The sequence below is a fragment of the Thalia democratica genome, chromosome 9, assembly GCF_965202585.1.
Source record: "Thalia democratica chromosome 9, ktThaDemo2.hap1.1, whole genome shotgun sequence".
NCBI classification, from domain to species: domain Eukaryota; kingdom Metazoa; phylum Chordata; class Thaliacea; order Salpida; family Salpidae; genus Thalia; species Thalia democratica.
In genome coordinates, this window is record NC_139173.1 from 32,102,220 (window position 1) to 32,174,308 (window position 72,089).

Consider the following 72,089-nt stretch of genomic DNA (forward strand, 5'->3'; position numbering starts at 1 on the left):
AGATAATATCAAGGTCAATTCTATGAAATAAACTTCGTATAATCTTGACTTATGACGTAATAAATAACCAAGAACTAGGTTTAACTTGTTTTTGGTGCCCGATATATCTCAATCGTTGCCGCAACAAACCTTGAAAGTTGTGGCCTCAAGTGAAATGTGTGGTACTTGGAATTCGTACTTTTGTTTAATATAGTAACAAACTCAAACTTTTGTGGTGTATTTGCAGCAGTTAAACGCCATTAATACCAAACATTCTGCAATTGTTGAAAGTTTTTAAATCTGTTTTCGCAGAAATTTTAAAGCTTATTAATTTCAGTTGTATTATTTGTTGCATTGTGCTGAATTTCGAGAAAAACTTTTACGGCGAATTTATAAAAAATTTACGTAAAGTTAGTTGCTGAAAAAAATGTGTTTTTGTTCAAGGTTTAATATTCAATCAAATACATGAAAGTTAGGTATAAAATTCGACAGTAAAACTTTGTTTCATCTAAAATACAAACTACTTCAGTTGAGTTTTTCAGAGTTATTTAAACTTTGTAAAATTTTAAAATGTCTTTTACATGAGACTTTTTATGACTTAACAAAGAATTTTTAACTGAAAGTACGCATTTTGTATATGCTTAAACATTTTTGGTATTTTTTTTACTTAATAGGGTTTTTAATAGACAAAAAATATTACAGATTAAATAAACAACTTAATAAACCATTTAATACAATATCATTTTAACCTAACATAGTATTCTTTAAGCTATGTAAAATTCGTCCAAATGTTGGTTATAATTTATTTTTTGGAACTTTAAACCGTAAATATAAAAGCAAATCAGTTTTACTTATGATTGTTTTGAAAATAAAATGCATAACACTTTATTACTAATAATAAATTCTAAACGTGTTATACATTGGTTTGATACAAACATTTGAGTTTGTTTTTAGATTATACAAAAGTACTTGATCTAAAATTCCAAATATTTTACTCGAGGCAAACTTTTGTAGCATCAATGCTTAATATTTATTAGACATTAAAGTCACTTTCGAACTAGTTACAACCACTAATTTCTCACTAAACTTCGTTCGTTTTTATATAAAATTAGACCTTTAAGTTTTAGGCTGTTATTAAAGTGAAAGTTAGGTAGAATATGGCTTTATAAAAAGTTATGTTTCGACTTTGTTTCCTAATTAGAATTTATGTTTAGAAAAGATAGAAATTAAGTTGCTCTATGAAATAAATGTTCAGCTTTAGATATTTAATTAATATAAGTTTTTAAAGCTTTAGCTGGTAAAAACTATCTTCTTGATTTTATATAAAAACCTAAATAATTTTCGATGATTTGTAAACAAATTAAGCTTAGTTGTAATTTATTTATGTGAAATTTTGTTTGAAAATTATTATTACAGTAGAATATAAACTATATATATTTCATTAAAGTTTTTGAAACTAAATTCAAACCTAATCAAAATGTATATTTTACAAATATTTGTTTTTATTAATACAAAAAGTCTTTATATAAATTAATAATGAACTTTTTTTTGATACATCTCAATTTAAGCTTACAAGCTTATTAAAGCTTGTATGAAAATCAACTTACAAAAATAACTTTCAAATTTTGGAAAAAATAAAGGGTTTAAAAACTGCACAAATGATACTTTAATGTTAGAAATGTTTCTGTATACAAATAAACTGACAGTTTGTAAATTTAATTAAATACAATTTAATTATATTTTTCGAGATAAGTTGCTCAAAAGTCGAAAATAATTCGAAAGTTAAATTTGCAGACACTTTTTTTTAGTTACAAAAATTAACTTAAAGAAATGTTTTTTCAGAAGTTTACAATAAGGGTTTATAATAACAAAACTAAAATACTTTTTTATTTCAAAAGTAAAGAAAACCTTTTAAGCTAATAAAGTGTTTAAGTATTTAAATATATAAACTTACTGTTAAATAAAACTTCGATAGCTACAAAGTTCTTTAATAATATTATAATATATTAATAATATATATGTTAAGTATTATATAACTTGATATCTGCTCGAATGTAAGTACGCAGGCAGATTTTTAATTTTTAAGAACAATTTTTTAATATATACAACTTTTTATACTTGATACTGATCTTACTTAGTTAACAGTAGAAGTTTTTAAATAATTTTCACTATAACTTTTTTTATGGTTACATAAGTTTGTTAAGTACTTAAAAGGAATGAAAACTGTAACATGAAAATATTTATAAATGTTGTTTATAACTGTTTTTTAGTTGGGTTATTGAAAATGTTAAAAATTTTAAGTCTGTTTTTAATGTTTAAAAAAGCATTGAAATAAATTCAGTTCTTCTAAAATGCACAACACTAGCTAAAAGCAGTATTTAGATAGTTTTGGAAACGAACTACAAAGCTTAGTTGCTGCAGAAAAACTGTTATATATCCTAGATTATTTTCCAAATTAAAAAAAAGTAGCACGTTTGACGTTTTTAAATTTTTTTTTCTAATCTTAATAAATCATATAACTTTAGAAATAACTTAAATTTAAAAAGGGAAAATATATTTCATTATGAATATTCTCCAAGTTTTTTTCATTATTAACTTTTTTCATGTAGCATTTAGATTACAGCAAAATCAACCAAATGAGTTACATTTCGTTATTTTTGTTAGCTTTCAGCTGTTTCGCAGTGGTCACAGCAGGTATGTTTAATCAAAACACTAAAACATATCTAAATTTTATTCAAAAAAAAAATACTATTATTATTTTAACTAAAATCAATTTAACTACCACCTAAACCATAATAAAATAATCAGATTACAGATGGACACAGTGGTTCGACAGAGATGACCCATCTGGAACCGAAGACAATGAAATGCTGTCCTATATAAAGAAGCAGTATGTTGGTAAAGTTTGCTCGAGACCAACAGCCATTGAAGCCATGCTTGTCGATGGAAGGTAAAATAAACAGTTCGATAAAAATTATATTACCAAGTTCACTAAAAAACTATCTCTTTAAATTGGCTTAAAAGTATTTTTTTAAGTAATAAAAATATTTACAAACTGAAAAAATAAGTATGAGTTTGAATAAGTATGAGTTTTTAGCACTTAATTTGTAAAATATCTTGTGATTTTTTTCTAGCTTGTAAACTACCGTAGTGTGTTACGTTTTTGTATAACTTGAAAAAAAACCTTTTGAAAAAATTTTAAATAAAATAAAAGTTAAAATACTTTCTTTAACAAGACCAGTTATATGTATCTAAAGAAATACTTAAAGTTACTTTTTAAAAATTATCACCTTTATTTGGACATAGTATAAAGATTTTATAAAAAAAAATTAAACGTATTGTCCCACAAAGATTGTGTTGTTATTCTGCTTGATATTTACTTTTATTCAATTATTTTTTTTTTATCGTAGAATTTTGTATGTATTATATTGTAATTATACTATATCTCTTAAATTGCAAAAAAAAAAGTATTTTTTCGAAAAGTAATATTTTAAATACCACAGTAACTGTTCAAATTAGTGATCACTAAATCAAAAGATTCTCAAATTAAAAGTTTCTTAGTTTCTACTAAACTTTTACACAAACACACATTACAACTCCTATTTTTTCAGACACTACACGGAATCGGGCAACGTGATATCGATGTCACCACTTTTTGGTCTCCGATGCCGCAACTCAGATCAGAAGGGAAAAATGTGCGCTGATTTCAAAGTTCGCTTTCTGTGCGATACAAGTCAGTAAAAAATATTGAATAAAACTAGCTAAAGAATAAAAGTATTAAATTTTTGTTGTCAAATTTTTTTTAAGAAGTATAAAATTTTAACAAAACTCTTTTATAAATAATGAAAAAACTTGACCAAAACTCCGTAAAAATAAGTACAAGACTATTTAGAAGTAAAATATAATAATCAAAATATTATAAGAATTCTCTTCGAGCCAGTGGATAGACAGGGACGATCCGTCAGGAACAGGGGATTGGGAGACTCTGAAAGACATCAGGAAGAAGTACAAAGTTTGCAGCAGTCCTGTGAAGATTGACGCGAGAATGAAGAAAAACTTGTTTGTTCCAATTGATTTTTGTTTGGTGCCTCAAGTAGTTTTTGTGTTTAAAGAAGTAGCAGAAATGTTTGAGTATTGGAAGCAATTTTTTTTAGAAGTTATTTGTTATAGTTAATACAGTCTTTACGTCAGCTGCTGTCTTTTTTTACCAAAAAATAATTTAAAATAGCTAGTTGGTGACCTATTTGATGGTATTTTTAATTAAATCAATTAACTACTTTGTATTCTATAGCTCATTATTGAAATAATTTTAAAGTACCGTTTTATATTTAGTTTAATCCAAAAATATAAGTGATAAAAAAATAAACAAAGCTTAAAATACAGAACTAAATATTTTTTGAAACTTTCTTTTAACACAAACTTGATACATATTTTTTATAATCTTACTTTCTTTCTTAATAATTTAGAAACTTTGCCTAGTGTGAGTTTTAATTAAAAAGTTTATCTAAAATAGACATTTTATATTTTGTTATATAGAAAACAAGGATAACATTAAAATAAAATGTTTATTGATAAGAAAATAAAGTCGTTAAAACTTATTTCAAAAGTTAAGAAAGTATTACCTATTCTGACGTTCATAAACTAAAAGTAAAATTTTATAACAGTAAAAGTTACAAGGCATCGTGAAACTTTGTTGTAGTGAGTCCTACTTTCGGTCTTCAGTGTCTCAACTCCGTGCAGCAGAGAATGAGAAGAAGAAGATTTGAAGACTTCATTGTTCGCTTCCTTTGCGAGGAAAAAGTTTGTAAAAAATAGTTACTAAAAATTACTTTTTTGTTAAATTTAATTCCAATAATCGAATGAAGAAAAGTTTGTAAAAAATATTTATCAAAAGTTACTCATTTGTTTGAATTGATTTCACTGGTTGAAAATAACTTATGTGAAAACTTAATGTAAACAGTAAAATAAAGCTTTTTTGATGTTTTTTCACAAATCAAGTTTTAATAAGGTAAACTAAGTTTCAAGATGGTTGATTACAAAAGTGAACTAAGTAAATCGAAACTATTTTTGTTTAACTTTACTTAAACTATAAATTGCAACCACAAAACTTAAAAATGTTGCACTTTTGAAATGTAATACAACATATATGCTTTAAAAATTTATATCTTTTAACTCAAAAAAAAGTCTATGGTAACTTACTACTTCTTATCATAAAAAGGCGTGTTAAAAGTTTGTGTATTTAAAATATTTTAATACTTAAAAAGCATGTATTTTAGATAGTTTATACTTCACTTTACTAAAGACTTTGTTTTAACTAAAATCAAACCATTAATATTCTAATCAAAAGCTTTTCAAACTTATTTAAAATCACAGCTGCAGGTCCAGTGGCCAAATGGACGCCGTGGCTGAACAGGGATATACCGTCCATGAAGGAAGACCACGAAACAATTCAAAGTTTTAAGAAAGACGGGAAGGAAAGTTCAATGAAGAATTGTGTTCCGATTGCCACTAATGTCATGCTTGAAACGGAAAGTGAGAAGTTTTTTTTGTTTTGGTTTAAAAAAACTCTTATAAACTAAATATTTTTTAGTGTTTGTTTCAAAGTAGATGATTAAACCTTTAACTGAGCTATTTAATTAATGTGGCTATCAAAAAGCATTAAAATTTTGCTGAAAACTTTACTTTTATAAAAACAATTAACAGTTATAAAACTTATTTAAAACACAATCAATAAATTGTAAACTAAAAGGCATAAAAGTTTTGGTGAAACTCCGCTTTAATAACTAAAATAAAGTATTGACGAGACAAAAACTAAAAGGCACGCGTCCGAGTCTGGAAACAAAGTGCACATGAGCGCCTCTAGCGGTTTCCGGTGCGTCAACAGTGAAAACTCGTACTGGAACCAGTGCAAGGACTTTAAGGTGAAGTTCCTCTGCCTGCCCGAAGGTTACAACCCCACCATTCCCCCATACATCCAACTGAAGCCCCACCCCTTCACAGTGTGGCCCACACTTTCACCCAGATTCACAGTTTCGCCCATCACCAAGTTCACCAAGTTCACGCCAATCACTCGCATTCCGCCGTTTAAGTTTTCTGAATTTGAGATTAATTTAACACATTAACAGATTAATTTGACTTGTTCTCTTAAAGGCGTGTAATGTGTTGTTGTTTTAGAATGGTGAATTAAATTTTAGAGTGAAATATTTAAAAAAAATTAAAATTTTGAGACTCTATTGACTGCCTTTGTTTTTGATTAAAAGTAAATGTAATTTATCACATTTAAAAAAATAATTTTGTATAAATATGTTACGTAAAGTTTAAATAGTTTCTTAGAAGTTTTTTGTTTGCAATAAGTAATTACTACTTAAAATACCTATACACAGAAGTTCTCAATGTTTTGTATTTCTAGTGTTACAACTTGACTATATTTATAATTTAGAATAAAAACTCAGTAATCATTGCAATTTTAGGTACTGTATGTTTAAAAAGTTTTAAATCATGTTTAGTTTCAAATTTAACGTAATTAAGTTAATTACTTATATGTTCTTTACAGTATAGTTATACTTTACTCAAATTTTTACGCAAAAAAAAAAACTAAAAAAAGTTTCTGTACTAATAACAAACGTAAAACTTAGTTTACATAAAATATTTATTACAAAAAAAATGTTTTTATTTTTAAAGTTTGATTTTTATAGTTAAAGTAAAACTACATGTTATGTAAGTAAAAATATTATAACAAAATTAACAGTCTTCGGAATATGTTTTTTAATTTAAATTACTGCTGAAAAAAATCTGTATTCAAGTTTTAAAATTGACAAAATAAACTTATCATAATTTGCTAGTTTTTTAGATGAAACTAGCAAAAACAATATAATACATACATAAAAATGTTATCATAGTTATGTTTTAGTATGATAGAATACTCAAGTGTAGTTTCTAACAGGGGCGTAGCGTGGGGAGGGACCCTGGCGCATGCGTGCCACCCAAAAAAAAAAGAAGTAAAAAAAAACTGCAATACCTTTATCCTTTATTGTTTATTTTTTCTGCTTAATTTGCCTTTTTTCAACTATTTTTTTCTAGTATTTGAAAAGTAAAACGAAATTTTGAATACAAATTAGTGACAAGTTAGGGAAATTACCCAGTATACTGATTCGGTGCGTAATTGCAAATGCGCACCGATGTTGATGAAAAACTCCATAAGGAAAAATTTTATAACTACATTAACTTCATAAGAATTTAGACTCAAACAGTACGCAACTAATTAGTGCACCGCAGTAGTATAACCTTATGACATAATTTTTTTAAAAGACAAATGCTAACATTTTGTTAACAAACCATAAAGTTAAACCTGTTTTGTAGTGATAATGATTCAAGAATAAACAAATTTTTGTAAAAATAGCAATAAACAACTGCTAATAAAATAAAAATAAATTGATAATAAGAATAAAAAATATTAACAACATAATTTAAAAAAAAATAACAAAAAACTGAAAAAAAAGAAAAAAAAAAATTAAAATAAATAATAAACATACAGTTCATACTGTGATAACAGTTTTAATCTCACTATACAAAAAGTATTGTTTAAATTATCTTAACTTAAAATTTTTATTATAAGTAGTTTCTTTTTTTATTAAGATAACAAACAAATCAAACTTTGTTACCTATCAGCCATAATGTTTAAAAAATAATCAATTTTTGTAGCTAGTTATTTTAAAATTTCTTTAGTCACATCATGAATTAATTTATAGCAACTTGTAAAACAAAATTTTTACAATCAATTTTTAGTCTAAAAGACATAATTAATTAATTTTAAATTTATTTAGTTTGAAATCAAATTTTAAATGGTTAATTAAAAAAAAATATTTTTACCAACTGTTTGTAGTATTTAAAAAGTACTATTCCCTTAAGATCTTAGAAAAACTGATTTTAAGATAAGTGAAAAGTTATATTTCTTGTGAACTTTTAAAAGCATTAAAAAAGTTGACCTCAAAAAAATTATATTTTAAACATTCTGTTTTGTATCAGAAACATTTAGTAAAATATTTCCACACACTCAGGATAACTCAGGATTTTATGAAGTTTTGAAAACTTAAGTATGACTCAGTAAAAATCAGGATAACTCTGAATGTTTTATGTATTTTTAAGCTCAGGCTGACTAAGAATAGAATTGTATTTTTTTACTCAGGGTAGACTTAGTGGTTTTAAAAGCTTTGTTATAAAGCCTAGTTTATATTAGTTTAAAAACAACAAAAAAATTCTCTTAAATAATTTAAAATGCTTATGATGACACATGACATTTTTAAACTAACTCAGAACAGTTATTTTGACTCAAAGAGTGGCAAGGCAATCCTGATATCTTTAAAGTTAATTAGTTTTTTTTTTGTAAAACATGTTTTATAATACTATAGAAAAAGTAAACATTTGTTTTTATTAATTTTTAGATTATTATTTAAAAAAATATGCCAAGTAATATTTTATGGATTGTTGCGAGTCTAAAAATATGTTAGATAGGAAAATTATTTGAAGTTCAAAAGCTTAAATTGAAAAATAGCAGACCAACACCAGATATTGCTATTAATCAAGACTGCAGTTCAAGTGGTATGAAATTTTTATTTTTAATTTTGTTTAGATATCAGATTTTCTTCATTTGTTAAGATTTATTTTTACAGTTTTATATTGTAATATAGGTAAAAATGTAGAAGTTTAAAAAAAACTAGATTTACTCTACAAAAAATTGAAAAATTTAAAGTTTCAATTTTAATACTGAAGATTTAACATTTTTATATAAAAGATAAAAATAATATATTAAAAGCTGAAACAAACTTAAAGTATGAGTTATTTTAAGTATAAAGCAATTCTTTTTTGTTGATATAAAATAGATATTGAACATTATTTACAAATTGCACAGAGAAAAGTGTTTTGAGGTATTAGTTGTTATACTTAGTTGACTATTTATTTGTAGTTTAAGGCCATAGGGGGGTAAGCCATGTTTTTAAGAAGTTGATTTTATTTTAAAGATTTTTTTTTAAGTTTTAAATGCTTTTTATTGTTTTAAAAATTCGAGTTATTTTTGAGATATGACCAGTCAAAGTCGGGCCGCATAATAGGTTACCTATGGGAAGGGAAAACTAAAACAACGAAAAAAAGCTAGTTTGTTTAAAATCTATCTCCTCCTACATTTTTCAAACAATCTTAATCAAACTTTAACAGTTTAATCTATATACAGTAACAAAAATACATTACTTGTGAATTAAAAAATTTGTGGTAAAAAATTTTATTTTTTTGAAAAAAAAAACTTTTTTTTTAATGTTTTTTATAAAATTTATATTTATTTTAACTATCTAGATTCATAAGCAACGTCTTTTTCTTGTAATGTGAGGAAAATTTTCTAAAATTTGAAGAAGATTGCTTGAAAAATGAAGGAGGAGATAGATTTTTAGTCCATTTTTTTATTATCCGAGAAAATTGACCCCGAAAAATATTCGGCCCAAAAGTTTTAACTTAAGGGATTTTTTGAGAAATAAATTTGCGCACCCCCTGACCAAAATACCACGCTACGCCACTGGTATCTAAATATTAATCCCTTTTTAGACTTATTTTGTCGTTTTTTTTTAACCAAGTTAAATTTATAACAATTGTTGTTTTAAACTAACAAGTACAACTTTTTATTCTAAGTTTAAAAACATGTTTTCAAATTCAACTTTGTTACTAATGTTAAGTAACTGTTATTAACTTTTATAAAAAGTGTTTTTATTTACTTTTAAATCACAAACTTTAAAGTTTTATTTTAATTTCAAGAAATTACATACATCTTAAAAACGCCTGTTTATGATTCAAATATATATACATATTTAAATTAAGTTACTTAAAAATATTTTACTTAGAACAACTGTTTCAACGTTCTAAACGATTCCTCAGCCAGGTGTTTTAACCAATAAAAATCAAAGATATAAGTACAGTAACAAATTTATGCAAAATTAGGTATTATGTAACAATAGAACAAAATGTAAACTTTAAACAACATTCAACAACACTATGAACTCAGCCTTAAAATAATTTGTTTTCGGTAATGCTAACAGCCAGTTTGTAAATTCATTCTGTTTAGAAATTTTGATTTTTTAACGTGTACAATTTCTATTGTTTCAGCGTTGCATATTTTCCATGTCTAAAGCTGTACGTCTGTTTTTAAAGCGTTTTTGAACGTTAGTCCAGTAGAGCCTACTTAAAACTTAAAGTGATTTTCAACTTTTACATTCGCTTTATAGATTACATTTTCAACTAGACATTTTCCATTCACTGGGTGTTCTTGGTTTTTGCATAGAAAATATATTTCACACGTTTGTTTCTCTTTTTTCTTGCATGTCTAGTATTTTTCGATTGTGTGCCATCAATAATTGTTTTATGCTTGGCATACAGGAATAGGACTTCTTTCATCATTAACGTCCTTTCTTTGTACACATAAACGGCTATAATTAAAAGTGATAAAAATCTTGAAACAATGTGTGAAGTCTACTATAAAATCCACAAATTAAAAGTTGCAAACTATGCTTAAGAGTCTATGAAACTTTATTTAGTGAATTAAAATACAAAACAGCTTTAAATGTATGAAGCTTTTACGGAATAAACGTTTAAACTAAACGTTTATATATTACACTGAGTTCAGAGTTTTTTATTACTTAACTTTTATGTAAACATACAAACTATACCGTAAAAATTAAGTAAAAAAAAATAAAAAATTAAGGTAGAAGTTTTATCTAAAATGTTTAAGAATATTTCAGAATGATTTATAATTGAAAAAAAACTAAAAACGAGAAAATTTATGTAAACTTTTTAATAAAATCAAAACCAAACACTTTGATATAGATGTAGATATATGAGTATAGATAGACGGCTATAAAACACATAGTTTTGATAATTAGTTTAACAAACGCTTTTTTAAATGATTAATCACAAATAAGTTTACTAAGTCATTTCACTAAGTGCTAAAACTGTATTCCTAGTTAAAAATTGTTAGTGATTTACGACTCGATAACAAAAATGGTCTTTCGTACACCAGGTCCTTAGACAAAAACTTTTTGATCGCTTTTTTTGTCGTTAATTAAACAATAACACATTTAAAAACATACAAATTATACAAATAAAAGTAGCTAAAGATATGTATTAAGGCAAAGCAACACTTTTATTTAAATTTAAATAGTGAAGTTTTTTAATTATTTAGTTAACTCCGTATTAAAATTATTGTTGTAAAACTTTGATGTAAGTGTTAATCTACAATTTTAATTTTTTTCACCTGATAAATATTAACTTAAGGTTAAATCTGATTCAATTCACTATTTTAACCTGGCTGGACTGTTAAGTAGAATAGGTTACACTGAGTATAATTACAAAAAACAATATGGCTATCTCATTTAATTTCTTTAAAAGTATTATTAGATAAAACAATAGTTTATAAAGCGATAATAGCAACTCATTTCTAATTTACAAAATATATGATTTCATGAAGATTGTTTTAACTTAATAACTGTAATTTGTTTTCCGGTTTGAATTTGAAAAATAACAAAATATTTTTCATCAGTACTTAAAAAATAACTTATTATATGCCTTAAAAAAAAAGTTTTTTAAGGTCGGTAACGTTTTTATTTTAACAATAGTATATGTATTTTAGTTCAGTTACCTACGTTACAAACTATTTATTATAAATTATTTTTAGTGATTTTTTAATTAAAGTGCTTTAACAAAATATTACACTTATTTTTGTTTATGAAGGTTTAAAAAAAAATTTACTTTTTTGTTAAAGCTAAAAAATAAGCAATAAGTAATTAAAACTAAATTAAGTCAATACAAATAAACGTTGTATAACGTGCAAATACTTTTTTTGTTATATAAAGTAAGTGAATTCGGACATATGCTTATTTGTTTGAATTGCATAAGCCTTAAGTAGTATAAATTTTGTATTTAGTTTAAAGAAACATTAGAACTTACTGTGTACATTTTGTTTTTATGTTCTAAAAAATAAACCTAAATTTTCTTTTTTAATTTTTTTTTGTAATTTTATTCATATCATTGTAATTTAAATCGCTCACAGTACCTAATAACTATTAACTAAAAAATTGTGAAAGTATGTCAAATTACTTTGTTGTTCAATCTCTCTTTGTTGTCTTTCAAGTTTTTTTAACACATGGTTATGTTTCTGAATGTATAGAAGACTGCATACCAAGTAAGATTTGTACGTGTAGAGTTATGTTTTATTTTTAATAAGTTGGAAAAATTTCAAAAAAAACACTATTTTTTTATGGCAAAAAGAAAACCATAGGAGCTTATTAAATTTAAAAAGATAAGATTTTTAAAAGTAATGCTAGAAACTTTTGCAATTAAAAACAAGCGGCAAGTTATATCACATTTTAGCGGAATGCATTGGAAGGATGTTTATTATAACTCCTTACAAGTCCTCATTTTCAAAAGTCCGTGGCATGTGTCTCGCCATGGGCGGGGACCTCGTTCAAGAGACCCTTGGAGAAATTGGCTCCGTTTACCACAGGTGTTTTAGTTAGCTATAAACGAATATAAAAACTACAACAATAAAAAAACCCAAGCCCGAATGCTGTACTTATTTTTTCACTAATCTTATAGAAGCTGAAACACTTTTGTCCTTAAAGAACTAATGTGTTCATTTCTAATACCATTGATAGTTACTAATTTTAGGTAAACTACTTAAACATTATTTAAATACAAAAAAATATTGTTTTCTTTAAGTATTAAGTTAATCATTTATATAAAGCAAGTTTAATGTTGTATAAAACTAAAGGAGAGAATAATTTATTTTAATTATTAACAGCCAGCTAAAAACGATTTCCCAAGTTGCATTGGATTCTGGAGTTGGAGAACTTTTTGTGGGACTTTCGGATGATTTTGAGGAAGGAAACTGGAAATACATTGGATCAGGTCAGAATTTTGACGACTCAACTTTAACTGCTTGGAACTGGACTGATGATTATTTGATGCATAACGTCGACGATCAGAACTGCGCTGCTGCAGTCGGTCAACAATTCATAAAAGATACACCTTGTAAAGATAAAGATTGGTACAAGTATGGTCTCTGTGAGATCAAGACCAGCCTATGTTAGAAAACTTACAGTCGAAAACTGTATTAAACTTTTGTTCTATTTTAAGTAATATCAAAGCACTTTAAAATAAAAGCCTTTGACACTTATCAATTACAATACTCACAAAATAACTTTCAACTTTTGTACTTCTTTTCCATATATTTATTTTATAAGTTTTGTTTTTAACTTTTTGACTTAAGTTCCAACTGATGATTTTTTTTAACCAAGCAATTTTTTATATATGTAAAATGACAACTATACTATGTATGAACTATTTTTAAGAATAAACATCAAGATTTACAGAAAAGTTGAGTTTTGTGCAAAACAGCAACCATTTAAGGTTGTTAAGCTTTTATCTTTAGAAATATAAGCGGTTATATATCTAATTTTAAAAGCTTGAAATTATTACTGTGTTTTAAAAGATAATACCGTAACATTTTATAAAGTGTTTTTCAAAAAAAAACTTATATCAAAGTTTTAACCAACGAAATCAAAGAGAACTAAAAGTATACTTACACTTATACCTGCTGTTTATCAAGCATTTTTAAATGTAAAAGACAAGTTTTTAGAACTAAATTTATCGCTAAATTTTGACCAAAACTTATAATTTATAGTCCATAAAAAACTTAAGCTGTTAGAAAATCACAAGACATGTTAAGACCACAATACGATTTATTTGATAACAAAAACTCTTATTCAAAACTTTTTAACTTATCTAACAGTGATACTTTCTAAATTAAGTATAATAAAAATTAGTAAAAGCTTTATATTCTATGTAAAAAATAACAAGTTTATATTTTAAATGCAGTAAACTTTTCAAAGTTATTAAAGTAGTTGTAAAATTTAAGATATATTTGTATTCGTGAGCATCATCAAAGTTAAAAACACTTCATAAATAAAAAGTTTCTATTTTTTGTTCATTAACTTCAAAAAGTCCAAATAAGAGTTTTAACACTAGTAACAAAGGTCTAGTCTAGTTAGACTTAATTTTTGCAAACGAATTCAATTAGTTAGCGTTAAAAATTATGTTTACAAGATTAAGTTTTATTTATTTTGTAATGTTATTTGTAAGTTTATTTAGACTTGAAAAATTTTTTTTTTACAAAAAGTACTATTTAGATTTTGTTTAGGTTTTATTGCGTTATATTATCATAATATTTTGATGGTTTTGTATTACACTTTGTTCGTTTCCTTTTCTTTATTCATTTCCCATTTTCTAGTAACGTTTAAACAGGCGACCTAAAAAAAGAGAACTTAGTTGATGCAAGTTAATTTTACTTTTCTTTGTAAAAACTATGACTAAAGCTTTTTGTAAAACTTATTTTTAGTCGAAACAACATTAAAAGATAACAAATTTATAAAATAGTTGTTCTTTAAGCTTTAAAATTAAAAGCTTAAATAATTTAAAACAAAAATCTAACATAATATAATAAAAAAAACTTAAACTTACGTAAAAAGCCTGCCTTTTTCATTTTAGCCTGTTAAAAGAATTTATGTTGCTTTTTTTAATATCAAGTACAGCATATTTAGTTTTAAAAGACAAAAATATAATTACAAACTTGTTTTAAAAGCACCAAAGCATAACCTTTAAAAATCGGTATACTTACAAGAATAACTAAATTTAAAACATTATAACTTACAATCTGTTTTTTACTACACTCTAATTCATTTTTCATATTTTCAATTTCACTATCAACGTGATATTTTTCATCAACCAACCTGATGTTAAACATTAATAATAAATATAAAAAATATAACTCAATATGGTGTAAAACACATGTGGTTTAATGAAAAATTAACACTTAAAAACATTTTTATTAAAATCAAACTTTATTACTATTCAAACAAACATTTTTATGACTTTTACAGAGCTTTTATAATAATGCTGTTTTTTTAATTAATCAAAAAGAAACAAGCGTAAAACTTAGATTTTTTTTAATCAAAACAAATACTAAATCAAAAACAAATAAAAGCTTACTGGTTTTTTGTCTTTTTACAATTTTCTAGTTCATCTACCTGAGTTAGAAGCTGTTGATTTAAAATATTTTTATTTTTCTAAATATATTGGTTAGCAACGTTAAAGTTAAAAAAACAACGTTTTTATATTAGTTATAGGTAGTATAAAAGATAACAAAAAACATTGCGGTTCATCGATTATCATCGTACCTTATTAATTATTTTTAAATGAAATGACTTCTTATGTAAAAAACGTGTTTACTTAACTAGTTAAATTAAAGAAAATTATTAAATGAAATATAACATTTTATTAAAAGTTTTAAATGAAAATCTTATTTACATTATCGAATTTTGTATAATTTACTTTGTTTTTAAGAGCTTGAATATTACAGTTTGTTTTTATTAGTTCGTCTGCCTTTTCTTTTAGGTCGACTCCTAACAATTTCATTTCCGTTGTCAGGCCTTCAGCTATTATGTCAGATTCTTCAACTTTCTCCCTTAGAATCTTTCCTTCGTTCTTTAAAAAAGTTACTTTATTAAAAGTTTCACTTTTTCAAAGCTTTTGTAGTTGGTTTAAACGGTTTTTAGTCACAAACTGCTATTAACATCAACAAATTCTAAAACTAGTTAGTATTAACTTACATTTAAAAGTTTTACTGTTTTTTAGTTGTTTTTATTAAATAATATTACCAATTTCTAATTTAAAAGTCTATAGGCTTGGCAGAAATTCGCTTAAATGTATTTGTTTATGATATTGATTTGTGTTTTAAGCATTGACAGCTATCTTATTTAAAGGTTAAAGTATTTCTAAAAAAAGAAATAAATAACTATATACTTTACGGTGCTTGGTTAGAAAAAGTTTTTAGAACAAATTAGTAATCATTTTTAAACTAGTTGATAAATATTTTTACCTCTGCTCTTTCCTTTTCTTCAGTAACTTTAGTTAACTCCAAATTTAAACTCTCTATTTCATTTATGAACCGTTGATTTTCTTCTCTGCTTTTGATAATATTTTCCTCGCCAATTAAAACTTTTTGTTTGAGCCCTTTTACTTGCGCTAAAGATATCATATTAGTTAAATCAAATTTAAAGTAACCACATCAGTAAAACTCCAAAAAACGTTTTAAAGCTACTTTTTCGATTTTCTTAAATAAAAACTTTCAAATTTTGAGCTAAAAACCAGCTATTAGATCTTTATTTTTGTCCTTGTAATAAAACTGCACTCTTTAAACACTAATTTAATTGTTTTATATAGAGTTTAAATATTGAAACAGTATTATATTTACTCGTTTATTCATATCATCTAAACACTCTTAAAATATCTTAAAGACTTTAGTAATACTTTTTACTCACCGCTTAAACTCAAACAGGTGCTCTTGGCAGCAACAAGAGCACCTTCATTATTTTCTAGCACATTGTTTAAGTCTGTTATTTGGCTTTTCAGCTCATTGTTTTCTATTTTTTTAGCCTCAATGTTTTTACTTAATCTTTTTATTTTGGCTTGATTTATTTCTGCCTCCTTTTCCATTTCTTTGTGCTTTATTGAGTTACAGAGAGTTTATTAAAAATGATTTTTTAATGTGGTAAGTTTAAATATAATTAAAACATTTTTTTAAGTAACAAACAAAAAATCAACAATTTTGTCACTTTATGTATTTAAATTACATTTATTTTCTTCAAAACAGTACTAATAATTAACCTGGGTTATTAATAATCTGTTTTTATTTTCAAGTTTTGATACTTTTTCCATCAAGCTATTTGTTGATTGTTTGTGCGTCCTAAAAAGTTTAAGATATTATAATAAGTTGTTAAAATATAGAGCTTTTTACTAAGAGTTCTGTTTTTATGCTTTTATAATTCCTTAATATATATATATATATATTAGTTGTTACTATACTATTAGTTTGCTCTTAACCATTTAGTTTCAAAGTTGAATGGAAATGAATTACACTACAGGTAAAACTTTTAAGACCGTTTAGAACTAAACTTTCAAATTTTAATATAAATAAAACATACTCAGTGATTTTTCTCAGCTCATTTTGATGATCAGCATTTTGTTGGATCAACTAAAATTTTAATGATTAGTTGTAAAACTTTTATAAAAGCTTTTTAAACATAGAAAATTTCCATAATTTTTTCAAAGCGTTTTCTATAAATTTAAAGCTTAAACAATTTTAAATCAATTCAAAAAGTAAATTTTAGCTTAACTAAGTTAATATTGAACAAATTAAAAAATTATATTTTAAAAATAATGACTGTTTTTGTCTAAATGTTTAGTAAATTATAAATAGAATTTTTTTTTTTAATTTTAAAATTTACCTGAACTTTTATCACAAAAATTATTTTTTAACAATTTGTTTGATTAAAAAAAAAAGATTTTACCATCACATATTTTCGATACAACTACGAATAGCGCTAAGTTGATTGTTGTAACATTAAAAAACTAAAATTCAAAATAATGTTTTCTTAAGGTATTAAGTAATAAATTAGTTAATCTTTGATTTCTAATAAAATTATTTAAACAGTTTTTACTTTTTTCTCAATCGTTTTGTTTGATTGTTCAACTTCTTTAATTTTTGAAGATAACACCTTAATGTTTTCAACAGCAGAGTCAATAATTCTGTAAAATCATAATTTTCAAAAGATTTAAAAAGTTTAAAAAATTACTAACAATATAATCAACTAGATGAAAGTTTATCGTAAAGCTCTGACCTTTACACCTCTATTAGCAAAAAAAAACTTGTATCCAAACGCAATAATTATTTTTTGTATTTTTTTTTTATTACTAAACTTACCTACAGTAAAAACATGTATAAAAGTGTTAATCAAAAACAGAATACTGTAAGTTTTTAGTTACTTTTCCATGTAGCTTAATTCGTTGCTGTTTTTTTCTTTACCAGCAGCGATCTTCTTTCTGTTTGTTGATAAATTTTATATTTTATTTTTGGAAACTAATTCTTTTCATTAAGTTTTCTTTGTTTTAAAGAGGTTATAAAATTAATTACTTTCATTTATACTACTTAAAAAAACAGTAACAGCTTTTAAATACTAACAACTAGCTCAATTTAAAAAATATAACTCACTCATAAAAGGTTTTATCTTCTGAAATTTTAAACATAACTTCATCTTTTTCTTCGTTCTAGAAATTATTAAATAATTATAACTTTAATTAAATTTTCTAACAAGAATAACAATTTACTTACTTCGCGTTTCAATTCATTTTTGAGCTTATTGTTGGATCCAGACCGCTTTTTTCTCCTTCGTCTTTTTTTCTTCTAAGATATCATTACTTAACTTAACTCAATGAAATAAACGGTTTAAAAGAATATGTTTATTTCTAGTAGTACTGCTTTTTATTGAAAATAGCTGTAATAATTAAAGCTTCAACTGTTTTTGAATTTAAAATGCTTACTTTAAGTTTAAAAATCTCAAGTGAAAGCATTAAACTTTTGAATTAAAATCAGTTATATAAACATAGAAAAAGACAAACAATGCATAACATATTTGTTGTCTGAATAACCTGACAATTACTGATAGTACTCAAAAAGTTACGTTTATTTTGTACATATAACTGTTAATCGCTGTTTTAAATAGACAAATTTTTTTGAAAAGTATTTAACTGTATCAAACGTTTTAAACTAAAAATTTTTACAAAAAAAATCTTTTAAATGAGACATAAACAAATTTTTGTATACTACTAGTAGTTTAAACTTTAAGTAAGAAATATAGATTGAGTTACTTAAAAGTTAAAAGGTCATAATTGCTTAATAAGTTTTCTAATAGAACATAGGCCTGCTTTAAAACAAGAAATTAATTCTTATTCTCGCAAAGGATTTTTGTTAACTTTATTTAAACGCTGATTAACACAAAGCGATAAGCTTTACAAAGAAAAAACAAAAAACTCACTGCAGGAGTAGAAGATGTAGCATCTGACTTGGGAGCTGCAGTCTTTTCATCTGTTGACTTTTGATCAATTGGTTCAGTAATAGCCGACCCTTGGGCATTGGGATTCGAATCAGCAGTTTTTGGTGAGGTCTTCTTATTCGAACCAGTATCTTTTGTTGCAATTGCACTCAAACCCGACGGAATAGGTGACATTATATTCGAATCAATAGTTTTTGATGAGATCTTACATGAGTCAGTACTTGATGAGATCTTACTCGAATCAGTATCATTTGGTAAGATTGTATTAAAGCCTGTAGGATACGATGAAATTGTTCCTGTGACAGTTTTCACTTTAGTACCAATCTCCAAAGTGATAATCTTACTTATAGTTTTAATTTTTCTATTAACGTGTAACATTTTGGAAAGATTTTATATGGTTTTGATAATTTTCATTCGAATTTTAATGAAAGTTTACGTAACAAACAATTTTTTTTTTATTAAATTTTTGTTTGAAAAATATTAGGTTTATTTATGTGATTTTACAGTATTTTTCCCAAAAACTTAGATTTATTTTTATGGTTTAACTATATTTTTTTATAATTTAGTTTTTCACTTTAGTACATTTGAACAACTTTCAATCAACAAAACTTGTATCTTTTAAATTTTTGTTTTTTAGAATATTGTAATGTCTTTTATATGCATTTTAGAAGAAGGTATTAAAGATGAAATTAAAGTTATAACTTATATATACCAAATATCATTTTAAATAATCAGTTATAGTTGAAAAGTATAAAATAAAAACAAATGACTTTATTCCTGCCTTTTAAAGTTTAACTGTCGATACAAAAAGTTCAATAATTTAATAACGAGCTACTTTTACGAGAATTACAATATACTTCCATGTTATAACTTTCTTTGAAAAGTAAACGTTGTGATTAAGACAGATTCAGCACAATTTATTATAACTAACAAATAAAAAATAAAGACAGTGTTAACATTCAGTAAATCTGTAAGTTTACTTGAATTAATGTTACAATTCTTCTTGTTTTCAAACTGTATTTATACAGAGTAAATCAAAAATTAAAACTGATACTCTTGAAAATTGATGTAGTTTATAAATAGTTAAATCACTCAGATTTTTATTGATCTAGTTTTTGTTAATAACTTGTAAATTCTGAATAAAAGAATAAAGTTTGACAAATTTTAAAAAGTTCAAGTAGATAACAAGGTACTTAACTAAATCTAAATTTTAAAACCTAGATTAAACGTTACACTGTTTTAACACAACCTAATCTTATATGTCTAAGTAAAATTATTAAAGAATTTAAATTTTCGTTTTATTGTTATGATACACTATTGTTAGATTAACTTTCGAACTTTTTAACTTTTCAAAATGGTGAAGTTCTATGAAAAATAAAGCAAGGATTGCTTTAGAATCTAAATTGAGTTTTGCTTTTATTAATTTGATTTCATTGTCACTGTAATAGGATCTACTTAAATGGTTTAATCGAAACATTTAGCCAGTTTAGTTATATCTTGGTAGTTTTCTTATAAAATGTTGACTACATTTCAAAACTAAACCTAAACTTGCTTCAACGAAATTATAAGTTAAAGTAGCTTAATAAGATAACTAAACGTCAAACTAAGTGAAATTCTAATCATTTAAACAATAACCAAAATGTTATAGACTTAAATGCTAGTTCAGTGAACTTTTTGTTTTTATTTTTCAGTTGACATTAAATTTTACGGTAAGAATTTTACATCTCTAAGAAGTTAGTTAGAAACACATAATTCAGAGTCAAAAAACACTAAAAGTATGAATCATCATTTGATCGTAGGTCTAAAACTTCTGCCAATATTTTTAATTTATTTTCTTAACCTTACATAAACAAAACCTAGTTTGAATTTTATTTTATCCATCTTATAACTAAATAAGCTTAAAGTAATGTACAGAATAACTTTAAAACAAAAATCTAGTAATTTAACTGACAGCTACAAAACCCTCTTCTTAAATACGTTTTAAATTAAAATTTAAATGGTATAAAGAAAAATAGAATTATATTAAAAACTTAAACTAAAGCTATCATAGTAAAAAGACATACAGAATCATCAGTCCATAAAAACCGAACTATCAAAATTTTGTAAAAAAAGCAAAAGCATAAAAAAACAAACTTAACTTGGATTTAAAATAATGAAAACTAACAAAACATTCTTTTAAAAAGTTTAGGTTATCGAATCATACACCATGAATACAGTTTAATGATTTGTTTGGGACTGAATTGAACTAACAACTAATAAAGATACTGCTGATAAATCCCAAATATCTGTATGCTAAGAACATAAAGACATAAAAAACAAAATTTTAAACACAACAATAACTCAAAACAAACTCAATAATGGTAATAGAAAAAGTTACTGAAAGTAAACTATGTTAAAAATTTTCAAAAAAAAAACACAGGAAAAACAAACATGACTTGAATAGATAAGCAAAATTAATGATAATGAGATAATAAAGTTTATTGAACAAAAACGAAAAAAAAAAAATGTTCAAGAATTTTTGGTTCAATGACCTGGATAGCAAAAAGACCTCTCGGTCATCGAGTTACATACCCAAACTTAATCAAAACTATAATGAGCTAAAATGAAAAAAAAAAATTTAAACTCTAAAACGTAAATCTCTAAGAAAAATGAGATTATTAAACTTTACAACATTAAATATTTTCTAAAAAATAAATAAATAAATATCCAAAAATATAAAAGAATTTTTATACACACATATATCTAACATTTTATACACATGAAATATATATCTAACTTTACTTTAAAAGGTTAAGTTTTTATCTGAAGTTTTAAATTTTAATTTCATCCAGAATTTTGCAATTAAACATGAAATGCCTTACTTTAATTGTAACCATCACTAAATACCCTTCAATTCTATTAGCGCTAAATCAGGGGTCATCAGCCTTTTAAAAGTCGCAGGCCTAAATTTGCTCGTGGGCCGCAGCTATTTGCAAAGAAAAAAAGTCTTTGCGGGCCGCAGCTACTTCGACTTGTTTGTAGTAATCAACATAAAAAAATACTATTTCAAACCAAAAATGTGATAAAATAAGCAATAGTAATGAGTAGCTATTTAAATTGAAAGCCTTATTGTAAGCTTTAAACACAAAATTTTTATTATTTCTGTTTTTGAAAGGTATGTTTTGAGCTGGAGAGTACCTCGCGGGCCGCAGTTTTCCAACCCCTGTGCTAGATTAACAGACATAAAATTTATAAAGATCCAAACGACATAAGCTAAAAGTTTTTTAGAGCTTTGAACTACTTTATTTAGTGATAAGTTTCAAAAAATAGCAAGTTTAGTACTTTAAATATTTTTCGATCATGAAGTTATTTATGTTTTCTCATAAACTAGTGAGTTTGTTGGCTAGAAAAAGATTTCGAAAGAACTTTACCTACGTTATATATTTTTTCCATTTGTTTTCTATTTTTATCAAGACTCACTTTTCAACAAAATTAAGTACAATGCCATTTTCCCACAGAACACGTTTTATTTGCACAGTGAAGAGAATTAAATATTGATTCAATGGTGCAATTCAATTGTAGTAATATGATAAGTTCATTTAAGCAAACCTACTGCTAGATGTTCAAATGAAAAAGGAAAAAAAAATGTTGAAAATTTGGTGGGAAATAAATTTACTTATAAACAAGCATAAAAGCATATTTTACAATGTATCAACAAAAATCTAGTTTATATATGTAGAGTGCAGCTATTTTTTTGATACAGTTTTATAATCTTTGACACTCTTAAGCTAAATTGTATGGCCTGATGGTGCAGGGGTCCTAAGTGAAAGCTTTAAAAATATCTGAGTTTTAATTTTCAAGATGAAAATTAGTGGTTGACATTTATACAAAAAACTTTTAACATATAAAATTACTGTAATGTACAATGTAATTATTAAAGTGAAAAAAAAACCTTAAAAATAATTTTTCAGGTTAATTTAATTAGGATATAGAGAGAATAAAACAACTTTTTAAAACTTGGTTTTAATTTGCTAATTTTAAAAAATTCCAATTGCTTTTTACAGCTTTTAAAAATTCAGAATAAATTTTGTGATAAAGTTGATCAAAATTTGAAGTTTAATAGGTATCTTTTGGAAGAAGAAAACTAAAACGTTGGAAAAGACTTTTATTTAGGGTGCACGATTATTCAAATTCGGACAATTTAAATCTGAAAATTCAAATTCTTAAAAAAATGAAAGGGCCACAACTAAAAAAGTAATGTATGTTTTTCAAATATAAAAAATACATATGTAGGTCCTATAAATATCTACAAGACATTTTTTCTTTTTGCAAAATATTAAATATTTTTTGAGATATGTATTATATACAATTATAGAAAGGTTTTTAAATGTATTTATATACCATTTGCAACTTATCATATAGAAATTCATCATTTTATTTTATTTGTTAAATCACAAAGCTTATCAAAACTATACTAGTTTTATTGTAAAGTGGTAAATGTTAAATGAATTTAAAAAAAAATTGGTTACTAAAGCAGTAATATTGTAACTTGTTTTAAACATTGTTTTGTTGATGAAAAACTGTAAAAATAAATAATACATTAATAAAACAGTTAAAAAAATAAGTTTTAATTATTATGTATGAATGAATTCGGATAAATACAAAATTTAGAGTTTAGCAAGTAAAACTAAAGTAAGTTGAGATATGTTAACTAATGAATTGTTAATAATTTTCCGTTTCCATTTAATGTTATCTGGGAATTAACTTAGGTCATCTACCTCAATCAATATTGGTTCTAGGCTGTAGAGTTCGCTTTTTTAAATTGTTTCAAAATGTCAGATTTTTGACAGTGTGTGTAAATAAATATTGTCAAATATTGCACTGTTTTTATCTGTTCCGCAGTGGTCTGTAATTTGTTGGAAGACTTGTTGGATGTACGGCCTAAATAAAGTAAAATACATAGTTAATTTTAATAATTTTAAAATATCAAAAGAATATTTTAGATTTTGCCAAAAAAGAAAAAGTGGCTTCTAGATTTTTATAAAATCTACATATATATTTTTTTCAAATTTGTATTGCTTTTTAAGATATAGTTTTTTCAAAAATTTTTTAAGAACTTGAGTTGTTCGAATTTAAATTGTCATGTAACCATTTGTTTAAAATATATACCTACAAATTTTAAGTAATCCTTGTCAAACTTTCTCATTCTATTCTTTATTAATCACAAAATGTCTTGATGTAAGATCTTAAATTAAGATATTTAAATATAACTTTAACAAAGGTTTTTTAATGTTACTTTGCAATTTTTTATAATCATGTGAAAAGCATTTCCTGAAAGTTTAAATAATTTAATATATAAAAACTATAATGAGATAGATTTTTAGTAGTTTCTTAAAATTTTCAACATAATTAATAGTTGAAAATTTTTCCCTCCACATATTTGTATCAGAAAACTTTCTTAAAACTAACTACATCTCAAAAGTTAATTGAAAATTTGGTATCAATTAAAAAGTATCTTGTAGTTTTTTTATAAGCTTATAAAGGTCGATGTTAGTTTAAAAATATTAGGACCTCTCAATGACCTTGCCTTCTCATACTAAAGTTAATGTAGGTTTTTTTGTTAGACTTTATTAATACTTTTATTCAACATTTCAAACAATTCAAACATTGTTTTTAACATATAAATATTTTTCTTATTGTCTTTTAAGATAACTGTTTGTACTACTTCCTTTTTATTTTTTGAGTATTTTTTTTAGATTTTTGACCAAAACAGGCTTACCACCTCTTAAGGCTATCTTGAAGTTTTTAATAGAACTTATAATTTGTAATAATTTGAGTAAATATATATACTTATGAGATTGAATAGGTTTTTGAGTTTGTTAAAAAGTATCAAATTAGTTAGTGTTTTTGTTTATTTAAATTTAACTATTATATTATACTTCAGAGCTATTGCTAAAAAGTTTTGCATTACTAAACTTATTTGTCAAATTACTGAGGTTAACAGATTAGTGTTATGTATAAAAAATTTAAAGACTTATATTATTTGTTTATCAAAATATGATAAAACAGTTTTAAGCAAGTTAAAAGTTAATAATACAATAAAATATGTATTACAGAATATTAAAAAGAATTACTCATGTGTTATGTGAAGTTTCAGATTTAAAAAACTTTTTAACAGTCTATAAGTGTTTTTCCAATAAACATAAATATATTCATATTTTTTGCATATCTATAATGTACAAATATAATGTTAAACAATAGTAATCTGTAGAAATTAAATATGAAAAAACAAGTTGTATAAATCTTTAAATTTGTTATAACTTGATTTGTAAGTTCAATTTTTTTGATAATATTTACCAATAAATTTTGTTTAATATATCAAGCAGGCTCAAATTTTATGTTATACACAAACTCTGTTGGACATAAGATATCTGTATTCTTACACTTTGATATAGTATTCAGACATTTAAGTAATGAGGATGTTATAATATATTGGTTGTAAAAAATAGTTACTTATTTTAAGCTTACAAAATTGTGCAAATAGTTTATCAACGTGTTGGTTTAGAATAGAGCTGCTGGTAAATTTTCTACGTTTATAAATTTTTTTTATAATTAAACCGGTCTGTGACACTTGAAAAAGTAAGACAACTTTCTTGTATTAATATTTTTGTTTGCATTATACTTTGCTTATTTTCAGGAACAAACAACATTTTTTGAAAGCTATTTCAGTTTAAATATATACTTTTAATTTACTTCTTATCAAAAAATGTGCTTAAGTTATTGTGTTTATATTTTTCATGATTTAATAGGTAAACTTGTATTTGTCAAATTCAGTCACATTTAGCTGTGATACTTTTAAGTATCTAGTAATTACAAAATAAGCAATGTTATAGCTTTTAGTATTTCTATATAGTTAGAATCATTAAAATAAGTCAAATTTCCTTGTTTTAAGATTTTTAGTGAGTACAAAACTTTTTTTAATGTATAAGACTATATAAGACTTAATATACAGCAGTAATATAAGTCACTTATTAAAAAATTATAATATAAAAACTAACTTAAAAAGCTGCTAGTTTTCAGCTAAATCTTATTGTAGAAACTTCTAAAAAAGAACTTTCTAAGAACGAGTCGGGTTTAATGCAATTTTTTTTTTACATTTTTTAAGCTAATGTCAATTTACATTTAAATACTAGATTGAAATAAAAAAAACTAGCTATCAAATAAAATATAATTCTTTTATGATATAACACACTTTGCTTTAAAAAGTTACACTCTTTATTTCTTTTCAAATTTAAAACAAACAAACTGCTTAATTTAAATAAAAAGTTTAAATAAAAAATAAATAAAGAAATTAAGTTTTTACTTATTTAGTTTTACTTTGTACACTGAAGTCTTAAGTTTATTATGAATTTTTTTTATAATACCCTTCTGGAACCTGAGTATTAATGTTATATTTTGCACTGTATAATCTCTTCTAAAAATTAACCATCTCTTAGTTTTAAGTTTATAAATGTTTACCCATAATTTAACTATATACTAAAAACCGCTATTATATCTGAACCCAAAAAACTTTTTATCTATAAGTTTCTTTAACATTTTTTGTTAGTTTTTGATTTTTGTAGCACAGAAACAAAACAACTAAAAGCTATTCTACGAGAAATAATATAAAGTTTTAAATATTGTTTAACTTATAAAATACATAACTTTAAAAAAGTACTGATGTTGTAACACATTCAACAGACTAGTATATACATTAAAATGGGAAGACTGGACGGCAAAACCATCTTCATCACAGCTGCCGCCCAAGGAATTGGCCGCGCCTCGGCCCTTACTTTTGCTGCTGAAGGAGCCAAGGTCCATGCCAGCGACATAAATGTTGAAAAACTGAAGGAAATCGAATCAAACAACATCACAATTCACAAGCTTGACGTCACAAACAAGCAGCAGATTGACGAGCTGGCAGCCAAAGTTGGTGTTGTTGACGTGCTGTTCAACGTGGCAGGGTTCGTGCACCATGGCACGGTTCTGGAAACCACTGAGGATGAGTTCGACTTCACCATGAACCTAAACGTGAAATCAATGTTCATGCTCATCAAGGCGTTCCTTCCTGGCATGATGGAGAAGAAGCAGGGCAACATCATAAACATGTCCTCTGTCGCAGGGCCAAAATTGGGCGTGGTTCTGAGGGGTGTCTACTGTGCCTCTAAAGCCGCCGTTGTTGGCCTGACAAAAAGCGTGGCGGCTGATTTCTCAAAGTACAATGTCAGGTGCAACTGCATCCAGCCAGGGACTATTGACACCCCGTCATTGAATGACAGGATTAACAAGAACGCCAAGATGGGCGCGGAGGCTGCAAAGAAGATGTTTGCTGACAGAGTGCCCAGCGGAAGGTTTGGAAGTGCCGAGGAAGTGGCAAAGCTGGCTGTGTACCTGGCTAGTGATGATAGTTCATTTGTGACTGGATGCGAGTACGTCATTGATGGAGGATGGTCTTTGCTTTGAAGCGTTTTGTTTTGAGTAAACTTCAATCATTGCTAATTCATTTGTTGTATGTAAATCTTCATGTACTATTTAATAGTGTTTCAAGTGCAATTATGTGTTAATTCGTAATCAGCTGTTATTTATTGAGCTTCAATTGATTTTGTTTGTGCCACTGTAATTAAGATTTTTATTTTAACAACATTTTTAAGGTTTAAAGTTATATTGTATCATAGTTTAGTTTGAATTGTTGTATCAAATGGTGCCAACTATAAAAAATAGTATACATCAGTAATTTTTATTTGTAGTATAAAGTTATTTTTTTAATTAAGTTAACCTCATACTGTATATACGTTTTAAGTAGTACTCATGTACAAAACATCAATTAATAAAAGTAATTTTCTTTAGAATTTAAACTTTGTTTTGATATGTCAAATACTGTACTGCCAGCAGATGACAAGGACTTTTCAGATTTCAAAGAGCTTTGCCAGTCTACTGACAAATGGATTTTAGGTTACAACAAAAAGAAAACGAAAGTCTATACCAAAGCACATCCAAACTCCAATATCAAGCTTTTAAAAGTATTTGAAAATTTATGTAACCTAAAAAATTTCAGTATAAGTTATTATTAGCAAGTTTGTATACTTTTCTTAAAAGTTACTGCACTTTTGTTAATTTAAAACTCAAGTTTATTTTTTATTTTATTTTTTTATAACTTACTTTAAGTTTTCAAATTTTTAGAATTTTTTTTGGATTTTATTAAACTTGTAAGTAATATTTTTAAAATGTGTTCAAGTCTTTTTAAGATGAGTAGTATAAGTCTTAAGTTCATATACTTTGTCATATAGTTTTATTAGTAGTATGTGTTATAAGATATTAATTTTTATTATGAATTGTTTGATTTCTAACACCAATAATTTTGTTTTATCTTATATACTTCAGTTCCAAGTAATTTTTTATAACATTTATAGAAATTAAATGCTATTTGAGAAGATTAATATAAGCTTAAAGCTCATAAACTTAGTCGCTTAATAGTTTTGTAATAATATATATTATAAATTTTTTATTTTCTAACTATAAAAATGATTTTTTATTTCTTATTCTTAGCAACTTTGTATTTATTATAGTATTTTCGTAGAAATTAGCATTATTTTGAGTAATTCAAAAAATACTGCTGTAAAAAGTTTAAAAAAAACTTTATTTCAATTTTTACATTACCGAAAGAAACTCCTGCGTAAAACGGCAATTGTATATCAATAAACATAATTTCATATGATAATGTTGATAGTTTTTATATAGTTTCTTTTTCTGTTGTTAACCCAATAAAAAATACTTGTACTACCCTTAATACTTGACTACAGCTGAATTAATTACAACAACAAGATTTGTAATATAATTCATGTAAATACAGTGCTTCCTCGCTAATCCGGTCCTCGCTAATCCGGTTCCTCGCTAATCCGGCCGGTTTTAGTCGAAAAGTCGACTTATTTACTTTAGCGTTTTTAGCGTTTAATTTCATTTTACTTCGAAAAAGTATTCAATTTACGTTTTATAAGTATGCAAGCAATGTATTGTTACGTCATAATTAAGTATCATTTGTATAATCTTAGGTTTATTTTCATACTTTTCCCGCTCAGTTGTAACAAACTTGTTTATTATTCATTTGCAATTTTTCTGTTTTTGTTAAGCAAGTTACACTTTAATATACTACAATCAACATATCTGGTTAAAAAATGGATAAGACAGCAAAGAAACGAAAACGCGTTCAGCTAACAATTGAAAATAAGTTAAAAGTTTGCGAAATGGCAAACAATAATGTGCCTAAAGCTGTTATAACTCATCCAATTTCGTGAGTTTTCTGCTAAGAAACGAGAAAGCACTGTTAAACAATCTTCCATTCTTTCTTTTTTCAAAAAAAAATATTAATTTAGTTAAAGTGCTAACAGTGAAGTTTTTTTCCAATAATTTTAAACTTATAAAATTTTGTTTAGTTTAGTTTTGTCTGTTTTAATTCTTTTTTCTTTGAATAAAGTAAAATAAATTAAATTAACAGAAATTTTATAGTACACTTTGTTATATACATTCATAAAATAACTAAGGTAGATAATTTGTAAAAAAAGCGATATTTTGTTCTTATCCGGCCAAAGGCAAATCCGGCCGTATTTTTAAAAAAATCTTGCCCAACTTGGCCGGATTAGCGAGGAAGCACTGTAGTACTATGAAATTTTAGTATGGACAACAGTTTCTTTAGAATTTATAAGTAATCTAACTACTTAGAACAATATTTTTTGTAATTCTTTCTATTAAACGCAGGCAATAGTATCATTTGAAGTTATTTAAACATTTCAAATAAGCAATTATAAACTTACATTGCAGGCAATAGTGTCATTCGAAGACATAAATGCAGCAACAGTGTTCGATGTGGTTCATGATACCGACTACAGAAAGAAATGGGATCACGACATGATTAGTATGGAGGAAATTTGCAAGGTTTCAGTGAACAATACAGTCTCTTACTACGCTGGTTAACAATTTTTACTTGGTTTTGTATTATGATGTCATAAGCGTTTCAGTAAACAACACCTTATTCTTCTATGCTAGGTATTATTTATTTGTTAGGTTTTTTGTGTATTTAAGCAGGTCGTTTTGCTATTATTGATGAAACATGCAGTTTTTCAAGTATAAATGCTCTATTCAAGACTTGAGTTCTACGATACTTAAACATAAGTACTCAAAAAGTTTGTGATTACATTAGTATTAACTTTTTTATAATTTTGTTATACTCGTTTAATTAACTGTAATAACTGCTTTATATAAAATATGTTTATTATTGTTATATTTTTATGTTAATTATTGATTAAACATACCGTTAAGCTGCTTTGTTCGACATGTTTTTCTACGAAGTTCAAATAATTAAACTCAAAAGTATTTCCAATTATATTGGTAATAACGTTTTTATTTAACTTATTTCACCCATTTAATTAACTAAAAAAAATTTTAAATCAAACATCATTGTAATAGTATTACAAATTCCTATGAATACCATGAGTAATTATACTAACATTACATAGTAACTGACTGTACTAATAAGTTAAATAAGGTTAATAACTGTAGAAAAAAAATGTTTTTTTTTATACGTCATAACTTTTTTATCATCTAACAAATTAAAAATACAAGAAATATCCACAGCTTTCATTGTTTAAACAAAATTATTTCTAGAATTTACTATAAAGTTTAAGCACTTATGAATTTCAAATTGATTCTCAGAGATTTTATTTCAGTTATAAAACCAACTTAATTTTTTCTAAATTCTACAGCTAAATGCCCAACACCAATCAAAAGCAGAGACGTCGTGTTCCTGTCTTCGTGGATCGCTTATCCCAGCATGAGGGACCCTAAAGAATACATTATGATCAACAGATCCGTCTCACATACTGTTTGTTTTGATATAAAACTATTTCTACTGATTATTATTTTTATACTAACGTTTAACTTAATTGTGTAGTTTAAAAAAGTTCTAGTGGTTGTTAGTTGTAAAATGTTTGATAAATACTTGTAGTCGTTTAATAGTGTGTTTGGTATAAATATTTAGTACGTTTGTATTCTAAGTTTTAAAGTTATCTTGAAAAGTCTCAAGTTATCAAAACTTTTTAAAATTGTATCTCACATTAAAAAAAAAGCATTAGTAATAGTAGAAATATTTTTTACAACAGTCAAAACCAATCAACAACAACTTTTTTGTTTAACTTGAGATGATTTAAAAAAAAATTGTTTTCAACCAATTACCAGGTTTGTGTTACTAAAATTAAGCTTATGAAATTTTCGTAGTCGTGATCCTTTTTTATTATTGAGTTTAACTATCTGACATCATTATTTACGTGTGCGATCAGAAACAATTTTAATATACTTATGTTAAGTACATTGACATAAATTTAACATCCATTTCCTTTCATATTAGGGATTCCCCCCAAAGAAGAGCATGGTGAGGGCGATATCGATCAACACGGGGTACATGATAACCCCGACCGGACCCAACTCTTGCGACTTCGTCTACTTGACCCAGTTTGACCCCAGAGGTTAGATTTGAACACTTAACAGTAAAAAGTGTTTGTTTATTTTAAAAAAGTTCAATTTAGTCTACAAACAAAAATTTGCAGTTTTTTGGATTTCGTTTCTGCGTTTTTTTTTTTGCGTTTAAAACCAATTTGAGCGTTAAAAGTTAAGTCGGCAGCCAAAAACGCAAATCTGCAACTTTCCACGCTAATTGCGGACTGCAAGGCTCATGAATATTTCATTCCTCACGTTTGCTGCGCTTTTGTCTCGAACAAACACTTTTAATTTTGTTTGCAATTTTTCTTCTTCAACAGGATCGATACCCAAGTGGGTGGTGAACACGATTTCGGAAGTTTTCCTGCCGAAAGTGAGTTGCGCAGTTGTTGTTGAAATTAATTGGTTTTAGAATTTTTTTTTTGCTGTGTAAAAATGTGATAAACAAAAAGGTTTCTTTAAAAAGAATTACTGATTTTCGAGTAAAATTTTCACTTTATAAAAGTATTTTAGTTTCAAAAAAAAAATTGTAAACGAAAAGCGCCAAAATATATGAGTTTTTGTACTTATACCAGCTTTATTTTTTTTAACTAGTTAAGATAAAAATTAGAATCAAATGCTAAGTTTGAAGAGGAATTTTCATTAAATCGTTTATAAACTTGCTAATACAAATTTAAGGCCATAAGCAGAATTCACAAGGCATCAAAAAAGTACCCTGAATGGAAATCCAAGCACAATGCGGGGTATAAACCGTGGTTATTCCCCGAGCAATGTCGGCTGCCCGCAGCCAAATATGGTCAACTTTCATCCAGGTATGTTCATTCATAAAAATACTATTTTGCAAAATTTTATACAAAAATTATAATTTCTAATTCCCTGCATCACTAACTAATATTAGCTTTAGTGTTTTAAATGACTGTTATATTAAAATACAATATACAATGTATCATAATTTTAATCATTGTAGTATTTTTGTATTAAGATAAGTGGTAATAGTTTTTATCAGTTTTTACTTTAAATTATATTATAACAAGCACATTTAAGTGCTTTTAGTAGTACATTAAGATTTTTTTCCTTTCAACAAAAATATCAATTTACTTAATTGTTTTTTTTTGCACATTAGTTTATGCTGTTGAAACTAAGTTTGAAAAATTTTAGATAAGAAACTCATAAACTAAACTTATAAACTTGTTGTAATTCTCTGAGTAACTATTGTCAAAAAGTTACAAAAAGTATATCTAATTATTACTCAATATTTTTTAACTTTTAGTGATATCATTACACTTATACTAGTTTAGGTTACAGAAATTTTATAAATTTTGTAAAAAAAATATCAAATAGTTTTTTTTATGTAATTAGTTGTTTTATCATTATTTTAAATTTAATATTTTTGGATCGGCACCATTATATTAACGTTGTATAAAAAGTCTATTTAATAAGTTAAAGTGTTTTTAAGTAGCAAAATTATAAAGCTGTATTTATTATTCAATAATGACTAAAAGTGAATAAAAACTGTGTACTTACCTATTATTAAGCAGAGTTTTGAATAGTTAAACTTTAATAAACCGGAAATTGTTTATTGTGTTGAAATAATCGAAACTTAAGTTGCTTAAGTATTGTTAAAGGTTAAATTTTAAACACTTTAAATTACTTAAAAGACTTTAATGATAAGATCTGTAACTCAAATTGAAAAAAAACACATTGAGTTTGTTCTTTAAAATTAGTTTGCATGTGTTGTTATAAAGTATTTTTAAATTTTGTTTTGTACAATTTTTAACTTTAAAACCAATGGTTTTAACATAATGCTTGTTACATTTAGATTTTTTTCTAAATTACGTTTAAGAAAATATTTTAGTACACCAACTTGTATGAACACCATACATATTAGAAAAATTACAAAAGTATACTCTTTATATTTGTGTAAATATGATTCGGTAGGTGCCCTTAAGTTTTTTTTTTCGAAAATTATCATACTGTTTTTTGATTTTACTAAAAACTTATAGTTATGGTTTATTTAGTGTACCTTTATTTTTATATTTGTATATCATTAATTTGTGCATACTACTGTTAATAAAGCCTGAAGCAGAAAGCATTAAGCCCAAAACAAGTGTAAGTTAAATATTCGAAATATAAAGTCTCTTCCGTCTAGTTTGTGTTTTGTTCATCTATAGATTGTACGCCAAACTATTGTTATTAAAACACACAAGAGTATTTTCCAGTCTGTTCCACTACATTACAACGCTTTTAAGCGTAATGTTTCTTTGCAATTACAAAAAAAAAATTGAACTTTGAACGAAAGCCTCATGTTTTTGATTTGAAAAACTTGTTATCATGCATGCAAAAAAGTGTCATGACCCGAAATAAAGTTTTAAGGAATTATACGGTTGTTACAACCAAAACCAATACCAAATGAGTTAAGTGTGATATTACTTTGCAACTATAAAAAAACAACGGAAAAGAGTTTTCGAACTTTGCACATTAGTCTTATGTTATTTTTTGCAATGAGCGTCATAACCCGAAGTAAAATTTTCAAGTCAAGATTTCCACGACTGTCACGCGCGCAAAATCGATAAGATCATCCTGCCAACACGCTTGTTTTCGTGTTCATTTAGAAGGAAATTATTTCACCGTGTAGCAGCATCCCAACATATCGATCCCTCGTTAGCTTTGCGCGAAAGTGTGAAATCGTAGTCTGGCCGCGAAAAAAAAAACCGTGCTTTAGTTAATTTCCTCTTGTTGAAAGCTCGTTTGGTTGGAATGAAACTTTTGTTTGAGCTTGGCGGAACTTATACGTGTGGGTAAAAAGTGTTTGGGGGTTTTTTAAGTTCATTGAACTGTTTCGCTCGTAAAAAGTTACAACGTTTAAGTATCGTTTTGATTGCTTGACAAAAGCTTGTATAAAGTCAATAACAATCGACTTATTTTACCACAAAAGCCTTTAACATTTTTTACTACAAGTAAAAAAAAAGTTTTTATAAGCATTTATTTTATTTTTGTGAGCAAGTTCAATTTATAATTCTTAAAACTAGTTAATTACGGTAAGTTTTAAAGGTTGTACTAATTAGAAAGTCATATAGTTTAATATTTAAAGAGTTTTTTTGTTATTTAACAAAGTATGTTTTTTTCTCCATTTACAACTCAAATTATTTATTTGGAACTACGGTCTATGGTTAAAAAAGTCGTTAGATTTGCTTTTCACGGTAAGTTCAATCTAACATTTTCCCCCGCATATTGTGCTTTGAGCACGAAATTCCGCCTAGTTGATTTAAATTAAAAAAGTTTTTTTACACCCTAATTCAAATAAAACTAACAAACAACGCACAGGGCGGACAAAGTGGACATGATAGACGAAAGCGAAGTCACCAAGAAGGAAAACGAAGGATACGACAGTTTGGACGACAAGAGCGACCATGAAAACTAACATGTTGGTAATAAATTCAACTTATCGGGTCTGAGAATCATGGTCGTAGTAAACTGGATACTTTGCTTATATTTATTAGAATATTTTTATTTTTTATTTTCTAATTAATCGAGAGGATGCGTGATACTTTTAGCTGTTTTTCTGTAACTTCAAAAGTGTTTTTAATTATGTTCTGGTGAGATATCAACATTTGTTAATCAACTTGAAGCTTCTTTTATTTTTGCACCGCATTAATACGTCATAATTGTCGATATTTGCACATGAAGAAACTATGTAAGCTTAACTCAGACATTCCCGTATAAGATTTTTGCACCTTTTTTCTGTACATTTTGCACTAATTACGTATCACTTTGAAATTTAATGTCTGTATATTTAGTATTTAAAAGCTTCTTTTTTCAACAACGTTTGTTACTTTTTGTTTTTGTGTATTTTTAATTGTTAGTGCCTTTTCAAACATGCTTAAGTTTTGAAAAAAAGTGTACATTTGTTTGCAAAATACAATTGAATTAAATTTGTTGCTAATGTGAACAATAAACCAACATTATTGTCAATAAATAAAATAAACCTCATACTTAATAATGTTAAGTATTTTTTTCTATTACGAAGTGATGACTAGTATTTTAGATTAGTTTTTTCTGTAAATTGGTAAACTTTAATGTCTAAACATCTTTTTGAAAATATACTACATAAAAGTGAAGTAAAATTAACCCAGTATGTATTTGTTAAATGCAAAACTAACAACACAGTTAAAAACTTGACCCTTAAAAAAAGTTTCTATGCAGCTATGGCTCAATGTTATCTTTATAGATTAATGTAGCAATATTAAATAAAGTTAACTGCTTTGAAATTGTTTGTGTCTATATAAAATAAGCAAAACTGAACGCGTAGATATTGAATTTTTTCTGTTATCATACCAAAAATCACTACTGAACATGTTACATCAGAGTTAAAAACTGCAATATTTAAAAACTTGTTATAAGATTAGTTTAACAACACTACAACTTTTTCATCTTCGTAGAAAATCTTTACTTGAAATTTAATTTCTATGAACAAATTTACAGTAAAGAACGATTGAATTTTTTTTTTGGTTTAATAATTTTATCATGTTAACATTTAATTAAGTCTCATTTTTTGAGCAAGTATATTTTTCAAAGCTTTGAAGTTATCTAAGTGAATCTAAGTAACAGTTTTTTTTTTTGCATTTGTCTGACTTAAACTAGCTTTAAAGCCCTACGTCTCATCAAAGTTTTATAGAAAACAATCAAATGAAAAACATGTAAAACAAATATTTATTTGCCTTTAATATTTGATTAAACGGATTTGAAAACGAGAAGCTTCAAACAATTTTTTTAATAATTAAAGTGCTTAACGAAAAGTTATAAAAACTAGAAAAGAAAACTTTTGTTGAAGTTTGTTAGAAAGGTTTAAATCAAAGTAAATACAAATTTAATTTTTTGATTGTCTTAATGACATATAGATACAAAAAGTAGGGTTTCCCAAAGAAGGGGGGGCATGAGCAGCAAATGGGTCATGAGGTCATAATTATAATCTTACATGTTATGGAGTTAATGATAAAGAGCAAAAAAAAAGGTTGTAGGCGTCGTTAATGGTAGTTTTCTAAGAAATTTTGTTGGAGGGAGCGATAACTATGCTAATTTCTTTAAAGGAGGCCTTTCGAAAAAAAGTTTGGAAAATCCTGCAATAAAGAGACAAATAATTTTAAATTTTGTATGAGTCCTTATGGGGTCTTACAAACTTTATTTAATAAATAAAAACTCTGTAATTTTTTTAATTATTAATTACCTCAACTTTTAGAACAAAAATGTTATTTTAAGATCTAAATTGTAAAAGATTATCAACATTTAAAAAGCTATTATAAACGGCTAATATAATAATATAAACATGAGCAACTTTAGGCTTTGTAGAAATACCCCGTATTTTAAACTATTTTGAACATTCATACACTAAGGTTTTAAAAAGCTTATAAAGAAAAATAAGTAAATAGAACATTAAATTTACTTTAAAATGCTAAGCTGGTAACTTTTAATTTCAAATAAGATGCTATTAGAAGCTGTTAAAAGTAAGCTGATAAACAATAATACATACTCTATTCTTGTTTCAAAATTTATCCTAACTACAACGTGTTATAGTTTATTGAACGAAAAAAAAAAAACGTTTATAATATTTGCTCCAAGGACCTAGTCCACAAAGAACCGTTCAGTTATCGAGTCGCGAACCACTTGGATACCTTGTAAAAATCATAGGAAAAATTAAATGAAAAGAAGATTGCATATGGATATAAAAAGCTTTGGGTAAATTTTATATAAAGTAATTTAGATCTGTCAAACTCATTCATAGACCAATGGTGTGCGCCAGTGTCTCATCACTTGCAGAGGTTAAAAGCCACTAGCGGATAAATTTTCATACGGTAACGCTCAAAATTTAGCTGGCGACACTAGATTGAGGGTTAAGTGTTAAGTTAAAACAAACTATAGGTTCAGATAAATAAGTTAAAAACTGTAAAACTTTGGAATGTAAAGCTATAAAAAAGAACAAAGTTTGTATTTATAAATAAAGCTTCGTTTCATTGTGTATGTGAAGAAAAACTAATATGTACTGCAAAAAGTGTTACACTGACTAAAAAAATACTTTTCTTAACTATATCTTTGTACCGAAGTTTTAAATGGTTTTTTTTTAATCAAAATATCATGCTTGAGTAATTGCGTGGCGATTTTGTGACAATTATACTGCAAAGTTGAAGGAAAACAACAATTTCAGGCCTTGTATATGTTTCAATTGATGCTAAAAAATAACTTAACAGGGTTGCCATCTACTCTAAATGAGATTTAAGCTTTGCTTTCTAGTCAATTAAATATGCTCTTTAGAGTGTTTAATTTTAAACAGTGTCAAACAAGTCAGTTTAATAGTAGTTTTAGTTTTTAAACGAGAAACATTTCTTATATTCTATTTTAAAAAGACGGTGTTATTCGGTAAAATTTAAATTTTTTAAATACACTTCTTGGTTTTATAATAAATGTACAAATATAGTTGAAACAAAAAACTTATTGAATTTATTGCTTTACAATCGTTTCTAGCTTTACGCACTGTTCATAACCAAATAAACAAAGCTTAAGTTTTGAAAAGTAAGTCATAACTTAAACTTATTTTTTAAACTGCATTACTCGCCAAAAATTTTTCAAGTTCATTTAACATTTACCAGTTGACAATGAAACTCGTATGGTTTTGAAAAGCTTTGTGAATTAAAATATAAAATAAAAACGAGTTATTTTAAAAGTTTTCAAAACACGTAAGCTTATACAAGGTTGGTTAGTACTTTATTTTATTATAAAGTTTACGAAACTTTGTCATGCTCAACTTATAACCTCGGTGAAAAACAAGCAACAAGTTTAAACTCTTTACTTTTAATAATTGAAAAATAAGAGGCTAAACTACCAGTCGAAGTTATCAGATATGCTTAAGTTATTAACTCCACTAGTTGCTTTAATAGTGTTGCAAATATTACTCATTTTTAATTCTGAAACACCTATAAAATACTAAACAGAATTAAAATAGTTTCAATTATACACTTAGTCCCAAGTTTAAACCAGCTTTTAAAAACATAAACAATCAAGATTGATATAATGAATAGTTCCATATAAAAGATACAATCTATAAAGATGATTTTAATTCACTAAAAATTAACCTACCTGATGTATAAGTCAGAGTTGCTATCCAAAAACACAGAACTTTAACTTACTTATCTAATTTATAATATCTTGCAAAACTAAACGGTTTAAATTCTTATCAATAAGAAATACTTATTAAAAAAATTTAAGACTTAACATCAAAGTAAATTATGATAGCATTATGATAGCACTTGCTATAAAAACAAGTTTTTCGTATTGATAACAAAACTGGTGTAAAAATAATTATATTAACTAAAATACCAAAACATCAATTTTAAAAAATGTATCTTTTATTATTTAAATACAAAAAATAAAGTTAAAAGAATACGATAAAAATATAAAACATTTATTAAACTATGTATTTTTTATTCCTTCGATACAAAGAAAATTTAAAAGAATCCGATAAAAACATAAAACATTAAAATTACACAACTTAATCTTTAAAAACAAAACAACCTAGGTGAATAAATCTCATATTTAAACACTTTCGAACGCACGTAAGACTTTATCAACATAAAAGGGACATATCTATCATAATTATCAGAAAATAAAAACAACACAACTGTCAGACATTTCACTAAAAAGTTTCTACTTTGAAATAACAACTTAATCGTTATTTAAATCAATCCACGCCTCTTCTTATAGTCGCTGAGGTTGAGCGATCTTTTGGGAGCTTGCTGGGAACCATTGGCAGAAGTCGAGTTGGAAGATACTTTCGGGGCGGCGAATGATGGCTCTGCATGATTAAAAAATTTAATAATACTTAGAGTATAAAATAAAAGTAAATTATTTAGTAATTGTATAGAGATTATAGATGCATGTAATTCTGTAAATAGGAGAATTAAAAAACTATACTGTAAATGAAAGAGCAAAAGGTGGCTTTGTATTGAAAGTATAACAGTTTTAAGAAAAAGGAATAGTAACTCTATAACTTTACTTGTTTATTTTGTACACATAACTTATCTACATCAAAAGATAGCTTTGCATGACTGATAACAAATTAATACTGGTAGTATTATAAAATTTATAGACGTATACAGCTATTTTATTCTGATTTTTTTTTTGTAGCGGCAAACGATGGCTATTGTATGATAAACAAAAAAAAAATAATAATATTATTTATTAAGATATTATAGCTGTTTGTAATTCTGTTACTTGGAGAATTTTTTTTTTGTTTCAAAAATATTTTTTTGGTGGAAATGAAAGAGCAAAAGATGTACGACGAAAATGATATGAAAATATTAATAATAATAACAATAGTGAGACTATTTATTCGTATTATAAAATAAACTTTGTTACTAAAATGATTCTTTTCGTTTGATTTTTATTGCAGCAGAAGATAGTCTTATTTCATTTTAACAGAATAGTTGAAACCATAAAAAGGTTTATTCCTTTACTCAAAAAAGTTTTATTTTTATTGTCAAAACGTTTATTGATGAAAAAAAGAACTAATTTATTGAACTTTGATGAAACAAGTGAGGCTTTAAACAGTATAACAATTTTTTTTGTGCTTTTTGGTTAGTTTTAAAAATTGATTATTTATTTTTGAAAGTAGTAATATCATTATTTGTTGTACAATAATAATTTCTATATTTAATACATAAATTGCAAAATACAAAACAGCAAGCTATTATATTGTATAAAAACTCTTTAAAGAGGTTTTCTATAAACAAAACATCACTTAAAAACGTACAAATAGCTGAAACTCACAATAGTTAATCAGATCGCAACAACCAGCTTTAAGAATCAGACTTCACAAAAAAAACTACCATATTAAGTTACCCCATTTTCCCAGTAAAACACACAACTCACCGTTGCTGATGTTGGATGACATTTCAGGCGAAATGTCGATATCCAGCTTAATATCAAAGTTGTGGGCCTCATACAAGTCGATAGATTCATCGTGCTTCTTTTTTATTTGCACCGTTATATCTTCGTCATTCGACTCCTTCTTACCTTCCTCTTTCGTTCCCTGTCGAATTTGCGTTGATTAGTGAAAATTTGTGGATTTATCTAATTTTTATTTGACACTGAACATATGTTAGCTAAGATAGTATAAAAAAAAAGACTCTTTATAATCATCCTCTTTCGCTCCTTGTGGGTATGTTTTAATAAGAAACTATTTTTAATATATTGTTATTAAGTACTTAATTTTTAGTTTGACCTGGACACGTATGTACAAATTTACTTTACACCATCTTTTGTTCCCAGGATTTGTGTTGATCAATACAAAATATTATGTGAATGTTGTTTTTATTCGTAAATATGTGTTAGCTACAATTATCATGAAAATAGGTATGTTTCGTTCCTTGTGCACTTTTTTAGTTAGTAAACATTTGTAAATACACTGTGTCCATGTGCTTGACTTTTAAACTTATCCTTTAGTACATGTTCGCTTCAATTAATGAGAAAATAAGTATATAATAATTTACTGTGTTAAATATTGTTCCAGGATCTTAACTTTATATTTGTTTTAAATACTATTTTTAAATATTCAAATAATTAAATGGTGTTTGTTTCAAAAAGCAGAAATATGTAGTAAAATTTTTTTAACTCTTAGTTACTGAATATACGGCCAAACAAACACAAGTTATTATTAATATATTAGTAAACTTACACCGGATCCGTATCTTCTTTCCATCTCAGCAATCAACCTCTGAGTTTGTTCACCGTCGGCAGTCTGTTTTATAATAATAATTTAAGACGAGTTCCATTTTAATAAAAACCTTGCTATTGTAACAATAATTTGTTAAAACTTTATAACAATACAAATAACAGATGTTGGGAAAAATAACAGAACATTATTTATAACACTTCACACATCTGAACGAAAATTAAAACGATGTCAGAGGTTATAAAAAAAAATTTTAATAGACAAACATTAGAATTCTTTACATACAATTTATATACAAACGCACATTAGAAACGATGGCGGGGGCTTTTAAAAACTTTTATTTGAATAATTGTGGAATTTTTTTCATTTATAATTAGCTTAAACTTACATTAGAAACGATGACGGGGGCGCACCTTCTCCTGGTGAACGGATCCGAATGATTCTTCTGCCTCGACGCGAACTCCATCTTGGAAGCTTCCTCCTTCTTCAAGTTGTACGCCTTGATGTTAGCGTTGATGTATCTGAGTGTCAACAGTATGGTTCAGGTGTTTTAAAAATTCAACTATTTGAGTATAACAACTGAAGTTATTAACTGGGTGTACGAAATATTTGTTATGTTTATATTCATTTTGTTAAGTATAATTGAAACAAAATGCTCTCTGCTTAGTTATAAAGCAAAGTGACTGAGAAGCTGGTCTAATTGTATAATCATAAAAATAAAACGATGTGTTTTATATGTAAAAAATAAGTAACTTGTCAAAATTACAGATTTTATTCAGGTGTTTTTCTAATAATTACTGTTTTAAAAAATTGGAAAACCTAAAAACTTGATCTCTTATTAGTTATTCTTATTTCAATAGTTTCTTAACCATGTAAACAAAGAATATATGTTATTCAACTTTCGTGACGTTTTCTATTATATACAAATACAAATATGGCTACTAAACACTCAATTGCTTCTCTTTTTTGTTAAACAACATCTACTCAAACTTCGCAAAACTTTACTTTAATTATAATTTTTTTTTAATTTACTGCAAACTGTAACATCTAATTGAAATTTTCCTAACTTAATTCAATTTAAAAAACGATGACAATAACTTTTTAAACAAAGAGTAAGCAACATGTGGTAAAAATTAAAAACAACTTGAGCAAAACTAGATAATTCAACAAATCAAACGAAAACCAACGAGATTCCGGCGATGTTCTCCGATCTGATCTTGTCCAGCTTTTCCGCCTTCTCCTCAAGATCTTCCAATTGTTTGTTGACTTTCTCCACCTCCTTGTCGTTGTCCTGCTGCATCAGCATTTCCTTCTCCTTCATCAGCGTCGTTTTAGCAATGGCGTAGTTGAAGGGAGTTTTGCGGAACTTCTTCTTCTGCTTGATTATCTGTTGTGGGGATTTATTGGTTTTTTTTAGGTTAAAATTTTGGGCTTTATCAACGGAACTGGTAGGAAATCGTAGTTAATTATCTATTTATATTTTTATTGTTTTTGTTAGAAGTATGTACCTGTTAGCATATTTTTGTGTTTATTTTCTTTAGTACATTAGTTTAGTTACTAAAAAATATACTTTTCTTGACAGTCTACTCTAATTAATCATTTTTTGCATAGCTAATTTTGTTTACAAATAACATCTTGCATTACTATTTTGGTAAGTATCAAAATTACAAAATGCAAAAAGTTTTCCATTATAACATTTCTTTTCTTAACAAACGCTCGTGAAAATATAATCAACGAAAGTCTACAGAGCCTGAGCCTGGACTTTCGTATGGCATGAGACTATAAGGGACGATCATACCAATTCGATCATCGGACCACAAGACTGACACCGGTTTTATCCTTATTAAGACTCATTAGTCAGTCACAACCGAAAAACATGCAGTCACCAATCTACAAACGGTTTGTCATACTTTCACATGGAGCAACCGTTCATACACCGTAAAAATATAGTGGTTTTTGGCTTGTGGAAATTAACTTATCATTTTGCAAGTTACAAATAAAAGTTTATTTCATTTAAACTGTAATGTATATATAGCAATGCAAATGGTACTATTTAGAAAAATTGAAACTTTTAAAATTTCGATTGTATATTTTTAAGAGAAAAAAAATTAAAAAATTAAACATATTGCAAACCCTTATGTTTGGTTATATTCAAATATTGTTATGCCTTAGGATAATTTTGTTCATACAAGTTACTATTAAGTTCAATTATAATTTATTTTGCCTGATTAAAACTATTGCCATATATGAAAGTTTTGCTAACTTCTTTAACTTAATAGAAACTTTATTTACAATTGTATAATTATCTCAGTATCAACTAACATGATCTACGGCCTGATCGTCCAGCTTTTTAGTTTTCAATTCCTGAATTTTCTTCAGTTTTTTCTTCATTTCGTCGATTGTTGGCAGCTGAGATCCGTTGCTTTCAACCTGGAACCATAAAAAATATAATTATTTTTGAAACGCTGTTCAATAAAAAGTATTAATTTTGTGGTTCCTAGTTTTTATTTTAATGTCATTGTTACAATAATCATTTAATAAATTGTCATTCGTTGTTTTTAAACAAAAAAAAAACTTATGGTTATCTTTGAAGCAATTTAATTCATCTACTAAAATATTGCATATACACATAAATATTATTTTTATACCACTATCCATATAACTTATAGCATAATTTTGATACTGTTTTAAAACCAACATTATTCTTAATCTTACTCAAAACTATTCAAATATCAATAACAAAAGCTCGTGCTTTATACTTTATATTTATTTCAATCATAAAAAGTAACAAAATAATTAAATCACTCACAATGTGCTTGTACTTGTGGAACTCGTTTTCGCTGAACTCCGCGTTGGAAATGAACAGAACCCTGAACACCCGCTCCTGCGGCCCGTGCTTCAGCCTCAGACCGATATTCGTCTTGCTGGAGTGACCGTTGGCCAATTGGACGGTGTACACTTTCGCCGTTTCGCACACGTCCACTATCTCGCATGCCTGTCGAGTGTATAAATCAAAATGAATATTTATACACAAACAACTTTATCAACATTTTATTATAACTTAAATTCTAACATCAAACGCCTGTTGAATGTAATTACTTAGATATAAACAAACTTTCAAATTTTATCAAAAGTCCACTATCTTGCAAGCTTATATGGTACTTGTATATAAAATAAACAAATTTGAATACTAGTTTTGGTGATTTACAATTCATTCGACCAAACTTTATTTACTTTTACCCATCTTGCTCTAGACCAGGGTTTCCCAAACTTTTATTTTAAAGGGCCCCCTTTAAAGAATTAAAAAAGCTATGGCCCCTCAACCCCAGAAAATCTCGTGTAAGTTTCAGAACTACAATTAGAAAACACCTAAGACGTTTTTTTCTTCTTCATTATTCATCAACTCCAAAATATCTAGAGTAAGTTTTTTAAATATGACCCCCTATGGCCCCTTTGCTGCTCATGGCCCCTATGTTTCTTTCATAACCCCCAAGGGGCCACTAGGCACACTTTTGGAAACCCTTCTTTAAACACATGTTTTTTTTTTTATTGAGAATTTTTAGTCAAATTCAATGTGCAAGAACAAGGTGGTAGTTTATAAAACTTGAAGCAAATTTTTTTCTTAAGTTGACAATTACTTGTTTACATACTATGTTCACACACGCACATTCATTTCTAGTGAGTGATTTTTAATTGATAAAACACTGTTTATTTTGAACTTTACAAATCTATCCAACTAACGCGGTACATGGGTTTCTTATCGGCGTTGTTTCCGATTCCCACTCTGCAGTAGCCGCCTACGACCAGCTCTTTGAAGAAGGGGTGATGCACGTACTTACCTGGTAATTTATTTGGTGAATATATCTACATATAATAGTGTAAAGGTATTTTACCTGATATCATGCTTACCAAACATTTCTATGCACTTTTAGTAAAGTAATTAATCTGATATTTTATTTTTATACACATATTTATAAATAACATTGTGAAAGTATTTACCCAAGGAATTTCTGGTCCAGCGGAGTCTGTTCAGATCTTCTTTGGTTTCTATTCTCTTGTACTTCATTGGCTCTTCCCTGCAAAATATTTCAAGTTTAATTAAGTGCGTACATCATATGATCATGCTTAGCAAAAGTAGGCACAACTATACAAACTAATAGTACAAAATAAAAGAAACTAAGGATTTCTCCAAAAAAATACATGCTGCTGCAAAAGTAATATATTTCCAATATGATTATACCGTACGTCACAAACAACATTTCACTTGAATTACCAAAGATACAACAAACTGACTGTTCGGAATCGCTGTTGGACGACGCGGAACTGTCGGTGCTCGTCTCGCTATCGGACACTCTTCCCGCCTTCCTGCTGCTCGATATGTGCACGTTGCTGTCGTCGTTGTCCGATGAGTCGTCAGATGGAAACAGCTGCCTGATGTCCAGCTTGCTCCTTTCGGTTACCTTTGATTTTATTTTGCTTTTTAGAGAGGAAAAATGGATCGTGTTACCAAAAATGATGAATTTTAAGCTTTTACGTATTTAATTGCTATAAAAATCCTTACCGCATCTTCTTGATATAGGCTTTAAAACCTCGAGGAAATTACTTGCCCAGTGAAAAAAACGCTTGTTAATTTTTACAAAGCAACTATTTAATTTTTAAGAAAAAAGTTTGCAAAAGCTTGACTCAGATTTAAAAAAATGGTTCTAAAACAAATCGTTTAATTAAAACTTTCTAACACAAAATACATACTTTCTTTTCCTTGTTTTTCTTCCTCTCCCTCTCAGCCATCAGATCTTCCAGCTGGGAGTTCTTCTCCTTCTTGTCTTCCATCGCCCTTCTCCTCTCTCCCCTCACCGCGGCTTTACCCTCGGTAACGGGCGAGTCCTGCATCACCTTCTTCTTTCTGTGAATATTATTGGTCAGTATGAAATACTTTCACCACTGTTTTTTTTTTCTGGGAAAACAAAATGTATTGAGAGTATAAAAACTCGCCACCTTCAAAATTAAAGATTAACTAAATTTAGAAAAAATAACAGTTTCTGTCAGGATTGAAATCGAAAATTTTAATTATAAAAATAAAAAATATTTTCATCTTCTTTCTGTGTTGTCAAAAGTCAAGAGTTTTAGTCATGTTTGTGCTTTAATCATTGTAGTGTTGAAAAAGTTTTTGTAAATTTCCTTTACCATTTAAAAGATTTCAAAACAAACTATTTAAATAATATAAAAACTTAATTTTAAAGCATGACTCTTAAACCATTTTCGTTTTAACTTAACTACAAATAATTATAAATATTTTTTTTTACTTTTTTTTCTGTCTGCTCGACCCTCCCTTGCTCTTCATTTTGTTCAGGCGAAGCTTCTTTTCAATTTCAAACCTTTAAAATTATTTACTTATTTTAGAGAAACACATATTAAATAAAGGCATTTTAGGATATCAAGTAAATAAACTTTAACGGGATATTATGATCTTTTTTTCTAATATACAAAGATATCAGACTAAAAACTTAAAAAAAGATTTATAGTATGTCGTATTTTTACAATAACGTAATAAATTAATTTCTATGTTAAGATATTACTTACTGACGATTAATAACTTAACTTTTTTTGTATGAAAAAACATTATGTTAAATCATTTCACCTTTTCTGGAGCGCCTCCCTCTTCTCCAGCCGCTCGTACAAGATCTGCTCCCGCTCCTTCTCCGTCATCTCGTCCAACCTCCTCCTGTCTTCCTCGTCGCCCACCAGCTTGTCGTCGTACCCGTCGTCGAACTGCTTGCGGAGCTCCTCCTCGTCGAACGACTCCTCGTTGGAGTCGGACGCGGACGAGGCCGATGATGAGGAGAGCTCGCCTGTTGAACGAGGTAGTTTTGAGAAAATTTTGATAAAAAACAAAATGAAAAATGTGTGCTTGGCAGAAATTACAGCCGACGTTTAGTTTCTATTGAAAATTATCAATTTTAAGAACTGAAATAAATGAACAGAAGAAATAGAAGCAATTGTTAATTCTAAGAATTATTAAAAAAACGAACTGGAAAAATAAAAGTAAGAAATTGCAAATGCTTTGTTTCAAAACTGCTGTACTGGATGACAGTTTGCTTTTAGTGAAATGAATACCAAATTTTAACTAAGTATTGTTTATTATATTGTTTAAAAACTGAATAAACAAACTATAACGAACAATTAACCATCGAGTTACAGTTTACTAAAATCTTGAACTATTTTTATGTGTAAAGATATTTTACTACTCACAAATATGCGAATATAATTTGTTATGGAAATCAGACTAACATTTCAGATTTTACAAAATACTTAACGGACATTTAAATGTTGTTAAAATAAAATTACAGCACAAAAACCTTCTTCGGCCGAGTTGGCGTTGGACCTTATCTTGGCGTTGGAGTCGTCATCTGTGTCTGTTGACGAAGAATCGTCGCGGATGACATCCCTCGTTTTCTTTTTTGTTTTCTTTGTTACTTTTTTCTTGTTTTTAGAGTTCCACTGCGAGTTTATTTTATAATAAAGTATTAAGTCAATAGATGGTATCTTATGAACAGCCTATAAAATTCCGACCTTTTTAATCCAGTATAAATATTTTTTCTGATTACACTATTTTTTTTTTTGTTTTCTAAATCCTTTAAACTTATTTTAGAGCATTTTAATCACTTTTACATTATTATTTTTTGTTAAGTCTAGCGCAATGCAATATATAACTTTCAAAGATTGGTTGCTTAATAAAAACAATGGTTGATGAATAAAATTATACCTGTCTAGAGTAACTCTTAAAATAAATATTTATACGATTTTAAAATTATTTTAAAACTTAAAGAGACACTTTTTCTAGAGACATTTTTGATAACTAGTTTGGATATGCTAGATTTTTTAGTCAAAAAATATTAACTTTATTGCATTTTTTTGTGCCCTCTATTTTGATTCAAGTTTAACTAATATATAGTTTTAACTAATATTTATTTAAATATATAACTTATTTGCAATATATTAGTTTGAAATTTATTCTTATATGTATAATGCAGGAAAATATAATACACATAAATTTAATTAAAAATATTAAGCTATATAATTCTAAAATTAACCATAACAAAGTATTTTAACTTAACCAAACCTAAGAATAGTTTATTAAATACATAAAAACTAAAAAATGAAAATCTGTAACTATCAAATATTTCTGTTTTTTTTTTTCAGTTAATGTTATTAAAAAATAAAAATACAATTTTTTCAATTTTATTTAAAAAGTGGATAGTAAACTTGCAATACATATTAAATATTACTTAAATCATAAACTGTAGTTTTAACTGAAGAATAAAATTTATAATTTTTAATTTTTATAATCAAACTTCTTTTCAATTTTTTATTTGTTTTACTAGTTATCATGCAAGAAGTCAATATCCTTTAGTTCAGAGTCTATATAATTGACAGAAGCAAAAAGCACAAATTTATATTGATATGAAACACACTATATTCAAACAAACTCCTGTAGTTAAACTTTACTAGTTAATATAATCATCATATCACACTAAATACCTCATGATCATCATCATCGGAAGTGTCTGATGGAGACGACGAATTTCTTATTTCTTGAGGAGGAGAGCTCTTCTTCATTCTCTTTGTGGCAACTCGCGCCTGTTTGTTAGAATAATATTTGCAATGCTTCATGTGGAGAAATTTTAGTAAAAACAAACAATGCGCTAGTTCATTGTCTAAAAACTCATAACATAAGGTATAAATGTGAATACCGTTTTTAATGGTAGCATAAACATAATTTATAAATAAAAAATTTGAGCAAAGTTGTAAATTTAGTCAAAAAACTAATTAAATATAAAAAATAATTCTTAAACTGAAAAGTTCATAAAATGTATTTTATCTATGCTTTTTGTAAAAACAAAATAGGATTCTGTTTACAAAAACTGTTGCCAGTCAGTATTTAGTTAATCGAAATTTAGACTAAAGCAATAACTTAATAATAGATTTGCAATTTTTTTATAAAATTTCTCCAGGTTTTAGAAATTTAAGTTTTTTGGTCTATTTTTGCTATTTAAGCTAAAAAATTGTCTTAAGTAGTATAACAACATTGAAAAGATACTGTAGAGATACTTTAAATGTGTTTTTTAATGAAAAAAAAAATAAAAATCTATTTACTTATAATTATAATAATTTTTTTGTATTGCATCAATTTTTTTTTACTTAACATGTAAAATTATAATAAAATTTTAAGTTAAAAAATTCTAAGCATTAAGTGATTTGTTCAAAATTCCAGGTTTATTTCAAAATTTCTCAAATTCCAGGATTTTCAAGGTTTTTTTTTTGCCAAAGTAGTCAAATTCCAGGGTTTTTGGAAACCCTGTAGTAATATTGTACTTAAAACTAGTAACTAATTTTATTTGTATACAAAGTTATACTTCAAATAAAAATAATGACAGACAACATTTGGTTAAATAGTATGTATTTTATAAAAAAAAATTTACTTACATTTGTATCATCATTACTGTCACTGTCAGAAGAGGAATCCAATAAAACTCGCTTTTTTGGCTTAGACATGTTTCTTTTTGGTATTTAATTTTATATTATTTGTTCTAATTTTATTAAAACTATTATATATACTTAAATATTGTACAAACATTCCACTCAACACTTTTTGAATAAATATTATAGTTAGCATATTATGATTATTATTAAAATTATAATTTAAACTGAATTTTTTAATCAATGCACATTAAATAAGTTTTGGAAGCAAAGTAAATTAAAAACTTGCAGTCCTCAAAGTTTGAGCACCTTTGATACCAAAAAATATCTGCCCCAAAGAATCATTTGTGTTGATTACAAAGTCATAAGTACAAATGCATTATCTTAATTTGATTTATATAAACTTAAGAGTTAAATTCAGAGCTAGTCAAAAATAGGCTTCATATAAAGTTATTTTAATTTTTAATACATTAAAGTTAACATCAGAAAATAAAATATTCATTTTTAATCATGTCATGCAAAAAAGAATCAATTAGTGAAAAAAAACTTTATCAATGTAGGGTTATAGGAAAATATACAACCACACTAAAAAGCATTAGTAAATTTAAACTTAAACTTGATAATTGAAGGTATTCTATACTACTTATAAAAACTAGTCATGACTTTTGGTGGTTATATTTTATATTTAAGAACATGTCAAACACAAAAAATAAAGAACATCATACTTTAGAAAATACCTTTAAATGTGGTCAAAACTTTTACATAACTATTAAATATAACAGGAGTATACTAAAAGGTTGTATAACTAAATCAAGAATGCACTCAAAAATTAATTTATAATTAATATTTTTTAATAATTTTAGAAAGGACAATATAATAACAAGTTTAAATCTAGAACTACATTTGGAAGGCCTTGTCCAGAATCTTTACACACTCTCTGTAGCTTGTTCATTTAACTATGTCATAGAAATGACAACTTGTACAATATATACTTGTTTTCTGGTTGACTGATCTTGTATTATTCAACATTTTAAAATAAATGGAAAAAAGTAAAATATGCATTCCATTACATCAAAGCTAAAATCTTTAATTAATCAAAAATAGTAAACTCCAGGACTTAAAGTTTTTTGGCAACCCTGTATAAACAATAACTTTGGACTTGATTTCTTTCAATTTTTTTGTTGAAAAGATTTTGTTGAAAAGGTTGCAATAAAAACATAACTTTTAAATAAACAGTTCTAAAAAATTATTTATAAAGTATTTTTAAAAAAGTTTTGAGCATGGCTTGCAGGCCATAGTTTATTAATCCCTGTCCATGAATTTCAAGAAATGGTTTTATCTCTTTAGTCATTATCAATGTTATAACTCATTGAGTAAAAAAACTGTCCTGCTCAACCTTTAACTAATACTAAAATCAAAACTAGACCTAAACCTATTTAGTTCAAAATCAATAAAATTCATATATTTCATAAATTATTTTAAACAAAAACTAAAATAAACATTTGATTGATATATAGTAAAAATTTAATAGCTGCTAAACAATTTATCTATTTTTTGATAAAAACATGACACCATATCATATTATAAACTTGTAAATTTGTTTTAATTTTTAATATTAAATGCAACACTAAAACCAAATGAACAGTTGGTTGGATTTTTTGGTAATGGATCAGTTAAGGTGATCACCACATATAAATACAGTATAAAAGTGTTTTCATAGCAGAATTTATATTTTTATATTCAATATTACAAGTTAATATTCAAACTTTTTGTAAACCAGGGCAAAAAAAAGATTTATGTAAATCTTAATTGTTTTTATTAGATTATTAATTGCAAATATTTTCTAATTTATTGTTTTGTAACAAAATCACTTTAATTTAAAGGAAATATAAAATTTATTCAAATTATGAAAAGACAAATTTAATTAATATGTTTTTTAATATATTGTAATTAAATCAATTAAAAATAACACAAATCAAGTATGTAAGTTAATTCATATATCCTAAACATTTTATCTGCAAATGTTTTTACATATTTACTTGCAATTCAATCACTTTATTATAACACAGATAAACATTGATAAGTTATTAAATATAAAAAAATTCAAAATAATATATTGCAAGTTTTAATGAACATGTTTTTACATAAACATAAATCACTTTAATACACCACAAACTAAACATAAATGAATAATTAAATATAAATATAATATGTAAGAATTTAAAAATATAGATTGCAAGTTTTAATGACTGATTTTATAAACAATTTCAGAAATCAATAATGACTTTTCAATTAAACAAATACAAATTTGACCTGAAACACAAAGTTTTAATAAAATTTAGATACATAAAGCTTAAATAAAACAAGTTGTGATCAGTATCTTTTTTCTAAGTTTATTAAAAGTGATAACAATCAAAAAACATTTTAAGTTATCTAAAACATCAAACATAAATTATATTTTTCCATTATTTGCTGAAACAAGTTCATTTAAAGTGTTCACATTTAAAAAGAAGACTTCATATTATAGAAAACAACATTTGTTCAACAAAACAGGATTTGATAAAAATAAATTTTACTTTTTAACTTAAAATTTAAACACTTTATATATAAATGCATCTTGTTGAAACCAGAAAATTTAAATTGGTTATGGTTTGACTTTTTCAGCATTTACTTTATGTATTCTAAGTTTATATATGCAAGGATTAATTTTTAAATTTATTTATTCACAAAGGCAACAATGTTTCACCCCTAAGGGTATTCTAAGTTTCAATTATTTTTTGTATGCGTTTAATTTAAGGGTTTTAATCTTTCAAAATTTAACCTTTGCAGTTAAAAATTCTATCACAAATTTTGACACTACTTCACTAAGCGCAATATTTAGTTTTTTTTTACTTAGCTTTTTTAATTTTTAAAGAAGCTGATTTATAGTTCACAAAGATTGTATTATGGGTATAGGGTGGTCCAACAGATTTTTTAACAAAAAAAATATTATTGGCTCATATAGAAAAGCTAAAAGTACAAACTACAAGCCAGTTTTTATATAATTTAAAATATTTTTTAGCTTTTGAAATACTGAACTTTTCTTAAAAGTTTCCAATACAAATGTATGGACTGCAAATTTTTAGAGTCAATTTTTTGAAAATTTAAATTATCACTAAAAATCAATCTTCTCCATCATTTTTTGAGCTAGAGACCTCAAATTTTCAGGAAATTTTCCTTTTATAGTTTAAAAAACTTTAATGTTGCAACTTTAAAAATACTAAAAAACAAAATTTTTGATATAAAACTAAAAAAATATGTGGTTTTTTTTCAAATAAAATTTTTAAGTTTCAAAACAAAAATTTATGCAATAAAACAATTAAAATATTAGTTATTGACTTACTATTAAAATTTGAGAAGACTAGTTAAAAAACAAAAGAGAAGAGAGAGTTTTAGAGGGTAGTCTTTTTTTTTTGTGCTTTTGGTTAGCGCCTTCCATTAGGAACCTATTAACCACACGGACTTTAATAGCTTTTATCTCAAAAGTTAATTTAAATTTTTAAAATTGTTTAAAAATATCCGATAGCTCAGATAAATCTCTTCAAAATATAATCATTTTGTAAAAACTAAGGTAGACCCCTCTATGCACTCTAATCACTTAAATATTTTATTGATGTTATATATTTCTGTTAAAAGCTCTGTAAACACTTTAAAAGGGAATTTAGCTTTTATAACATTTTCAACATTTGCCAAATGAGCTTCCATTTCATTTCAAAGAGACATATTTACTGGCTTTTTAACTTAGATAAATATTTCAAGGCGGCTTGTAGGTTTATTAAATAAATTTCTCTCACTTACTCTAAATAATTAAAACTTTGATTGTGACAAAGAGTAGGGGTATTAAATATTTATATTTTTGCCTCTATTTGTTAAAATAAACAAAATTGTCTTTTTTTAATTTTAGTTGTATTGTAAACCAAAAGGAATAAAATAAAAAATACTTCTAAATTGTAGGATTTCAATAACTTACTTTTAATCAAAAAACAGGGTTGCAAATCTTTAATAAAAACCAGCTTGAGTTTATAAGATAATTGAAAAAAAATATCAATTAACTTAACAAGATTAATGCTAATAAAGATTGAATACACTAAAAACCATATTAATAAAAAAGGATTTATTTTTAAACAAACATAATGTTTAACAAGAAAAACTGATTGCAAGATTTAAAAACTAGCCAGAAATTTCTGAATATAAAAACTAGCCTGAGTTTTGCATAAAACTGCAAACAAACATAAGTCAATCTGAATTTTTAAAACAATCTAAAAATAATTAAGATTAGTCCCAATAGGTATGTTTAGTCTAATGCAACCATCAATAAATCTAAAACCTTATTATAGTTAAAAATATTCGGTTCAGAACTAATAAAATTCATAGATTTCATAAACTAATTCAAAGAGAAACTAAAATAATTACCTTTATTGAGATGTAGTAAAAATTTAACAGCTAATAAATAATTTATCTATTTTTTGATAAAAACATGACACCATTTCATATTATAAGCTTGTCAATTTTTTTTTAATACTAAATGCAACACTAAAACCAAGTCAACAGTTAATTGGATTTTTTGGTAATGGATCAGTTTAGGCAATCACAAAATATATATACAGTATTAAAAGCGTTTTCATAGGAGAATTTATATTTTTATATTCAATATTACAAGTTTATATTCAAACTTTTTGTACACCAGGGCAAAAAAAAAGTTCTATGTAAATCTTAATTATTTTTATTAGATAAATAATTGTGAATACTCTAATTTATTGTTTTGTAACAAAATCACTTTAATTTAAAGGAAATATAAAATTAATATGTTTTTTAATACATAAAATCAATCAAAAATAACACCAATCAAGTATGCAATTTAATTCATATATACTAAATATTTTATTTGCATATGTTTTTACATATATTGCAAATCAATCATTTAATTATAACACAGATTAAACATATATAAATAATTATATTTAAAAATATAGTTATTTGCCTTAACTAAAAAAGAATGCTCAATTTACTATGATGTAAAGAGCTTATTTAAATAGATTTATGCAAATTGTATATTTTATTCGCGACCGGTTTCGGTGGCAAGAGATTGCAACCTTTTCAAGCAAAAATAAAATATCTAAAATTATATTGCAAGTTTTAATGGACATGTTTTTACATAAACATAAATCACTTTAATACACCACAAACTAAACATAAATGAATAATTAAATATAAAAACAACATAAAAGAAGTTTTATAAATATATTGCAAGTTTTAATGACTGATTTTATAAACAATTTCAGAAATAAATAATGACTCTTTTAGTTAAACAAGTACAAATTAGATCTGAAACACAAAGTTTTAATAAAATTTATATACATAAACCTTTAATAAAACAAGTTGTGATCAGTATCTTTTTTTTATAAGTTGCTTAAAAGTGAAAACAATCAAAAAACACTTATCAAAAAAGTTATCTAAAACATCAAACATAAATTATCTTTTTCCATTATTTGCTGAAACAAGTTCATTTAAAGTGATCACATTTAAAAAAAACTTCATATTATATAAAACAACGTTTGTTCAACAAAACAAGATTTGATTAAAATAAATTTTACCTTTTAACTTCAAATTTAAACACCTTATATATAAATGTATCTCATTGAAACCAGAAAATTAAAAAAATTGGTTATGGTTTGACCTTTTCAGCATTTACTTTCTGTATACTAAGTTTCAAAAATTTTTTGTATGCATTTTAATTTAAGGGTTTTAATCTTTCACAATTTAACCTTTGCAGTTAAAAATTCTATCACAAATTCTGACACTACTTTACCAAGCGCAATATTTAGTTTTTTTTTTTTTAATTAGCTTTTTTAATTTTTTAAGAAGCTGATTTATAGTTCACAAAGATTGTATTATGGGTATAGGGTGGTCCAACAGATTTTTTAACAAAAAAAATATTATTGACTCTTACAGGAATACTAAAATTATAAACTGCAAATTTTAAGGATCAATTTTTTGAAAATTTAAATTATCACTAAAAATCAATCTTCTCCATCATTTTTTGAGCTAGAGACCTCAAATTTTCAGGAAAATTTCCTTTAATAGTTAAACTAAACTTTTAAGTTATAACTTTAAAAATACTAAAAAACTAGATTTATGATAAAATAAAACTAAAGAAATATGTAGTCTTTTTTCAAATAAAATTTTAATGTTACAAAAAAAAATCATGCACTAAAACAATTAAAACATTAGCTATCGACTTACTATTAAAATTTGAGAAGACTATAAAAAATTAAGCAGACATAGTTTTACAGGGTAGTCTTTTTTTTGTGCTTTAGGTTTGCACCTTCCATTAGGAACCTATTAAGCACACTGACTTTGATAGCTTATATCTCAAAAGTTACTTTAAATTTTTCTAAAGTGTTTAAAAATATCCGATAGCTTAGATAAAACTCTTCAAAATATAACCATTTTGTAAAAATTAAGGAGGACCCCTCTATGCCCTTCTAATCACTTAGATATTTTATTGGTGTTATTTATTTCTGTTAACAGCTCTGTAAACGCTTTATAAGGGAATTCAGCTTTAAAATGCTACATCATTTTTAACATTTGTCAAATGAGCTTCTATTTGATTTCAAAGAGACATATTTACTGGTTTTTCAACTTTAACAAATATATTAAGGGGGCTCATAGGTTTATTAAATAAATTTCTCTCACTATTTCTAAATAATTAAAACTTCAATTGTGGCAGAGAGAAGAAAAATTAAATATTTACCTTTGCCTTTTAATTGTTAAAGCAAAAAATATATGTTCCAAGTTTTAGTTGTATTGTAAACCAAAAAGGAATAAAATAAACTATACTTTCACTTAATAGGATTTAAAAAACTTTTTTTAATCAAAAAAACAAGGTTGCAACTCTTTAATAAAAAACCAGCCTGAGTTTATGAAATAATTGAAAAATATATCAAAACTGTTAACCAAACAATTTTAGTTTTAATAAAGATTGAATACACTAAAACCATATTAATAAAAAAAAAGTTATTTTTTAATTAACATGATGTTTAACTAATAGAACTCATTGCAAGATTTAAAAACTACCCTGAAATTTCTGAAAACAAAAACTGGTGTGAGTTTTGCATTAAAACAATCTTGAGTCAATCTGAGTTTTTAAAACAATCTAAGAAAAATTAAAACTAGCCCAAATAGGCCTGTTTAGGCTAAGGCAACCCTGAATAAATCTAAGAAAGAAAGTGTGAACACTCACAACTATGGTCAATTTTTATTTTTTAATGTTTTAAATTCTGTTCCAACAGAATTTTTTAATTATTGCAAGGAACATTTCCTGAAAATTTGAGGTAGTTATCTCAAAAAACGTAGGAGATAGATTTTTAGTGATTTCTAGTTATTTACCATTTTAGTTTGCGCCTCCCAAAAGGATCCTGTTGTTGCCTCGGACTTTGAAATATCTCAAAAATTATTTAGAATTTCAAAGTCTGTAAAAAGCATCTTGTAGCTTAGAAAAAACTATATAAAATAAAATCAAAAACCAAAAAAGGGTGCTTACCCCCCCCCCTTTGCCCTTAAAGGTCTATTAGATTTTTTTGTAATGGTTCAGTTTAGTTAGGTGATTACTAAATACAATATCAATAGTGTTTTCATAGGAGAATTCATATTTTAGTATTCAAAAATTTTGAATACCACGGCTAAAAATTTTAAGTTTAATGTAAATCTTAATTATTTTTATAAAATTTATTAATGCAAATATTTTTTAAATTATTGCAACAAAATCACTTTAATTTAAAGGAAATATATAATTTATTAAAATCATAAAAAGACAAATTTAAATAAATATGTTATTTTAATATATTTTAATTAAATCAAATAAAAATAACACAAATCAAATAATATTTAATTCATGTATATTAAATACTTAATTGCATATAATTTTACATTTATTGAAATTAAATCACTTTTTTATAACACAAGTTAAACATATATAAATAATAAAGTATAAAAATAATATAAAAGAGTATAGAATAATACAATGCAAATTTTAACGTATACATTTTTTCTTTTGCAACTTAATCACTTTAATATAACACTAATTAAACATATATAAATAATAGGATATAAAAAAAGTAAAAGAGTATGGAATGTTATACTGCAAGAACTTATTTTCAATTTGAGTAATCAATATTGACTTTTTTAAAAAATAAATACAAACTTGAACTAAAACACATAGTTTTAATAAAATTGTTATAAAGCAAGTTATGATCAGTATATTTTTCTAAGTTTACTAAAAGTGATAACAATCAAAAAACATTTAAGTTACCTAAAACAAAAAACATAAATCATCTTTTTCAATTGTTTGCTGAAACAAGTTAATTTAAAATGTTTTCATTTAAAAAGAAGCCTTTATAAAATACAAGATAGATATGTTCAACAAAACAAATTAAAAGTACATACATTAATACATCTTCTTGTAAGCAGAAAACTTGAAAAATTTGTTACAGCTAAACCTTTTTAGCATTTATTTTCCTTAAGCTAAGTTTTACTGATTTTTTGTATGTTTTAACTTAAGGTTTTAAATCTTTCAAAACATAACCTATACAGCTTTGAAAATTCTATTACAAATTCTGACTCTACTCCACCAAGCCCCATATTTAGTTTATATTTTAATTATAAAAATATTAGTCTTACACCTTTACAAAAATACTTAATAAAATTAAAATTGCTCTTTAGTCTCAAAAAATCACTCGTCAAATTTAAGTTTACTAAATAACAACTTATAAAATTGCTAGAAATTTTAACTGATGTTTTTACTTTTTTTTGAGGCACAAAACAACATCAGTCCAAATTATAATGTATTGTACTTTTTTATGTAGTTCTAATGTACTTAACATTTGTGCAACTAACTCATTTAAAATAGCAAGCTCATTTTGGTGTTGTAACTTTTTTTTAATTTTACTTATCTTAAAATAAAGCTGTAGTACAAGCAGTTTATATTTTTCTTTGTAATTTCCCATTTTTATCCAGACAAACAAATTTAGACATATGATTTTACAGCATAAAATATTCGCTGTTCAAAACATAAATTATTAAACGAGGGTTACTTTGGCTCGAATAGCTCTTTTTAATTTTCTTTTTTTTTTTACCACACTTTAAAACCCATTATTTTAAATTTCTTTAAAGCTAAATTGGAGCTTTTTTTTTGTTCTAATGAACGTTCTTTTACTTTGCTTAGCACAATAATTTCCACTGAGTTGGGGGCAGATTTATGTCAGGCAGATTTTACAATTATTTACTTATAAAAGTTAAAATATTTTTTTTTCTTTAATGTTTCAGTTTTGTTTTGAAACTAACTGTTTTATAAACGTTATAAAAATTAAAGGTTCATAGTCACATGAAGTCAAATCATTCATTATAAAATAATACTTTTCAAAGTGTTTTGTATTAGCACTTTCTTTAAAAGCCTTGCTTTTGTGTCAGTTTTTTTGAAAGTAAAATAAGCATCTATTTACTCGAAATTTTAACAAATAAGTTTTAGTTAGACTTCGTAAAAGTATTAATCTTACAGCAACCAGTAAATCGTAAAATTTTAAATTTTCTTATAGAAATAAATGCTTTGGATATTTTTTAACTTTTATATTTAGTACTTTAGTATGATTTTTTCGTAGCAAAAATTTTTATTACTTTATTGTTTTAGCTCGTGTGCACCAGGGAAAAGTCTAGACTTTTTTCAGTGGTGTAGCACATTTTTTTGTTCAAAAACAAAGTATTTTCTGTGGTAGCTTTTAAAAAACCTTTGGAAAATTTTTGTGAATGTCTACTATATAACTTTTAAAAAATTTCTTAGCTACATATTTTTTTTTAAATACTAGTCAAACAGCATGCAAAATCTTGATAAGTAATACAGTTCTTTAAACTTTAGTAAGACAATTAAAATGTACACCTAGGTCAGTTATTATTGAAAATGTGAAAATTTTGCAATACATTGTGAAGCTAAGATGTATAACGAAAACATTTATGAATGATAAACTGAACACGAGGACTAATCAAAATCGGTAACTAACTTGTCGAGTAAACTTAGTAACTTTAAATGTTTTACTTTAAGTTTGCCTTGCTAGTAATAATAAAAATAAAGAGTTACACTTACAGTTTAAGATTCTGAACACTTTTACTGAACACTGTGAATAAAAGCGGGCTGGATTTAAATTGAAAGCCTTACGTGGGCAGCAAGCAGTATTCTTACATTTTCATACTAAAAGTGACAAGAAACATAAAAAAATTAAGGTTAGTTTAGCAACATTGCTTACTTAAAACTCAATTAAAAGCTTGTTTGTAGATTTAAATTTCATAAAGTATTTTCAACAGGTTTTATTTCGTGTGCACTTGCTGTATTGCGAACAAAAAGTTTTGAGAGGAAAAAATTTAATAATTTAATACTTCCAACACCTCAAACATAAACAATTAGCAGACCCTTAAAAAGAATTATTAGTGCTCGGACTTCGGCTTAAATTAAAATTTTATAAAGAAAAAGTAAGTTTGCTTTATTGTTAAGTCAGGGAAGAGTTTAAAATTAATATTTTGATACAATATTTGGTAATTAAAAACATTTAATTGTTAACTTTTGTGATATGTATATACAACTTCTACCGATTCAAGGCAACATTAATCATTTAAAAAACTACGCTAACACTTTTATAAATCATAAATTGCGTTGCAAACTTTAAAAAAACCTTACCAGTGATGTTATAATCATAAGAACGAACTATTTTTAAAGTTTAATAAGTTAGATCTTCCAATACGGAGTGAAAATATATACAAAAATTAATATCACACTTAAATAAGTCTTCATAACTGTAAAATTCAGTTTTTGTTAACGAAAACGCGCTAATTTAAGGGACTTATTAAAAATTACTGATTCATAAAGTATTATAATAATATTAAGTTCAGTTGTAATTCTTCAACTAAGTATGTATTGCCAGATCAAAAAAAAAAACAACACTACAAATAAAGTGCTTGATTTTATAAAATTTATTAGATTGTTTCTATAAAAATTACAAATATACAAAAATATATATAGTACAAAAATAATATTTACAGGATAACAATAACATTTATTTTTTTATTTTACAACTCCAAAATCTATGCTTTAGTTTTATTAATTAGTTTTTATTTTACTTAAATATTTATAAATGTCTCAACATAAGTACGATTTAAGTCACTTGTGTCTAACAAAGTATAAAAAATTAATATAATTATTCAACTGCCAGTAATTTAAATTATACAAACAAGAAACTTTTTACTAATTAAACTTTAATCTTTTAATTTTAAATTTAAAAGTCTTTTAATTTCTGCTACTATCACTACTGGGACTTTTATCACGCTTTTCATTTTTAGACTTCTTGAGGTGTTTCCTATTTTTGATTTGCTGCGCTCCCGAGGACCTTGTCGACTTTGACTATTATCACGATTTCTACTTCTGCTTCTATCACTATTGGGACTTTTGTCACGCTTTTCACTTTTAGACTTTTTTAGCCGGTCCCTATTTTTCGACTTGCTGTACTTATGAGGACTATGTCGATTGAGACGATCTCGACTCCTACTACGATTTCTTCTCGAATTATCACAATGATCCGTGCGTCTCGATTTAGAGTATCTGAGATCTTCTCGTCCTTGAAGACGTTTTCTGCTGCTGCTATGAACCTGCTTCCTCTGGTTTTCAAAATAATGATCATTTGTGCAATTTGAACGCTCTTGAAACCTACCACGATATCTGACGCTTTCAGTCATTCCACTCCTGTTTTCAACGGCTCGACTTGGTACAAAACGCGGTAGTGGCATGTTAACGGGTACAAAAGGAGGTGGTGGAATCGTCACGTCCACAAAAGGTGGTAGTGGCATCCAAATGGGTGGTAGTGGAATACCAAAGGGTACAAAAGGAGGTGGAGGTATTCTGGTATCAATATGAGGTGGAGGTATCCTAGTGTCAACTGGAAAAAGGCGGTCCGGCAAAGACTTTGAAAGTCCCGCCGGCGGAGGAACTCTTGTTTTTGCAACACTTGGGAGAGCTGGGGTTTGTCCCGAAACAGAAGTTTGAGAAGTTGCGGTCAACAATCCACCAGATGGCGCGTTGTTGGGAGGTGTTACTGATGGTGGTTGGTCGGATTGGGTGTTCTGCGCAGTTGAGCTTTTCTGTTGGTTGCTGCCAGGTTTAATAGTTTGTTCTTTTTCAAAACTTTCGTCTTGCTCATTTTCTTTGTTATCCATGCTCCTAAACCTTTTTAAAAATGCTGTAATGTTAATCATTAATTAATTATTTTAATTAGATCGTAATGCTGTTGTTTGGGTGTAAGTTATTGCCATTTTGTGTTTAACAGTTAAAAAAAAACAAGAACTTCATTTAATTATCAATTGTTAGTAAAGTATTTAATTTAGTAGGAGTATGATTTATATAACCATTATTTAATTAAAACTTTAAGTTTTTTTTTATAAAGACAGAGAGAAAGTTCTTTAAGATACAGTCTAAACCAGCAAAATAAACACATCTTTTGAGATGTTTTATTACTTTGCTCTTGCAACTTAAAAATTTAGGTAACTATACATATATATTATGGTAAACACAAAGTTTTAAACGGCTTTATAAAATACTGGTTTTAATTATGTGTGTATTATATTATAGTTTATTGAACGACATAAAAAAAAAAGCTCAAAATATTTGGTCCTAGGACCTGGTGCACAAAGGACCTTTCGGTTATCGAGTCGCACACCACGGATATCTTTTAACGTCTTGTCCAGGAAAAATTTAGTATTTAAGTACACATACACTTGAAAAAAAACTAAAAATTAATAAAAACTAAAAGTTAAACAAAGTTGAAATCAGAGTTGTTCTCATAAAGACGTTACATCAAGGAGTAAAAATATTAATCTTACATTTAATTTAGTATCTATCTACAGTTGAATAGAAAACTTTATGAAACCAATAAAATGTTTTTAATTTAAAAATTACCTACTATCATGTAAAAATTTAATGCGTCAGTTGTCATTGTCAACTGTTTAAAATAATAGTATATTGTCATTTAATCAAATACAAAATTTTATAAAGTTATTTTTATGTTAAAAATTAAAAACACCTAAAACTTTTTAAAACATTGGTAAAGGACATATTGTTTTGCTTCTGTCAATTTTATCTAGTTTTTTTTTACACACTGGTTTTTAACATTTGTCTGATGAAAAAATTTAGTTTGGAAAACTTTGTGAGAATCTGTGCTTTGTTAAAAATTATAAATATAAAAAATTAGCTAATTACTAAAACTAACGTAGCAATAAAAGTTTTTGTTTAAAATAAAGTCTATATGTATATTTTACAAAACTAAAAAAACAATATCATGTAAATTCTTTTAACATTATCTATTGCCTTTGGCTTATAGCTTATCTAAATTTTCATGCTTTTACTTAAGGTTGTAGCGGTTGGGATAAAAAAAAAATATTTATAATTTTTGATAAAAGTTTAAAGTCAGTTTTTGGTAGACTACCGGAAAAAGATTGTACAATTGCTTATCTATAAAAGTCAAAAAAAAGTTATTTAATATGTTTCAGTTTTATTTACGAAGTAACATTTTTATAATTTTTTTAAAATTTCTAAATTCATAGTCACCCGAAGTTATAATAATTTGTTATAAAAAATATTTTTAAGGTGTTTTGTTATTAAAACTTACTTCAACAGCCTTATATTGAGTAAGTTGTTTTTTTTAAGTAAAATAAGTACCTATTTACTCAAAAGTTTAACAAGTAAATTTTTATTCAAACTTAGTAAAATTATTAGTCCTTTAGTAATCAGTAAAAATTACACTGTTCAATTTTCTTTTGGAAATTGATACTTCAAATTTTTTTTTATCTTATATCGTTAGTATTTTTATATGATTGTTTTTTTTTCTCCGTGCAAAAGTGACCCTTCAAGCAAAAGTATCTTCGTGCATTTTTATCCCCCCGTGCCAAAGTATCTTCGTGCAATTTTGTCCCCTCGTGCAATTTTGTACGCTCGTGCAAATTTAACAGCTACCCTTAGAATAGAATATATAGTTTGCGTTTTACAAATTTTCTTTTGCAGGAAACATTTGCGTGTAACCACAATTTTATTTTTCATGGACCGCACACTATTCAAAATAAAAACATGCTCGCAGTTTGCCGACCCAAGGTTTTATGCTTTGAAAAAATTGTTTTTAGACCATGTTTTTTAATTTACTAGCTTACTATTTTAGTTTACTTATTAAAAAAATATATAAAAGTGCCTTTCAGATAAATTGTTTGTTTTGTTGTAAGACATTTTTTTTAATGCAATATTAGAACTAAATTTTCCTTAAAAATAAAAATTTAAAATACACTTAAATGTAAGTTGGTATTTAAAAAATATTTAATGAATATATTGTTTTTAGTTTTTTATTTAGGTATAGAAAAAACGTTTCGTTTGAAAAAAAAGCAACACTTAGTAAGTATAAACGTTTTTTTTATTATAAGCTATCATTTATCAAATTTATAATTGATTTTTAAATATAAACTCTGTTACATTTGAACAACAAAAAAAACAACTATAATAAAATTTTCGTTAAGTCATTAATTTGTTTCGTTTTAAACTACTTTTAATTTTTTAATACAGGATAAAAATTTTATGATAAGTATAATATTAAGTTTAAAGTTTACATCAAACTGTACTGCAAAAAATTTTAAAACAAAAATCTTATATTTTTGTTAACTAATAGTACAAGTTTATAGCTTATCTATTCCAAACTTTTATAAAACGTTTTCTTTTATAATTAAATAAAAACGTAGATATTAGTTTAGTTTTCAGTATACTTTATATATAGCTTGTTGAACGACAAAAAAAATCAAACTATTTGGTCTAAGGACTTGGTTCACAAAATACCTTTCGGTTATCGAGTCGCACACCACGGATACCTTTTAACGTCTTGTCAAGGACGTTAATTTTTTTCCTTACTTCATATATGTAACATATATACATTTTTTTATTCTTATATAGTTATAAAAAAAATTGACAACGTTTAGTAAAAAAGTATAACTTAATTATTTTAATACTTAAATACACCTTTAATAAGACTTTTATTAAAAAAAAAAACTATTGAAAGTCTTTGTTATAAAACTTTACAAATTGTAAAACAATGTTGGTCTTTCTAACTACTATTTCATATTTTTAATTAAAAACTTGTTTTACATAACTAAAAATTTTGAATCGAAAATTAGCCATAACGAAAGCCTAAAAATAAATAAATACATTTTACTACCTAATCAGAATCTTATAATTCTTCTATCTGGGACCATTAGTTTACTTTATAAATTACTAGTTTACTGTTATATAACCTATTTTGCTTTTATTAATTCATAAGTATAGTATGTAGAATAGTTAAAGATAACTACTTTACTTATAAAGCTTTAAGAGCAAAAATAACTTAGTATATTAATACATAGGTTTAATTTAAATTCACTTGTCAAATATAGGTTTTAACACTTTAATTTAAATAGAAAGAATTGTAGCTAAAATATTTTTAAACAATTGTAATAAATTTTTAAGGTTGTGTTTTACCAAACATAAATTTTTCAGTGTACTTCTTTATATAAGTAATTAAAGTTTTAACTTTCAGTCCAACTACTCCTTACTAAGTTTTCAATAATCCAAACTTTAATAATCATGCTCAAAAATAAAGTTCTATGAAAGCAAATTAGTATTATATCAAAATAAGTTGCAGTTTTATACATACACTTTCTAACTTAGCACTTGAGCACTAAATAAACATGTCATTTCATTATGTAAATTAATTGATTATACTAAACTTTATACCTGATTTCTTAACAACTAAAACTGTTAACTTTAAACGTTGAGTAAGTGTAACATACTGGTGTACCGTTATAATTTACCCCGCACTGTTGTCTTTTAGAAACCAAAATAAGAAAAATGATGCTTTTCCACTTCACAACCAAAGTTACGAAGACTTTCGTGAGCGAGGACATGCAAGCGGTCACGAACGTGTTCCAAGTGGAACCAGAATATGTTGGAAACGACCAGAGGACCATGCACCAGTACTTTTCGGATGCAATCGACAACTGCTTGGCGGAAGACAATCTCGTTGCGATTAATACTGAGGGACCTTTTCTGTTTGACGCCAGAAGTGGTTTCCGAAGCATCAAAGCAGGGAAAATTAAAATTGGGGATTTTGTGAAATCAAACGATCCGAGTTCAGTTGTAGGTTGGGTAGGAACTTATGTTTTCGTGATGAACGTAGCAGCAAAGTTGAAGGTTGTTAATGGTCCTTTAAATAGAAGCAGAGGTTTTAATAATCCTGATAATTACAGAAATGGTTCTTCAAACAGAGGAAGAGGTTACAATTATCCTGATAACCAAATGAATGGTCATCACATGAATGATACTTCGAATAATGGCAGAAGTTATAATAATCCTGGTAAATACAGAAATGGTTCATCGAACCTGCCACTCCCATCTGCGGGTCAGCAGGCTGACGCTCCACAGCAGAACAGGAGGCGCAGGTCCCCGTCTCCGGGAGTGCCCAGCGCTGTTGCAGAGGAAGCAATGATTAGAAACAGGGCCGTTTCGAACACTGCAATGACCAGAGCTGAGGCAGATGCCTGCGCCGGAGACTACAATGGAGCTATAGTTACTTTGCTGAACGAAATTTCCTTGTTGAAGCAGTCCAAACTGGCTGGTGACGATCGCACAAGGGTTTTGATTGGCTCGTTGAAAGACTGCTTGCACGGCATTGAAGACCGGAAGAGGGTGGCTGAGAGCAGCAACAGGAAGCGTGAGCGTCCGTACGAGCGTGAGGAGCGCTCCAGGTACCGCGACTCTAAATCAAGGCGCAGGGATCATCGCGAAAGGTCTAGGAGCAGAAAGCGCAGCGATTATTATCATGGAGAGAGAAGCCGCGATCGTGATAGCAGTTACCGTCATGAACGTCATCGCAAAAAATAAGAGTAAAGTTAACAAATGTCTTAAAGAGAATTTACTTTTAAAATATTTTTTTGCTGTTTGTGTTATCTTGTACATACTTTTATGCCTGTTTTAATAAGTTTTATAGTGTAATAACGAATGAAGAATTTCATGTTTAAAGTTGTTTTGTGTACTTTGCGGAAATAAATCTCAATATAGTATACAAAATTTGTATTTGTAGTTTTTTTTACATATGATAATTTAAAGATATATAAGTGTAACACGTTTTTTTAAATTTAACTTAAGTATGGAATCAATGTATTGGTTAGTAAAACTATTTTATAATACATTTTTTACTTAAAAACCTATAGTTCTCTGTATTTACCTAAAATTAGCAGTTTTTTTCTAATGATTAATATGGATTAAGTTTTACCCGCAGTCTAACTGAGGTTTAGACTCACAGCTACTAAATTGAATTATGTAAAACTAATTTTTTTACTCTTAATTTTTTTTTTTATAAATATTTAACTATATCTGGTATAGATCTAGAACTAGGTCTTCTATAGATAATTCTTAGAATATTCTGAATATTATTTATAAAATAAATAGTTTAAGGATGAATTTGTAAAATGGAGAAAAATATTCACCTTAAACACTTATCTACTAATTTTTTCGCGATTTTTTAAATAAAATGTTTTTTTTTTTTTTAATTTTTATAATTCATAAATATATGTAAATGAAATTATATTTTCAACCAGTCTTTTGCATCATAAGTTCTATACTATTGTTGCATAATTTTTTGTCTGTAATCAGTTTGTAAAACATAAAAATGTACTGTTTAAAAAGTAAATGATGCTCATGTTTGTTTTTGAATCAGTTTTTTTGTAGCTAGTTTTGTTATTAAGATTTAGCTATTTGTTTATATTGTTATTTAATACGGGAAACCTACTTTCAGTATTTTACTCTCAAAGTTTTTACTAAGTTATAAAATTAAAGCTTAAATGTACAAAAACAGAAAAGAGTATACGTCTGTATAGTAGCCAAATTCAATGAAAATTTTTAAGTAAACTTTTAGATAAATTGTTTTTTTTTGTATGATAATCTTTTTTTGTCTTTAAAATAAGAAATACAGCATTAGCAGTAAATTTTGCTTAAAAAAAAATTACAATTAAAAGTAAGTTGATTGTTTAAAAAAAAATATTTACAGAATCTACTATTTTTAGTTTTATATTAAGATATATAAGAAACGCTGCGTTCGAAAAAAAGCAACACTTTGTATGTACAATTATTTTTTTTAATCATAAGCTATCATTTATAAAAGTTAAATATATAACTTTCAAATATAAACTCTATTACATTTAAAAAACAACAAAAAATCAACTATAATAAAATTTTGGTTAAGTCATTAATTTATTTCGGTTTTAATTACTTTCAAGTATTTTAGTATAGGATAAAATTTTATGATAAGTATAAAATTAAATTTAAAATTTGTTATATCAAACATATCAAACTGTACTGCAAAAATTCTTTAAAAAAATCTTATATATTTGTTAACTAGTAATACAAGTTTATAGCTTATCTATTAAAAACCTTTATAAGACGTTTTCTTATTCAATTAAATAAAAACATAGATTTTGGTTTAGTTTTCAGTATACTTTATATATACAACGACAAAAAAAGACGCTTAAATTTTATTGTCCTAGGACTTGGTGCACGACGAGCCTTTCGGTTATCGAGTCGCACACCACGGATACCTTTTGGAGTTTTTTCAGGAACGTCAATTTTTTTCTTTACTTCAAATATGAAGCACATATAAAATTTTTTATTCTTAAATAATTATGAAAAAAAAAATTTGACATCGTTTAGTTAAAAAGTATAATTTAATTATTTAAATACTTAAAAACACTTTTAGTAATACTTGTGTTTGAAAAAAACAAACATTAAAAGTCCTTGTTATAAAACCTTACAAGTTGTAAAACAATGTTGGTCTTTCTAATTATTATTTCACATTTTTAGTTAAAAACTTGTTTACATTACTAAAATTTTGAATAAAAAATCAGCCATAACAAAAATCTAAAAATAAATAAATATATTTTTTAATCTAATCAGAATCTTATAATTTTTCCTATCAGGGATTATTTATTTACTTTATGAATAACTAGTTTACCGATATATAGAACTTTAAGTTTGCTTCTATTAATTCATAAGTATAGTATGTTAAGTAATTAATGAAAACTACTTTACTTTTAAAGCTTTAAGAGTAAAAATAACTTAGTATTATAATACATAGTGTAATTTAAATTCACTTGTTAAATATAGCTTTTAACGTTTTAGTTTAAATAGATAGAATTGTAGCTAAATATATATATAAACTATTGTAATATGTTTTTAAGGTTGTGTTTTACCAAACACATATTTTCAGTGTTAAGTAACAAAAGTTTTAACTTAAAAAACATTAGAAAACTAGATATCAATTTTTTTGTATTATTTGATAAAAGTTCAACTGATAATTAAATAAAAATACATAAAAATAATTTTTGTAAGTTCAACTACTCTTAACTAAGTTTTCAATAATCCAGACTTTAATAATCATGCTGAAAAATAAAGTTCTATGAAAGCAAATTAGTATTGTGTCAAAATAAGTTGCAGTTTTATACATTTACTTTCTAACTCAACACTTGAGCACGAAATCAACATATATTTTTTGTATGTAATATAATTGATATATTAAACTTCATAATTGATTGCTTAACAACTAAAACTGTTAACTTTTAACGTTGAATAAGTGTAACATACTGGTGTACCGTTTTAATTTACCCTACACTGCTGTCTTTTAGATACCAAAATAAGAAAAATGATGCTTTTCCACTTCACAACCAAAGTTACGAGGACTTTCATGAACGCAGACAAGCAAGCGGTCACGAACGCATTCCAAGTGGAACCAGAATACGTCGGAAACGACCAGAGGACCATGCACCAGTACTTTTCGGATGCAATCGACAACTGCTTGGCGGAAGACGGTCTCGTTGAGGTGAACACTGAAGGGCCTTTTCTGTTTGACGCCAGAAGCGGTTTCCGAAGCATCAAAGCAGGGACAATTAAAATCGGGGATTTTGTGAAATCAAATGATCCGAGTTCAGTTGTAGGTTGCGTAGGAACTTACGCTTTCGTAATGAACGTAGCAGCAAAATTGAAGGGTGTTTAGTGCAAGTTCCAATGTCTAATAAGTGTTGATCGAATTTCGTTAATTAGTTTATTTATCAAAATTGATTTGGATTTACTATGAATAAACTCAACTATTTTTAAATCTTAATCGTATAGCTTTTATCTTTACATAAATAAATTAGTCTGTTGGTAAATAATAGTACCTAAGTTAAGTTAACTAGATTGAACTTAAGCTGTGTCTTAAACCATAGTCTTGAAGTATAAATTTCATTGCAGCATACAAATAAAGTATTTGATCAATTAAAAGTAAATACCTTGAAAGTTCTAATAAGCGTAAAGATTTTTTATGTTGCTCCTAAAAACTGATTTTCTTGATCATCAACATGACCTTTCTAGAAATTCTAAAAATGTTATGGTAATGTTAAAAATCTACCTTATCCCAATCCGTGTCTCACCCAGCGGTCGGCAGGGATTTATAAGTTGTTGGCCGAGTTTTATAGTAAAAAAAGTTGAGGTCCTTAGATGTAGTATGTTTATACCTTTTAAAATTTTATAATTTTAAGATTTTTAGTATATAACTTGCTTTTTTTCTCTTCACTTCAAACTTCAGCATATTTGATATAGTTTTTAATAGTTTTCATTAACTAGCTATATGTGTATGCTTGCGGCCCGCACTTAAATCCTTTAATAAGTGTAGTTTGACGACCCCTGTTTTAGTATAACTACGTGTTTGAATTTTAAATACATCAGTTTTGCTTTTAAATACAATTTTTCATTCTTAACATATTCATTAAAAGTGAATTATGTTAAGTGTCCTAATGAATTAGAGGTAAATAAACCACATAAGAGTCAGTCTCGAAAATAAAGAACAATCTTACATCGCACTAAAATTCTAGCAGCGTATTAATACAAATGTTTTTAGTACGAATGAGGAAGATAAAACTTAAAGGTTTATTTAAAAAATTCAATCCATAAACGAATAAGTAAAAAGCGGAAGAACAAATTTCAAACATTAGAAGTGAAATAAATTGTTTACTAAACGATAAAAGAGCGCTTACAAAGTTTTGTCAAAAAACTTGGTGTACAAAAATACCTTTCAGTTATTTTCACATGTAAAGCTTAATGTCTTTTTTTAAAAGAACATGATGTTATTTCAGCTTCAATGACATTTTAAATGCTGACGTTTAATGTTATCAAAATTTTCATTCAAACAGCCAAATTCTAACTGTTTCAAATAACAAAAAAGCTTTTAAAATAAAAACAAGTATTTTAACTGTATAAAGTCTAAAAAATAGTTGGTAGTTAAAAATTTATCATATACTTGAAATCATTTTTTGATACTTTGCATTGCAACTTATCACTTTAAACTTGTTGATTTTTAAAAACTTTTACAACACACTAAAATAAAATTTAAACATTTACTAATTAACTTTTTATAACACTTTGCATGTAATTTATTTTTATTTTGTAAAAAACTTTTTTTACTCTAACAAAACAAAGTTATTTAGTTTTAGTGATTTTGTCATATGGTATAATGATGGTGATTGTTTAAATTGATGTGCCCCGCTTGCTTAGTCAGTAGAGCGTTGCACTTTTAATCCAACGGTCGTGTCGTGGGTTTCTAGCCCTACGTTACAAAATTCCAGGACAATGTCGTTTAAATGTATCTAAATGTTGTACAAATTGTTAACCAAGAGACTGATTTGTAGACAAGATCTTTGTACCAAATATTTTGAATGCTTTTTTTTCGTTAAACAAAAAACAATAGTTAAACTAAAATGATATCACATTTAAATATTTTTTACCATCCTAAGTTGATAAGAGTTGGTTACAGCCTACAGGTAATAATAAAGTCTACTTTTTTGACACTGGTAAATAATGAAACAATGAATATCAATACAAAAACTAAATAGTATTAAAATGAAATGCGTTCGGACGTTTCGTACTCAATAACCGAAACTTCAATTCACTACAAATTAGTAGGTTTTAATCTAATTTCTTTAGTAGGTTTTTAGATATCTTTTTATTTAACCTTTGGAAATATTTGTTAAAACTATTATTTAACACGAAATTACAAAAGGTTTTTTTTTTTGCACGGGTCCTACAACCAAAATTTTTGAGCCTATTTTTTATTGTCCAATGAAATATATTTACAATTTATTTAAATATTAACACTTTAAGGCCATAGGGGGGGGGGGGGGGGGTCCACTTTGTTTTTTACAACTTGATCTTATTTTGTAGAATTTAATCTGAGCTATCAGACACTTTTAACCGCTTAAAA

General features: G+C 26.2%; 3 protein-coding genes across 3 annotated transcripts; 2 read left to right on the plus strand and 1 right to left on the minus strand.

Moving 5' to 3' along the window:
• Positions 1-26,699: 26,699 nt before the first annotated feature.
• LOC145843996 (dehydrogenase/reductase SDR family member 6-like) lies at positions 26,700-27,587 on the plus strand. Its single transcript, XM_082951298.1, has one exon. The coding sequence runs from the start codon at positions 26,700-26,702 to the stop codon at positions 27,441-27,443; it is 744 nt and encodes a 247-aa protein (XP_082807424.1). The 3' UTR covers positions 27,444-27,587.
• A 247-nt stretch (positions 27,588-27,834) lies between these two features.
• LOC145844067 (START domain-containing protein 10-like) lies at positions 27,835-35,428 on the plus strand. Its single transcript, XM_082951407.1, has 7 exons — positions 27,835-28,000; positions 29,796-29,943; positions 30,737-30,855; positions 31,378-31,495; positions 31,787-31,839; positions 32,145-32,278; positions 34,791-35,428. The coding sequence occupies exons 1-7, from the start codon at positions 27,848-27,850 to the stop codon at positions 34,885-34,887; spliced, it is 822 nt and encodes a 273-aa protein (XP_082807533.1). The 5' UTR covers positions 27,835-27,847; the 3' UTR covers positions 34,888-35,428.
• A 3,423-nt stretch (positions 35,429-38,851) lies between these two features.
• Positions 38,852-49,780, minus strand: LOC145843908 (RNA polymerase-associated protein RTF1 homolog). The gene is made up of 16 exons (XM_082951182.1): positions 49,672-49,780; positions 48,727-48,825; positions 47,544-47,685; positions 46,826-47,036; positions 46,491-46,562; positions 45,937-46,090; positions 45,481-45,647; positions 45,187-45,263; positions 44,929-45,026; positions 43,997-44,182; positions 43,510-43,617; positions 42,375-42,574; positions 41,576-41,708; positions 41,191-41,253; positions 40,386-40,545; positions 38,852-39,309 (listed from the first exon to the last, which is right to left on the minus strand). Exons 1-16 carry the CDS (start codon positions 49,738-49,740, stop codon positions 39,191-39,193), a joined length of 2,058 nt encoding a protein of 685 aa, XP_082807308.1. The 5' UTR covers positions 49,741-49,780; the 3' UTR covers positions 38,852-39,190.
• Between the last annotated feature and the right edge of the window lie 22,309 nt (positions 49,781-72,089).

What these genes read in the sequence shown, in the direction of transcription:
- LOC145844067 (XM_082951407.1), top strand. Translation starts at nt 27,848, where the DNA reads ATGTCAAATACTGTACTGCCAGCAGATGACAAGGACTTTTCAGATTTC. An exon ending in CCAATATCAAGCTTTTAAAA is followed by an intron (nt 28,001 to 29,795) that starts GTATTTGAAAAT and finishes CTTACATTGCAG; the next exon opens with GCAATAGTGTCATTCGAAGA. An exon ending in TATGGTCAACTTTCATCCAG is followed by an intron (nt 32,279 to 34,790) that starts GTATGTTCATTC and finishes AACAACGCACAG; the next exon opens with GGCGGACAAAGTGGACATGA.
- LOC145843996 (XM_082951298.1), top strand. Translation starts at nt 26,700, where the DNA reads ATGGGAAGACTGGACGGCAAAACCATCTTCATCACAGCTGCCGCCCAA.
- LOC145843908 (XM_082951182.1), bottom strand. Translation starts at nt 49,740, where the DNA reads ATGTCTAAGCCAAAAAAGCGAGTTTTATTGGATTCCTCTTCTGACAGT. An exon ending in TCCACAAGTACAAGCACATT is followed by an intron (nt 43,618 to 43,996) that starts GTGAGTGATTTA and finishes TTATGGTTCCAG; the next exon opens with GTTGAAAGCAACGGATCTCA. An exon ending in GTCATCCAACATCAGCAACG is followed by an intron (nt 39,310 to 40,385) that starts GTGAGTTGTGTG and finishes TTAATCATGCAG; the next exon opens with AGCCATCATTCGCCGCCCCG.